This window comes from Engystomops pustulosus, chromosome 10 (assembly GCF_040894005.1).
Source record: "Engystomops pustulosus chromosome 10, aEngPut4.maternal, whole genome shotgun sequence".
NCBI classification, from domain to species: domain Eukaryota; kingdom Metazoa; phylum Chordata; class Amphibia; order Anura; family Leptodactylidae; genus Engystomops; species Engystomops pustulosus.
The window spans coordinates 29,948,279-30,020,367 of record NC_092420.1 but is presented as its reverse complement, the minus strand read 5'-3'; the positions used below and the strand labels follow the sequence as shown (position 1 = coordinate 30,020,367).

At 42.7% G+C, this 72,089-nt stretch overlaps 1 protein-coding gene across 1 annotated transcript; it reads left to right on the top strand.

Annotated features, from left to right (window-relative positions):
- The first annotated feature begins 38,700 nt into the window (after positions 1-38,700).
- CDC42EP1 (CDC42 effector protein 1) lies at positions 38,701-70,781 on the top strand. The gene is made up of 3 exons (XM_072126909.1): positions 38,701-38,813; positions 62,933-63,696; positions 66,918-70,781. The coding sequence occupies exons 2-3, from the start codon at positions 63,288-63,290 to the stop codon at positions 67,454-67,456; spliced, it is 948 nt and encodes a 315-aa protein (XP_071983010.1). The 5' UTR covers positions 38,701-38,813; positions 62,933-63,287; the 3' UTR covers positions 67,457-70,781.
- The last annotated feature ends 1,308 nt before the right edge of the window (positions 70,782-72,089 follow it).

The following is a 72,089-nucleotide window of genomic DNA, read 5'->3' as shown; positions in this document are numbered from 1 at the left end:
TGCAGAAGAAATCATTTTTCACCTATAAAATGCAAGAATGATACAAAATAAAAAGTAAATGAAATATCTGTATGCTGTCAGATGGCACATTGTACAAATGACTGACTATATTACAGAATGTTCTGCCACAATAATCAATCACAGGATGTCTGTGGGATAACCAATATCTTTTCCATCCTATAGCCGATTCCATTGGTTGGTTATGTCGTCTCCCTTATTCATCTCCAGTGGTGACCAAAAACTCATCCTGATTTTGGAGCCTTTCCGCCACCATTTATGGTCTAACCCTAGCATACTGTACTCGGCACCTTACTGTCCCCTACTTTAGGACACTCAACTTACAGACGACCCCTAGTTACAGAATGACCTCTCTGCCCAATGTGATGTCTGTTGAAGCTCTCGGGATGTTACTTTAGTCCCTGGATGCTGTAAGGTGTCTGTAATTAAGTTTTCTTGATAATCCTTGTTCCTATGACAGCACAAAATTTTGAAAAACCAATTGTCAATCACCAAAATGTTGTGATTTTACCTTTTATTTATTTAGTCCAAATATTAGTGACATCTAACAGGATCGGGGACAACATGATCATGGCAGTTTTGTATCAAATTTGTTACTTATTACACGCGATCTTCTCTATCGCATTTAGCACATCACTGCCACTTCCGTGTAGGATCACGTGATCTGGGCACCTTGGTTACGGAATAACCATTTGTGTGTCTGATCATGTGACTAATTTCCCGTGGTTAATGCAACATCCAGCTGATTGATCGAGACACACGCCCCATTCGAAGGTGTGGCTTGACCTCCAGCTGAGTTTAGCATTTGGTATAAATTGTTTAACATTATCACACTGTGTTATCCATGATTAAGGGCGCAGTTTAGCGCCTGAAACACATTGGATTTATACAATGTACATGTCCGAAATTTTTATATGAAGACAATAAAGAAAGCTTTTATCTGAACAACGCCTGACCTCGGTGGATTTGAGCTGGATAAACGTGTTTTGATGCTTGCAAACTCAAGTGGAATGAGGTTCCGGGCTCTCCCCTTAATTGGTGGCGTTCACACGTGGTAGGAGCTGATGCCCTATTTCTCTTTATAGTTTATACCCTACATGAGGGGACTGGTCCTTTAGAAGTGTAAATACTGTCCCTTTAAGATATAGTTGGAGTTGATCCTTTCAATTGAAGTACTGTATGTATTATCATTATACTGATTATTTCCTTTATACATAGATAAGTTTCATTTGTTTCCCTGTGCATAACACTAAGACTTGATCTCATTTGAAACCAGATCATACTATAGTTCACTTCTTTGATGGAAACGATTTGATACGATATAATTGTAGAGTCGGCATAATCCATGCAACAGCGCACAGCACCAGGAATCTCTTGAAAGTCAGCAAAACTTTATTATGTTAAAATGGCAAAGAGAAATATAAAACCATCGAACAAGAAAAGAAAAATTTCCTTTGTGTAGATCCTTAAAAAACATACAAAACACAGTCGGGAAGCATTTTACATAAGAATAAAAATAAAGGTGCCATAAATCATTATTTGTTACAAAGCTCAAAGTTTCTATGTCAAGGTCGTTTTATGTAATTGGAAATAAAAAAAATTAACATTACATACAAAAAAAAATTGGATTTTTTAAAAGTTGGTTCTATCTGAAGCCTAGGTCTTACTATGGCAGAGGAACAGCTCAGGGATCCAAAGGAAATCTATTATTTGCCTGTATGCATTATGAACCAAGAATAACTTATAAAATTATAAAATCATGATAAATTAAATTATCATAAAATTATGATGTCACTCCTATGGCTGGTTCAGCTTCTCCTCATACCCTATGCTCCAGAAAATGCTGTGTATGAGTCATCCAGCTCAGGTTGATTAGTCCTGTCTGGACAGTTCAGGAAGCTCCATGTAATGTGTTTATGAATGGCAGCCTGCATGCACCCAGCTTTTCCAAGGTCCTGAATTTTATAATTGTTTTTTGAGCAAAACCACTCGGATCAGGGATTAAGCAAGATATGTTTCTGCATCAGTGTGGCTCCAATATTCCCAAGGTATGTCTGGTTCACAATACATAAAAACAAATGGAAGATTTCCTTTACCAGTGGAATTACCTACGGTGAGATGAGTGTTGCACATATATAACTTCAGGCAAGGAATGGACCACAATGAACATCGGAATCCAAAGTGACAACTATAGCATTCCAATGCATATTAATATATACACGTTACAATACCAACTGGTCAGTAGGCATTCACCCCCTGTTGGGTTAGAAATACATGAATGTGGTCGGTCTGTGCATTACTGACCAAGCTCTTCCCGGATTTCACAGACCCACCACAGTGCAGAGGATGGGACTCCATGTATCATAGTCATAACAGCACTGTGCAGAACAGCACTGAAGTCATGTAAGAAGGAGACTTTTTGCATCATATAGCACTGTGAAGGATAGAGTCCGATCCTCCGCCCTGTGGTCGGTACAGGATTCACGGACCAAGAACCGTTATGTGTCCATGAGCTTAGTCTGTAAACAAAATTATTATTTTAGGGGGGATTTATCACACGATGGTGCATGGTACAGCAGTATAGGATGTGAAACATCATTACTATGGTAACAAAGCAGGAAAGTCTGTTAGATCATCACTGGAAACAGAACATGAGAGGGAGGAGCTGTTACTGAGAACTGAGGACTCATGGGAGTTGTAGTATTCTGTGTTGGCCATCTTGGAGATAACTGCTTACTTTAGAAAACCCATAAAATTCAGGAAATCATAAAAGCAAACTATTTAAGCTCCATTCTGTGATTAATGACATTAAGTATTGTTGTATTCATTTATATATCATTCATCGATATGTTTTTGTATCAGATGTTCATATTCCCCAAATACCCCTTTAATTATATGCTGTACATAGGGATTGGGATTATCAAAAGCTACTTGTTATGGCCAGGGAACCTTTACACCGTTACCAAATAACTTGAATCCACATGTGGAATTTTACGGGATTTTTTACCTAAAAATCCCCACAAGTAGGTATGGTTTCTCCAAAAGTAAATCTTCATGTAGCCATGTAGGAAAGGCAAATACGAAATTGTTTTTTTTTTTTTATTTGCAAAGCGCTATGGAAAATGATGGCTCTATATAAATAAAGATAATTATAATATACAGGCGGTCCCCTACTTAAGAACACTCGACTTTCATACAACCCCTAGTTACAAACGGACCTCTGGATATTGGTAATTTATTGTACTTTAGCCTTAGGCTACAATAATCAGCTGTAACAGTTATCACAGGTGTCTGCAATTAAGATTTATTGTTAATCCTAATTCTTATGACAACCCAATAAAATCCATGTCCTAGGCCAGTGATGGCGAACCTTTTAGAGACCGAGTGCCCAAACTGAAACGCAAAATATACCTACTTATCGCAAAGTGCCAATAAGTCAATTCACACTCGGGGCTAGTTCCTGATCAGTAGTAACTCCTCTCTAGTGCTTCTAAATTGAATGCAATAAAATAAAATGCAAACTGCCCAATAATGCCAAAATAGATAACTAGAAAATCTGCAGCAGTCCTAGGTTAGTAATTAATAATAAAAATAGATCACTACATACATAGGGAGCTACTGGGTTTAACAGTGCAGTGTTAAGTTTACACAGGACTGCTGGGATACCAGATCGCATATATTACACAGGACTGCTGGGATACCAGATTGCATATATTACACAGGACTGCTGGGATACCAGATTGCATATATTACACAGGACTGCTGGGATACCAGATTGCATATATTACACAGGACTGCTGGGATACCAAATCGCATATATTACACAGGACTGCTGGGATACCAGATCGCATATATTACACAGGACTGCTGGGATACCAGATCGCATATATTACACAGGACTGCTGGGATACCAAATCGCATATATTACACAGGACTGCTGGGATACCAGATCGCATATATTACACAGGACTGCTGGGATACCAGACCACATATATTACACAGCACTGCTGGGATACCAGATCGCATATATTACACAGGACTGCTGCAGTCTGTCTGCTTTCTTTCCTTCCATAGGACTGCTACCTTATACATCACTGTTTTACATTAAGAAAGAGGCAGCAGTCCTATGTAATGAATGGAAGCTGTCTAGCTACAGAAGTCCTATGTAACGTATGGAGCAATAAGATGCAGCAGTCTGTTACTCAAATGGCTTTTGCACCATGCAGTGCTGTATTTTACACAGGACTGTTGCAGCCTAATGTTCCATAGTTTACTTAGGACTGCTGTATTTCTCTCAATGTGACACAAACAGTGCAGGGTAAAATGCTTTTATACCTTTTACAGGGCTGGCTGAGAGAGGGTGAGGCAGCAGTCCTATGCATGTAACTTACATAGGACTGCTGCTTTTCCCTCCATGTAAAGGAGACAGTCCTGTGTAAGGACAATAGTGCTGTTCTATACACAGGAGTGTCTGATAGGGATTGGGATCCTGCAGCCCTATGTACAGTGAGTGAATAACCATCAGGGCTGTTTGTGGGGTCGGGTGACACAGGAAGCTAAATGTAATTGCAATGAGCAGAACTGAGAGCTCACCCACCATCTATCTCCCAGCCTGGACTCCTGTGCTGCATCGTTCTCTTATCTTCAGGTATTCCTGCTGACAGGCGGGAGGAGAGCAGGGGCTGAGGCAGGAGACGCTGTGTGAGTGTCCAGCGTCTGTGACTCCGCCCACATGCAACCTCTGACCTCTGTGGCCGGCTCCGTGCTGCTGCCTGCTGAAGCATGTGTAAGCTGTGATCAGACAGCAGCGCTGGCACACAGGAAACTCCACAGAGACCTGACACCTTCACAGCATGAAGATCGGCTGAGCAGGGTCAGTTCCAGTGAGCCTCCGACAGTGTTTCAGGCATCAGTGCGCATGCCCACAGAGAGGGCTCTGCGTGCCCTCTCTGGCACGCGTGCCATAGGTTCGCCACCACTACAATAGAGCATCTTTGGGATGTGGTGGAACGGGAGATTCGCATCATGGATGTGCAGCCGACAAATCTGCGGCAACTGTGTGATGCCATCATGTCAATATGGACCAAAATCTCTGAGGAATGCTTCCAGCTCCTTGTTGAATCTATGCCACGAAGAATTGAGGCAGTTCTGAAGGCAAAAGGGGGTCCAACCCGTTACTAGCATGGTGTACCTAATAAAGTGGCCGGTGAGTGTAATTCTTTATTTATATAGCACACACAGAATACGCAGAGCTTGCCAAATCAGTCACTGTCCCCATGGGGCTCACAATCTAATAAACCAACCAGAGTCAACATACAAACTCTTTGCAGATGTTGACTCTGGGACTTGAACCCAGATCCTCAGCGCTGCAAGGCTGTAATGCTAACCACTAAGGCACCAGTGGTATTTGTTCAACAGAGATCCAATCTTCAAGGAATAATATGAATATTGATTATAGTTATTACATCATTTTTAACCACTTTTTCGTTTTTGCATTTTCATTTTTCATTCAACCCCTAACAAAATTCCATAACTGTTTTTTTCCGCATCCAGAGCTGTATAAATGCTAGTTTTCTGCGTAAAAAATTGTACTTCCTATTGACATTATTTAATATTCCATACTGGATAAAAAATCTAAATGCGGTGAAATTGACAAAATAAAATTTGCACCATTTTATTTTTGGCCCTGTTTTTATGGCTTTAACTGTGCGCTCCAAATGTCACCTCCCCTTTATTCTTTGGGTGGATACAAGCACAAAGATACTAAATGAATAGAGGTTCTATTATGTTTAAGTAGAATTAAAAAATTAAAATGTTTTGTAGAAAAAAAATCTTAATTTTGGTGTTTTCATTGCAAACATTGGCAGTCATGTTACCGATTTGCGGCGGTTTCCCCTGAATTGCCCCGGGTTTTTGGCGCACACGATCGGATTGTGGCGCATCAGCGCCAGCATGCATGCAAAGGAAATCGGGGGACGTGGCCGACGGAAAACCCGACGGATTCGGAAAAACCGGGGTATTTTAAAAAAAAATGTGTCGTTTGACACGCGCTTACCTGAAACCAAGATAGGCTGGTGAACTCCGGCGAACTCCGGTGGACCTCGCCGCAGCAAAGACACCTGGTGGACATTGGGCACACGACCTTAGTGAATCGCCAGAAGACCCGAATCCTCGTCGGAGAACGCACCGCTGGATCGCGACAGGACCGGGTAAGTATATATGCCCGATTATGTTGACTCTGTGACCTTTTGATCGCTTTTTATAAAAAAAATTTATGTGCCGCTAAATTCGCAAAAAGTGGCGTTTGCGACAATTGGACGCTATTTTCCGTTACAGGGTTTACCATTGGGAATAACCGTTTTTAAATATTGATAGTTTAGGAATTTTGGGACGTGATGATACCTAACATGTTCATGATTTTTACTATTCATTTATTTTCATATCAGCTCTAGGGAAAGGGAGTGGATTTGAACTTATATAGACACCAGGCTGTCAAGATGGCGGCACCCACGTGCCGCTGTCCGTTACATGTCACTGCCAGCTTTGCTGGCAGCATGTAAACGGATGTTGGCGGATGTTAGTGGTGGGTGTTTGCTGAGTTATGCAGCAAACACCCAATGTGTATGAAGAGGGCTTAACCGCTGCCACACCATGAGGTTAGGGAACGCCATGGTGCGGCAAGGTAAAATGTTCTTTGTACCATGTTAGACGGTGGTTAGAGGCCTCTGCTTTTTTAAACCTTTTTTGGCCAAGGAAAAAGGTTGAAAACCATCACAAGCTTCCAAGAAAACTCAGGTTTCTTCATCAGGCATGGAATAACACAACATCTGAATAGAACTTTTTAGAAACAAATGAAAACAAGAATTTGATGGATGATTAGACAAATAATAGGAAGCAGAACAATTAATGAAAGGAGAAGAGTAAAGACTAGAGATGAGCGAGCACTAAAATGCTCGGGTACTCGTTATTCGAGACGAACTTTTCCCGATGCTCGAGTGCTCGTTTCGAGTAACGAGCCCCATTGAAGTCAATGGGAGACTCGAGCATTTTTCAAGGGGACCAAGGCTCTGCACAGGGAAGCTTGGCCAAACACCTGGGAACCTCAGAAAAGGATGGAAACACCACGGAAATGGACAGGAAACAGCAGGGGCAGCATGCATGGATGCCTCTGAGGCTGCTTAAATGCACCATTATGCCAAAATTATGGGCAACAGCATGGCCATGACAGAGTGACAGAATGAAGCTAGATAGCATGTAAAACATCCAATAATTGACCCTGACACTATAGGGGACGGCATGCAGAGGCAGCGGCAGCAGCGGCAGGCTAGAGAGTGGCATGGCGACATACCCTAAATGGACTCAGGCTTCAAACCAATGGGTAGCAGAGAGGAACCAAAGGAGGTGAGCAAGAAGCGCTCAAATAATATTGGTACATGATAAAAGTTTGCCAGTATATTTTGTGGATTACACAGCAGGGTGGCGACAAAGTTAACATGGAAGCCATGAAAACAATCCAAAATTCTGCCTGACACAGCTCGTGATAAGGGGACGATGTATGGAGGCAGTGAACTAGTAGTAGATTAAAGGTGCTGCAGTTAAAACTATGTTAGTTGGTTCTTGGCATGGAGCTGACGCTCCGCTGCCAGGCGAGCTTTCGCCAATCCAAGCCCCTGTCTCTAGGCTACTCCCCAAACAGCACTTCTAAGAACCTTTCGGATAAGATCAAGTGTAGTAGCGTTCTTATAAGTTTGGGATATGGCGGGTGAGGGGAATGTAAACATCTGCGCAAGAAGCGCTGAAATAATATCCGTAAATGAAAAAAGTTTTCCAGTATATTTTGTGGCTTACACAGCAGGGTGGCGACAAAGTTAACAAGTTTGATGTGGAATGCCCTGCAATAGCTCTTGGGCGGTGTGCCTTTTATCACCTAGGCTCAGCAGTTTGAGCACCGCCTGCTGTCGCTTAGCAACGGCACTGCTGCTGTGCCTAGAGCTACCGACTGATGGCGCCATGCCCACGGATGGTAATTCGGAGGAGGAGGAGGTGGAGGAGGGGTGGGAGGATTTGGAGGTATAGTAGGCCTTTGAGACCTGGAGCGAGGTAGGCCCCGCAATCCTCTGCGTCGGCAGTATATGACCAGCCCCAGGGTCAGACTCGGTCCCAGCCTGCACCAAGTTAAGTGTAGTAGCGTTCTTATAAGTTTGGGATATGGCGGGTGAGGGGAATGTAAACAGATGCGCAAGAAGCGCATGATGCGCATGGAGCTGGCGCTCCGCTGCTAGGCGAGCTTTCGCCAATCCAAGCCCCTGTCTCTAGGCTACTCCCCAAACAGCACTTCTAAGAACCTTTTGTATAAGATCAAGTGTAGTAGCGTTCTTATAAGTTTAGGATATGGCGGGTGAGGGGAATGTAAACAGATGCGCAAGAAGCGCTGAAATAATATCCGTAAATGGTAAAAGTTTGCCAGTGTATTTTGTGGATAACACAGCAGGGTGGCGACAAAGTTAACAACTTTGATGTGGAATCCATGAAAACAACCCAAATTTCGGCCTGACAAACCTCGTTTGATAAAGGGACGATGTATGGAGGCAGCTATATGGACGACTTTTGGAGGTAGCAATGGAGACAACGTGTGGAGGCTGCTATGGAGACAATTCAATTTGGATAGTGCCTGTATGTGGCAGTCCAAAAAATTTTTCAAACCAGAGGAGCAGGTAGGTGGCCCTCCAGAAAAATGGAATAGATTGAGTGCCTGTATGTGGCAGTCCAAAAAAGTTTTCAAACCAGAGGAGCAGGTAGGTGGCCCTCCAGAAAAATGGAATAGATTGAGTGCCTGTATGTGGCAGTCCAAAAAATTTTTCAAACCAGAGGAGCAGGTAGGTGGCCCTCCAGAAAAATGGAATAGATTGAGTGCCTGTATGTGGCAGTCCAAAAAAGTTTTTAAACCAGAGGAGCAGGTAGGTGGCCCTCCAGAAAAATGGAATAGATTGAGTGCCTGTATGTGGCAGTCCAAAAAAGTTTTTAAACCAGAGGAGCAGGTAGGTGGCCCTCCAGAAAAATGGAATAGATTGAGTGCCTGTATGTGGCAGTCCAAAAAAGTTTTTAAACCAGAGGAGCAGGTAGGTGGCCCTCCAGAAAAATGGAATAGATTGAGTGCCTGTATGTGGCAGTCCCAAAAAATTGTTTAAAACAGAGGACCGGAAAGGTGGCCCTCCAGAAAAATTGAATAGATTGAGTGCCTGTATGTGGCACTCCCAAAAATTGTTTAAAACAGAGGACCGTGTCGGTGGCCCTCCAGAAAAATTAAATGCATAAAGTACTATACCTAGAGCCAGTGGGCCCTGTCAAAAAACAGCCAGTTTCCTCTGCTTTACTGTAGAAAGAGGAGGAGAAGGAGGAAAATGAGGAGGAGGAGGAGTGGATAAATTATTCAGGTTGAGCTTCCTTCACCTGCTGGAGATTTGAAATTAGGAGAAATCCAGGCTTTATTCATCTTGATAAGCGTCAGCCTGTCAGCGCTGTCAGTCGACAGGCGTGTACGCTTATCGGTGATGATGCCACCAGCTGCACTGAAAACCCGCTCTGACAAGACGCTAGCGGCAGGGCAGGCAAGAACCTCCAAGGCGTAGAGCGCCAGTTCGTGCCACATGTCCAGCTTTGAAACCCAGTAGTTGTAGGGAGCTGTGTGATCATTTAGGACGATGGTATGGTCAGCTACGTACTCCCTCACCATCTTTCTGTAAAGATCAGCCCTACTCTGCCGACACTGGGGACAGGTGACAGTGTCTTGCTGGGGTGACATAAAGCTGGCAAAAGCCTTGTAAAGCGTACCCTTGCCAGTGCTGGACAAGCTGCCTGCTCGCCTACTCTCCCTCGCTACTTGTCCCGCAGAACTACGCACTCTGCCGCTAGCGCTGTCAGAAGGGAAATACTGTTTCAGCTTGTGCACCAGGGCCTGCTGGTATTCATGCATTCTCACACTCCTTTCCTCTCCAGGGATGAGAGTGGAAAGATTTTGCTTGTACCGTGGGTCCAGGAGAGTGAACACCCAGTAATCGGTGCTGGAATAAATTCTTTGAACGCGAGGGTCACGGGATAGGCAGCCTAGCATGAAATCTGCCATATGCGCCAGAGTACCAACGCGTAAGAATTCACTCCCCTCACTGGCCTGACTGTCCATTTCCTCCTCCTCCAACTCCTCTTCTTCTGCCCATACACGCTCAACAGTGTAGGACTCAACAATGGTCCCCTCTTGTGTCTCGCCAACATTCTCCTCCTCTTCCTCCTCATCCTCCTCCACCTCCACCTCCTGCGATATGCGCTGAGAAACAGACCTAAGGGTGCTTTGGCTATCAACAAGGGAATCTTCTTCCCCTGTCTCTTGTGAGGAGCGCAAAGCTTCCGACTTCATGCTGACCAGAGAGTTTTTCAACAGGCCAAGCAGCGGGATGGTGAGGCTGATGATGGCGGCATCGCCACTGACCATCTGTGTTGACTCCTCAAAGTTACTCAGCACCTGACAGATATCAGACATCCACGTCCACTCCTCATTGTAGACTTGAGGAAGCTGACTGACCTGACTACCAGTTCTGGTGGAAGTTGACATCTGGCAGTCTACAATCGCTCGGCGCTGCTGGTAAACTCTGTATAACATGGTCAGTGTTGAATTCCACCTCGTGGGCACGTCGCACAACAGTCGGTGAGCGGGCAGTTGGAGGCGGCGCTGCGCTGCCCTGAGAGTGGCAGCATCTGTGCTGGACTTCCTGAAATGCGCACAGATGCGGCGCACCTTCGTGAGCAAATCAGACAGATTGGGGTATGTCTTGAGGAAACGCTGAACTATCAGATTTAACACATGGGCCAGGCATGGCACATGTGTCAGTCTGCCGAGTTGCAGAGCCGCCACCAGGTTACGGCCGTTGTCACACACAACCATGCCTGGCTTCAGGTTCAGCGGTGCCAGCCACAGATCAGTCTGCGCCGTGATGCCCTGTAATAGTTCTTGGGCGGTGTGCCTTTTATCGCCTAGGCTCAGCAGTTTGAGCACCGCCTGCTGTCGCTTAGCGACGGCACTGCTGCTGTGCCTAGAGCTACCGACTGATGGCGCCATGCCCACGGATGGTCGTTCGGAGGAGGAGGTGGAGGAGGGGTGGGAGGAGGAGGAGGCATAGTAGGCCTCAAACACCTGGACCGAGGTAGGCCACGCAATCCTCGGCGTCGGCAGTATATGACCAGCCGCAGGGTCACACTCGGTCCCAGCCTCCACCAAGTTAACCCAATGTGCCGTCAGAGATATATAGTGGCCCTGCCCGGCAGCACTCGTCCACGTGTCCGTGGTCAGGTGGACCTTGTCAGAAACGGCGTTGGTCAGGGCACGGATTATGTTGTCTGACACGTGCTGGTGCAGGGCTGGGACGGCACATCGGGAAAAGTAATGGCGGCTGGGGACCGAATACCGAGGGGCGGCCGCCGCCATGAGGCTGCGAAAGGCCTCGGTCTCTACTAGCCTATAGGGCAGCATCTCCAGGCTTAGCAATCTGGAGATGTGCACATTAAGGGCTTGGGCGTGCGGGTGGGTTGCACTATATTTGCGTTTCCGCTCCAGCGTCTGGGGTATGGAGAGCTGAACGCTGGTGGATGCTGTGGAGGATCGTGGAGGTGACGATGGGGTTTTTGTGGCAGGGTCCTGGGCAGGGGGCTGACTATCAGCTGACACAGGGGAAGGAGCAGTGGTGTGCACGGCCGGAGGTGAACGCGCTTGTTGCCACTGAGTGGGGTGTTTAGCATTCATATGCCTGCGCATACTGGTGGTAGTTAAGCTAGTAGTGGTGGAACCCCTGCTGATCCTGGTTTGGCAAATGTGGCACACCACAGTCCGTCGGTCATCCGGTGTTTCCTTAAAGAACCTCCAGACTTCTGAAAATCTAGCCCTCGCCGCAGGAGCCCTCGCCACGGGAGCTTCACTAGTTGACACATTTGGCGCTGATGCACCAGCTCTGGCCCTGCCTCTCCGTCTGGCCCCACCACTGCCTCTTCCAACCTGTTCTGGTCGAGGACTCTCCTCCGTCTCAGAAGCACTGTGTTCACCCGGCCTCTCAACCCAGCTTGGGTCTGTCACCTCATCATCCTCCGATCCCTCAGTCTGCTCCCCCCTCGGACTTCCTGCCCTGACAACAACTACCCCACTGTCTGACAACCGTGTCTCCTCATCGTCGGACACCTCTTTACACACTTCTTCCACTACGTCAACAAGGTCATCATCACCCACAGACTGCGACTGGTGGAAAACCTGGGCATCGGAAAATTGCTCATCAGCAACCGGACAAGTGGTTTGTGACTGTGGGAAGGGTCCAGAAAACAGTTCCTCAGAGTATGCCGGTTCAAATGGCAAATTTTGCTGGGAGGGGGCAGACTGGGGGGGAGGAGGCTGAGGTGCAGGAGCTGGAGGAGTGCCGATTTCGGTGACATGGGTGGACTGCGTGGAAGACTGACTGGTGGACAAATTGCTCGAAGCATTGTCGGCAATCCACGACATCACCTGTTCGCACTGTTCTGGCCTCAACAGTGCTCTACCACGATTCCCAGTAACTTCAGACATGAACCTAGGGAGTGTAGCTCTGCGGCGTTCCCCTGCTCCCTCATAAGCAGGTGGTGTCTCACCCCGCCCAGGACCACAGCCTCTGACCCCTGCAGTAGTTGGACGCCCACGTCCCCGCCCTCGTCCTCTACCCCTAGCCCTCGGGTTAAACATTTTGAAAATGAGAGTTATAACTTATATTTTTTTTTTAACTTTTTTTTTTTGTTGTTGTTTTTTTTTTGTGTTTTTTAGTTTTTAAAACCAAACGATGCTATCCTATTGCTATGGCTATTTTCTAGCCAAGTATTACAGCACACTACTATGCCAGATGACATGACGCTGAGTTATGAAAAAAATAAACGTAAAATAAAAAAGGAAATGGCAGACTGTGCCTAGTTGAAATACAACCCCGGGCCCTAATAAATTTTCCCACTTCGGTCTTTGCGATGGATATGTGCGTCACTAAAACACAGTGGTCGCAAGTCTGACTCCAAATTGCTCCCAATTTGATAGTAGATGCACTGCAGCAAGTACAGCCACCAGCAGATCAACCAGAAATCAAATATATATAACGCTACTGTAGGCGTAATTAAGACGTTTGTATTCTCCTATGGCTATTTTCTAGCCAAGTATTACAGCACACTACTATGCCAGATGAGATGACGCTGAGTTATGAAAAAAATAAACGTAAAATAAAAAAGGAAATGGCAGACTGTGCCTAGTTGAAATACAACCCCGGGCCCTAATAAATTTACCCACTTCGGTCTTTGCGATGGATATGTGCGTCACTAAAACACAGTGGTCGCAAGTCTGACTCCAAATTGCTCCCAATTTGATAGTAGATGCACTGCAGCAAGTACAGCCACCAGCAGATCAACCAGAAATCAAATATATATAACGCTACTGTAGGCGTAATTAAGACGTTTGTATTCTCCTATGGCTATTTTCTAGCCAAGTATTACAGCACACTACTATGCCAGATGAGATGACGCTGAGTTATGAAAAAAATAAACGTAAAATAAAAAGAAACTGGCAGACTGTGCCTAATTCTACTCAAACCCCTAATAAATTTTCCCACTTTGGTGTTTGAGGTGGATATGTGTGTCACTAAGAGCTAAACACAACGGTAGCAAGTCCCCCTGCTAATTCCTCACAATATGGTACTAGCTGCAAATAAAAAAAAAAAAAAATTATAACGTTATTGTAGCCCTAAGAAGGGCTGTTGGGTTCTTTTAGAATCACTCCTGCCTAACAGTAAGCTAATAGAACACCCTAACGCTTTCCCTGAGCAGCAGCAGCTCTCTCCCTAGCGGCATCCAGACAGAGAATGATCCGAGCAGCGCGGGCAGCGGCTAGTCTATCCCAGGGTCACCTGATGTGGCCAGCCAACCACTGCTATCTACGTGTAAGGGTACCACGTCATGCTGGGTGGAGTGCAGAGTCTCCTGGCTTGTGATTGGCTCTGTTTCTGGCCGCCAAAAAGCAAAACGGCGGGAGCTGCCATTTTCTCGAGCGGGCGAAATACTCGTCCGAGCAACGAGCAGTTACGAGTACGCTAATGCTCGATCGAGCATCAAGCTCGGACGAGTATGTTCGCTCATCTCTAGTAAAGACTAATAGCACTAAGTATTGTAGCACTTTTGGAGTGAGATGGCTTTACTCTCCTGATTGAGATCAGTTGAGACAAAAACATCTTGTCGGACAAAACTGCCGCGATACAAAACTGGCACAGACACTTTATAGATTCTATTCAGTGAAAAGTCAGACAGAAAACAGGCGCAAATGCTTTAATAAATGGTCAGAGTTTGCACTACATTTATTACTGACATTATTCTGTTTGTGCCACAATTGTGCAGCATGCACAAAGTGCTCCAAAAATGGTGCACAATGTAGTTAGTAGCACTGGATTAATCCAAGGAAGGTTTCTTAAGTAATGGGGTAACAACCACATGCTTGAAGGAAGAGGAAACGACACCAGAAGAGAGAACAGGAAATCACAGATGGACCAGTTTTCACACAAGTACAAAGAAATACACCAAGTTACTCAGGGAAAGCGGGGTCACATAAAGAGAGATGACACACAGAGGGACAAACAACAGATAATAGCAAAGTCAGGCAAACCGTGTCAAGATGGTGGTGAGGCACAGAAACACATAGCAAGAGATTGGTTGAATAAACGTAGATGAGGTAGGATACACACAATAGCAAAGATATAGCAATATCACAAGCAACACAGAGTGGGACTGCAATAACCAGTACCCTCTGATGGTACTGGGCATAATATAAAAGAGTAATGGATTCTTCCCCCAGCAGTGACTGGTTCAGCCGTCCATCACTCAAGCCACAGCGGCAGACAAAACAAGCTCAAACTCACACCCAGCTAAGGAAAAATCCTTAAAGGGGCTGCCAATCATAGGTAGCCCTGGGTGAGGTTTTCAAAAACAGAAGCCTGAAATCTGATCCCATACAGAGAAATTTGCGAATTCTAGCAGAAACATTACAACATATGAAGTAATACAATTTTTGGCGCTCAATGCTCTATGTTAAACATTTACAAGCATTCAGATAATAGACAAATGTTTTATGAGGCCGATACACAGCAGATAGAATTGATTTCATAATGTGGCGTCAATATCAATGACACTGTACGACCTACTTCACAACATGATTTAGCGGGAACTGAAGATGTGCCTCCAGCAGACAGATACTTCAACAATTTCCCTTCAATATATATTATGAGACAAGTCTTGGCTCTGGCTCTTGTAGACGTAGCTTTATAGAAATTTTTACGTGAAGGATTTAACAATCTAACTTGGAACAAAACAAACTTTCCATGCCAAGACATGACTTTACAACTCCCTTATCTCCTCTGTGTAGACCTCCCTCCTTACAAAGAAAAAAGAATTAAAGAGCAAGTTCATTTTCAAATATCTAATCTGAAACAGCATGTGATGTCTTGAAGGCATCTCTCGCATCATTTATATAAATGGGTCAGGCGGATAAGGCAGACAAAATTGTTAAATCCAGTATGACCAACAACTTTGACGCCTTATTGTCCATGTCAAAAAGTCTTGCTTTTAAAATAAAACATTCTATGGGTTTATACGTTTTTTTTTTTTAACGCTTACTATTTTTGTTATTTTACGCCCATAGATTTGACTTTAATATGGTAAAGATCGCAACCTTTTAATTAAAATATTTACAGTACAGGGTTACATACAAGATAGGGTCTGTAGGTTTGTTCTTAAGTTGAATTTGTATGTAAGTCGGAACTGTATATTTTATCATTGTAATACCAGCCAGAACTTTTTTGGTCTCTGTGACAATTGGATTTTAAAAATGTTGGGTTGTCGTAAGAATCAATATTAACAGTAAAGCTTTATTACAGAAACAGCTACAGCTTATCATTTTAGCCTAGGACAGTGGTGGCGAACCTATGGCACGGGTGCCAGCGATGGCACTCTGAACCCTCTCAGTGGGCACTCAGGCTGTTGCCCCAGCCCAGAATTCACCAGACAGGGATCCTTCTGCAGGCCCAGGTAGCCCAGGATGTGAAGCATATGGGTCTACCTGAGACTGCAGGAAGAGAAGATGGGGACATGGTCAGATTATCAGTAGAGATATTGAAGCTCCTGCTCTTGGCCCCACAATTCTTCCTGTTCAGGGAAGCTCCAATGGCAATCTGAATTTTCCTACCTTCTGTCAATGATATTGTTGTCCTCATGACTGTTGAAAGCTGTGGTATAGCACGGAGCAAGATTTTAGTAATTTAATGCTAGAATTGCGGTGTTGGCACTTTGCAATAAATAAGTCTCTCCAGTTTGCATTTTGGGCACTCGGTCTCTAAAAGGTTCGCCATCACTGGTGTAGTCTATAGCCAAAATGGTTGCCTTCAGACAGATATTTGACATTCGTATTGATTTGCAGGCTGCTTTGTAGATCAAGGTCAGACAAGAGGGTAATACTGAGCAGATTGGTAAATGGGTGCAGCTATTTTCTATTGCAAATAAAAATTAGATGTATATCTTTACGTTTATATGGAAATATTGTTCTCCATATTCCACTTGGAACTACAATCATGAATTAGAATGACTGTAGAGTTCATCATATATTAAATTTGGGTATAAAAACTGTAGTAAATAGAACAGATTACCATATATGTACTCGAGTATAAGCAGACCCAAGTATAAGCCGAGACCCCTAATTTTACCATAAAAACCTGGGAAAACCTATTGAATCGGGTATAACCCGAGGGGTGGGAAATCCATTGGTCACAGCCTCCCCATTATATAGCCAGCCGGATCCTGCCCCATAGTATATAGCCAGCACCTGTCCTCCAGTATATAGCCTGCCAGCCCATATCCCCCAGTATATAGCCAGCCCCCTGCCCCTATATTTAACCAGCCCCCTGCCCCTGTATATAGCCAGCCCCCTTCCCCTGTATATAGCCAGCAGCGGGGGAATCCAGAAAGGTGAGTTTTGATATATTTTTTTTACTCGCGTATTAGCCGAGTTTGGGTTTTCAGCAATTTTTTTGTGCTGAAAAACTAGGCTTATACTCGAGCATATATGGTATTTAGAATTCTATCCAAAAACTTAGCCACGTCTACAGGCTTTTATGCTTAGAACATCAACCACAGTTGTAATTATCTGAGGTTCTGAACAATCAGCTTTGATGTGAAGACAAATACCACACAATATATCTGTAAAAATAAGGAAGACGAGGAGAGGCTTATTAGGAAGATGATACAAATCTCGGAAAAGTAAGGGAAATAAGTTATTTGGTTTGTCTGTAAAACAGCAAGCAATTGACAGGCTCCCAGCAGTTTGCCTATCCACTTATCTAAAACTTAACACCTTTTCACTTTCTTAGGTGACAACTTCATAATATTGGAACACTTCTCTAAAAATAAAAGTAACATTCAGTAAGAAAAGTACACAGTCTACATACTGCACTGACACCATTTATGCCAGACTGGCCCACATTTACTAAAAACAGTGCAGGCTGCACTATATGCAGTTTTCCTGTGTAGTGTACAGGGGGCACCAAATTCAGGATTTCTGGCACACGTTCTTCATGAAATTGGCGCCCCCTGCACTGCTCCGACACAGTGCAAAACTTTTTTTTGGTGCACCTTTAACATGGGCTGTGCGACACACCTTTGTCGGACTTTGCGTGATAAATGTGGTGCATGTGACATTTCTTAAATATCTTCAAGTAAAAAAATCTTGAAGAAGTTTGCACTGTAAAGAATGTGCTAAGTCAGACAGAAAACTGGCGCATGGACTTGTGTGGTCCATTTAGATATTAATGGAGGCAACGCGGAAAGATTCAGGTAGAAAAAAGTAGCCAGTAAAGTGGTACAGAAATTAGCAAGCACATCAAAGTGGGGGTACTCTAATCTCCAGGGGTGGCACGGCCTTGGGTCATTGAGGTAACTGGAGCGGGGGGGCTTAAAGAAGACCTTGGGGCATCTACACCAACTGCATATAGGTGTCTCTCTCTACCCTTCCGATGTAGTTGGAATATTTTTCTCTAGTCGCACTGTTAAAAATCAATAATGTTAATTTTGAAATCCATAATACTTAAATGGAACCTGTCACCAGGAGCCCTTTTTCTGGTTCCCCCATTTCCCCATAAAGAATAGGGTACACATTGCCAAGTGTTTTAAAAAAAAAACACTCCTCACTGGCCACTCCCATGGGACAAGGGACACTTCCCTGCAGAGATAAAGGTAAACATTCATCGAGCTTTTCTTTTTTATTGGAAAAAGCCAGTTTTATTATAAAAACACTTTGGAAATGTGCACACTATTCTCTATGGGGAAATGTGGGAACCAGAAAAAGGGGCTCCTGTTGACAGGTTCCCTTTAATAGGTTCTCTCATGTGATGGGCAGTTCGCGAATAAGGCATATTTAGCAATATTTAGTAAGATTAGCATATTGGGATATCAAAATTCGGAAAAGATGTGTGAGGTCAGTAGGGTGGAAAGTCCTAATATGAAGTCATTCTTTGCTCTCTCTTCATACTTGACAACAACACTGGATGATAACTCTCAACCTGGCAATGTTTTCAGCAAAATGTGATTGTAAGAGACAAAATTAATAATAATAATCTTTATAAAATTGAAATCAAAAGGTAAGTCAGAGGCTTACAACCAGATGACAACGCAGTACAGAATCAGGAGGCAAGAGGTAGTCATGAAACAAAGCAGAAGGTGGGCAACATGAATCCAGATCAAGGAGAATAAACACACTAGAGTAGAGGAACTGGTAGAGTCAGTGGTAGAGGAACTCAGCCCCAAAGATAGTGACAATCCCTATCCATATGTCAGCCATATTAGGACATAATAAAGCATACAAACACCATCATCAAGGCTTTTCCCTATGAACCAAAATAAAAAAGCTACTGCAAACAGCCACAGTGGCTCCATCCCACTTGGGTTTCCATGAATGTTTATCTGAATATCCACAATTCCCATTTTATGACAACTAATATAAAAAAAAATGTTATGATGCTGGAGCAACCCCTCGATGGGTAAATATACAATACAGAGTGCCTACTTAAAGTTCCTGTAGATCTGATCAAAAGCAAAATGCGGTAGATGTAACGCTGAAGCATGCTAACAAGTTGATAGGGGAATTGTGTATTTTGGTTCCTATCAACACTTTGCTTCCTTGGGAATATCGGATCACATAATTTTCCTGCAAGTGTTTTCATCACATTGCGGCAATCCTGTAAAAACTGATATATGGTAAGTGGAAGAGAAAAGGAATTCTGCAAACATTTCCAAATTATAGTCTCAGAGCAGGGCACATCTCTTGTACACGTTTATTGCAGTAGGGTTTGTGTAGATCAATCCCGTGTGCTATGTACAATTGTCACAGAGACCAAAAAAATTTTGGCTGGGGTTACAATTATAAAATATACAGTTCCAACTTACATACAAATTCAACTTAAGAACAAACCTGCAGAACCTATCTTGTACGTAACCCAGGGAGAGCCTGTATCCTTCATTAAGATCCTTCATGTTTCAATGTGGAGAACAGATACAAAGAGTGTCTCACTATGTTAGAGGAAACTTCCATCTTCTCTTAAACCATATCCTTTACTTGGAGCCATACACCAAAATTTCAAAACAATTGAAAACTTGCTGACTGTTTCCTTTTCAGGTTATGCTCTGTTTAAAATCTACATCAGAGACTTTGTCACATATTCCATAAACATCTATGGAATATTGTGCTTGACATTTTTGATGGAATCTTGAACAGGGGCTTCTACAGAATGCTTGAATGCAGATGCGAACAGAGTCTTACATAGATCTATATATGCATGGAGAGAGCAATTGACTATGTTTTAACCATTTCCATGTACCAAATTTCTAGGTGCATATATAAGGCGCACCGGATTATAAGGCGCACCTGATTACAAGGATGAATGACCAGCAGGTAGCAGACCAGTGCACAGTTCAAGGCAGCTGTTGTGTGTAAGCACGGTTCATATATAAGGCGTACCGGATTATAAGGCGCACCGGATTATAAGGATGAATGACCAGCAGGTGGCAGACCAGTGCACAGTTCAAGGCAGCTGTTGTCTGTAAGCACGGTTCATATATAAGGCGTACCGGATTATAAGGCGCACCTGATTACAAGGATGAATGACCAGCAGGTGGCAGACCTGTGCACAGTACAAGGCAGCTGTTTTCTGTGAGTAAGGTTCATATATAAGGCGCACTGGACTATAAAGCGCACCTTTGATTTCTGAGAAAATCATTTTTTGTGCGCTTTATACGGTAAATATGCATTTATAACATATGTAATCTCATTAGTTATTATAATAGAAAAGCCATGCATTGAAGTACCATGTTTTCCCATATAATTATCCCACAGCATCTTGATCCCTGTGGTCCCAGCTTTCCTCTTTTCTGAAGCTTTTTTTTTTTTGGACACTCAGGAGAAATCTGTCTTCGTGATATTCACCTTTCACCCCTTTTCGTCTCACTCTCCCTTCTGTGAAATCAGACTTATCACTTTTTGTAAAAAAAAAAAAACGCCCTGGAATTTCAGCCAAGGGAATCGTGTGACCCCATCAACCTCCTTCTGTCTAGAAGAAGAGAGTTATTTAGTGGTTCAGCTTGAATAACCCCGTAACTACTATGAGGATCCTGCAGATGATTATCCGGGAAGACACTGGTCATACCATTGCTTAGTATGGAGATGAAATGGAGACAAAAATAGGTTTTTCTTCTGCTGAACAGAAATGATGTGAAAATAAATTTGATGCTCATGAAAAAAATGGGTGATATGAGCACAATTCTGACACTTTAGTGTGTGTGACCGTAGGGTTATTGCTCTTATGTATACAGAGAGTAGATATTTTACATAGGTAGATGGATAGATGGACAAATAAAGTTGGTTGAATAGATAGATATTAGACAGATGGTAAGTCCCCCCCTTTTCTCAAAAACATTGGCCCAGATTTATTATTTGACAGTTTCTGTCAAAGAAACCATACAAATCTTCAACTCCCCACCACTTTTCTGGTTTCTACGACCCACACGCCACTATAATAATAATAATTCTTTATTTATATAGTGCACACAGATTACACAGCGCTGCACAAAGCATGTCAAATTAGTCCCTGTCTCCATGGGGCTCACAATCTAACAGTATGTTTTGAAGTATGGGAGGAAACCAGAGTACCTGGAGGAAACCCACGCAAACATGAAGAGAACATACAAGCTCTTTGCAGGTGTTGACCTGGATGGGATTTGAACCCAGGCCCCCAGCGCTGCAAGGCAGAGGTGCTACTCACTCAGCCATCCTACTGCCCCACTATGGGTGCGTCGGGGATTAGAACAGGCAGAGAGTGGGTAGGACGTGAACTCCCGGCCCACCACACTTACTATAGTATCTGCTGGAGTTCCGGCGGGGGAAAATAAATGCTGCCAGCTCCAACCTGGAGCTTGCACCCGCATCTACCAAAAGGCCGGAGCCTCTTAGTAAATACGGGGCCATTGTAGCACCGGCAGGGAGAATTTTAAGACTGGCATTCTTAATATATTCCCCCCTCCCCCCTTTGCCTTCATACAAATGAAATGAGAAGAGTCACATTTTTGTCTGAGATGTGTCACACTGATAACTTCACTTCACAATTGGGCTCTAAAGCCCCTAGAACTATTTTAAATAATAATAATCTTTATTTATATAGCGCCATCAAATTCCGTAGCGCTTTAAAGATTGATATTTCATATTCGCTTGATTGTGTTTCTGTGTGCCTGAAAATACAAGCAGTTAAAAACACATTTAGGCGTTGGATCTTAACTGCTTGAATCTTTGGATTTATAACACACAGAACAACAGTTTTATGTTTTGAGAGATGAGATTCTCTTTTTTTAAAAATGACACCAAAAGTGTGGTTCTAGGTGCTACAGAGCCCAATATAGGGCCATCTCAAGTGTTGCTCCTCATTCAGCCTCTAAAAGTGACTAATCTTAGGCAAGAAGTGACTCTATTATGCTCATTTTATATGACTTTTTTAAAGGCAAGTTTTATTATATATAAGTAAATGCTAAAAGGGATATTTCATACTCTACCTCAATGTGCTGGTAGTCATGTGGTGTAGAAACTGATGACTTTTTAAAGAGGTGGACCCATAGACGAGCAACCATTCGTACACAGAGAAGAGTGGAGGTAGAAACACTTTTATAATATATATATATATAAATATATATATATATATATATATATTTATATATAATTTTTTATATATTTTTCAATATCATTCACAATACAAGACAAAATCTATTCAAAGCACAGAAAAAAAACCAAAATAATTTGTAGGAATTTTTATGTGATTTTTCTATTTTAATTGTTCCCACCAGCAATTGTCCCTACAGTATTTCTTTCCTTTATTTTTCCAAATAAGCACGGAGAAGCATTTGTTACACTCCCCATTATTTTAATGGGAATTATGTGGTGGCATATGCCATCTATCGGCATAAATTAGCCTCAATTCTAAAATAAATACTGATGAATCCCACAAGAGTGAATGGGATCTGTATCCATTAAAAATAGATCCATCATAAATCAGTCAGAAGTAGAAGGCTCGACACAGATGTGAACAAAGCCGTATTTAGCTGCAGGAATCTGTCATGAGAACTGGGAAACTAACATACTACGGGATTAGGGAATGTGCTTCCACTTTAACTGAAATACACAACAAGCCAATGTCTACATATTTCTGCATTGTAGATAATTAATTCTATAGTTAACATGACTCCGTGCAATCCAGCATTCCACAACGCAGCAGGAAAGATCTGTCTATTTACTTAAGATTACAATCCTGGGAGCTCAGATCTGATCCCAGAGCGGGACAAATCCTCGGAAAGTGTACCTAAACATTTGGATAACTTTATAGGATAAGCTGCAATGGGAGTCTAAATGAGGGTAATGCTGTATCTGTCCATTATATGACTGATGTGAGACAGTAGAACACTCACTATTAACTGCTGCAGGGTATCTACTTCCTGGTTCCTTTTTACCGATGGAGTTAGCAGAAATTTTAGATCCAATATATTTGTAAGGGGCAGCAGAGAATAGAAACGGAACCTGGTAAGCCCCCAAGTGAAGTATGATGAGATGGGGCTGGCCTATAGAAGTTTGGTGTTGGTGTTTGTCCATAATCCCAACACCTTACCTCCTGATCCTTACCCATGTGGCAACTAGGCCTAGATGATCCTGCATGGTGGCAGTACCACTGAAATGTACTTTTCCATAGTCCTGTGCCCCATCATTGCAAAACTCATCCTTTAACGCCTTTAAGGTTTTTTTGTACATTTTTGCGCTCTCCACCTTCATTCTTTCTGTGTACAGGCGGTCCCCTACTTAAGGACACCCGACTTACAGACAACTCATAGTTACAGACTGACCCCTCTGCCCACTGTGAGCTCTGGTGAAGCTCTCTGGAGGCTATTACTATAGTCCCAGACTGCAATGATCAGCTGTAAGGTGTCTGTAATGAAGCTTTATTGATAATCCTTGGTCCCTTTACATTCAAAATATTTTGAAACTCCAATTGTCACTTGGGCAAAAAAAAAATTTGCCTAGAACTACAATTATAAAATATACAATTTCAACTTCATCTTAAGAACAACCCTACAAACCCTATACATAACCTGGGGACTGCCTGTACAGAGCTGCGTGAGGGCTTATTTTCTGCATAAAACATTTTACTTCTCAGTGACATTATTTATTATTCCATGCCATGTACTGGGAAGCTGGAAAAAAATTCCAATTGAGTGAAATTGGCAAAAAAACACATTTGTGCCCTTTTTTGTGGGCTCAGTTTTTATGACTTTCACTGTGCGCTCCAAATAACACATCTGCTTTATTCTTTGATTTGATCATGGGGATTGTGTGACCTTTTGATCACTTTTTATTACATTTTTTTATGTGATGTGAAATAGTGTAAAAGAAGGGTTTCAGACATTTGGACTCTATTTTCCCACTATGGGGTTCACCGCCGGTAATAACTGTTTTTATATTTTGGTAGTTTGGGCATTTTAAGACACGGCGACATGTTTGTGATTTTTACTGTTTATTACGTTTTATATGAGTTCTAGAGAAAGGGGAGTGAAAAGCCAGATTTTGCAAAAAGTCCCAAAAAGAGTTTCAACGTTACCCCAGTCACCTGGCTGGAGAATGTGCTGGGACTTTTTATGCATTTTGAGAATTTTTTGAAGAAAAAAATCCCACATAGGAATTTGAACATTTATTAAAAGGCCAAACCCACTGTAATAAATCTCACGGGCAGCGGAGCTCCAAAGACTGACATAGTGGGATATTTATCATGGCTTCTGCTCCAATTGCTTATGCAATGCAAGCAGAACATCATAGACTGGATCAGCAGCCGATCTCCAGCATCATCTATTAAGAGCCATTAAAGGAAATCTACCATCAAAATCCATCATGATAAACCAGGGACACTTACTCATAGATCCAGACACTGTGACTGTGGTAATCTTCTTATATTTGTTATCCATGGCCTCCTTCCTTGAAAAATGAACTTATTATGCTAATAAGCCAAAAGGGCTCTGGGGGTGTTACCAGAGTGTTGTTGCTGTCTCACCCTCCCCCTGTTCCCTCCGCGAATTCCCCTTCCTCTGCCTGATGTAAAGTGGGAGGGGGGGGGGGAAGTGCTGCAAACACAGTGTAACAGCATGGATGGTCTCTGGTAATGCCCCCGAAACCCTTATGGTTTATTAGCATAATTTTAAAAGTTGATTTCAGAGGAAAGTAGGCCATGAATAACAATTATAAGAACTTTACCACAGTCACATTGCCTGGATCTATGAGTGAGTGTCCCTGGTTTATCGTGATGGATTCTGATGGTAGATTTGCTTTAAAGGAAACCTACAACCACGGATCTACCTATTAAAGGAAACCTACCACTTGTAGTGGCAGGCTTCTGATGGAAATACCGGGCACCAGCTCAGGGTGAGCTGGTGCCGGAGCTTATTTTCGTTAGTGTTTTAAACCGCGGTATCGCAGTTTAAAACACTTTTTAAACTTTATAGCCGGCGCAGGGAGGTACGCGCTCGGCGCTTACCATGCGCGTGGCTACATAGGAAGTGAATGAGAGCCGCGTGCACGGTAAGGGCCGTGCGCGTACCTGCCTGCGCCGGCTATAAAGTTTAAAAAGTGTTTTAAACCGCGATGCCGCGGTTTAAAACACTAACGAAAATAAGCTCCGGCACCAGCTCACCCTGAGCTGGTGCCCGGTATTTCCATCAGAAACCTGCCACTACAAGTGGTAGGTTTCCTTTAAGGTAGATCGGATGTTAGGTGCTTCTATTGTACGTGGGGATAGTCCTTTTAAGGGCTAATCCTCATGTCCCCTGTATCTTTTACTTACTTTTATTGCCCATATATGCTAATTTTCTAAAGAGGCTACTGGGGCGTGGAGTAGCCGTAGCTGAGGCTACTGGGGCGTGGAGTAATGAATGAGTGAAACATGAATGAAAAAATGCTGCGACTCGAAGGGGTTGATGCGACCCTATAGGGACTGTACACTAAACAAATGCTTTTGGAGAGCTAAATTACTGTATGAGGGGAACATTGCTAGAAGCCACAAAACAGATTGCTTTATAGACACATTATAATACTCTAGATCCCACAATTTCTTTGGGTTCTGTTGTCAATAAGTTCTCCTATAAACCTACTGTAACATTACTGTCAGTATACTCCATTCTGCAGATTGCACTTGACCCGTTTTCAGTCATATGTGCCATAAATGAATTATCCTCCCCGAATGAAAATTTATAAAGTTAATTAGTTTTTCGTCAAAGGGAAAGTGAACAATGAAATATGGAAGAATTCTATAATTATCCGGAGGCTTCAGGTTTTCTGCAATGCTCGCCATAGTGACTCATTCTCTGACCAAACAATGAAAATCAGATTCACAGTTTTTACTTAAATTACAATTACAGAATGTTATGAATTCACACCCACTCACCTTCTACTAATGAAATGTATGTGCCAGTGTCTATGTACATTTGTTTGAATGAAAAACATGAACACAGAAAATACCCTATCGGAAACCACTGAGAGGAGGAAAGGTAATGAAATGTCCATACAGCAGGGTATAATATGTAAAAACTTAGTATGTTAAGGGGGTTTTCTCATGAGGGCCAAATATGCCCCCAGCAGTCACATCAGCATCAATACGAAGTTAAAGTGGTTTTCCAAGACTGTAAAAAAAACCCTTTGTGGCCGGGATAGGGCTGCTTAAAAAAGCCAAACATTTACTTACATCTCGGTGCCCTCCCGGTGCCCCGCGCTGTCATCTCTACGGCCCATACCCCTGCGCTCAGCTTTCTGCCAGTCTAGGAGGCTGGTCACACCCACCTGTTCCGCATATACAGCGCTGGGAATAGGGACGGGCCAATAAGTAGGGACACGGAAGCCACCGCAGCCGGACGGAAGCTGGGCGCATGGTGGCTTTCGTGTTCCTATTTGTTTACATGGGAAGTGGGCCGTAGACCGGCAGCGCGGGACGCCAGGAGGTAAGGAAATTTTTATTTTTTTAAGCAGCCCCCTCCCAGGCACCAAGGTTTTTTTTACAGTCTTGGACAACCCCTTTTAACTTAGTATTGATGCTGATGTGACTGCTGGGGGCATATGTGGCCCTCATGAGACTAAGGCCTCTCTTAACATTGAGCACAGATCATCCTGTCCATAGGAATTGAATGTCCCCAGCCGCAAAGACTATCTGAAATAGGGTCTGCGCTATGATTTTGGGGTGTGGGCAGCCGACACTTTTGCAACGCGGTAATGCATGATACACGCACTACACTGTGAATATGCCCAATAGAAGACAGTGGGGACATGATTTAACCACAGATTGTGTGACTATCTCATGGCCAAAGCAGATGCTCATTTGTACGAGGCCTAATATGACAACCCTTATTGGAAGTTAGATTCATATGTATATCAAAGTATATCACAATAACGTACATCATGTTGTGAGCTTTTCAGACAATCCATGTCAAAACCATGAACTTTATTATGGATTTTTTCCGTTTTTTTACCACTAGAACATGTTCTTTTCTTGGAAGGTTTTCCACCAAATTCTGGAGCCTGTCTTGAGGACTGATGCCCATTTAAGGAGCTTTGGGCATCAGACATTGGTGTTCGATGAGAAGATCTGGCTCACAATAATCAATTCTATTCATCCTGAAGGTCTACTATGAGGTTGAGGTCAAGAGTATAAGATGTGCAGCCACATCCTCCACACCAATGTGCCACATGCCTCAGCTTTCTGCAGCTCCCCTGAGCACACTACTTAAAAAATTCACTTAGTGCTTTAGTTTCTTAAAATTGTATGTTCATCACAACATCACTCATATATTATCCGGGTATTATCTATGGAGCTTGCATGGATGCGTGCTTGATTTTATGTACATGCCAAAATACCCAAACTCAATGATAAGGAGGAAGGGCCATATAACTAATGCATATATGAGATAGGCTCACAGAGCTGAAACATCTCCTGTTATGGAGTAAATGGTAATTTTTTCCACTTACAACAGCATGATGTTTTTTCTCAATTGTTAAAGGACATCTACCACCAGGAGGAAGGATTGTAAACTAAGCACACTGACATAATGGTGTGTGGCCCCTTCTGGGGGGATCTACTTTTCTTTAAGCTTCCTATACCCTTGATTGAAAGAAAAAAAGGCTTTAAAAATTATGAAATAAGCCTGAGGGGCTGCAGCTTCCAGTAACACCAATGGAGCCCGGAGCCCCTCAGGTTCATTTGCATAATCTTAAAAGCATTTTTTTGTAAAAACCAGGGCATAAGAAGCTAAAAGAAGAGCAGATGCTGTCTGAGGGGGCTCACACCAGTATGTCAGTGTGCTTGGTTTACAGTCTTTCATCCTTGTGGTACATGTCCTTTAGTATATTAAGATAATATATTAAGTTAATTACAATATATTAAATTACTAGTATATTAAATTAATTATGATTAACACATGAGGGACATTTATTAATTTAGGATCTTTGAAAATCAAGTTTGCTGGAGACTGTCCAGACTCTTACCTAATACTAAATCCTCAAAATACAGCAACCTAACTTGTAGGTTAGTAGGGTGGACCCCCATAATCATTTTATCTGGTGGGCCTAAGGAGACCCATATTGTTGGTATATTCAAGTTTCTATACCAACCATTTACTGTCATGAATTTGCAACATTTTTGCAGCCTTTGTAAAACGTCTCAGATGATAATTTAGCTGAACAGACTTGAGAGACCCCTTCACCTATCAATTAGTTTTACAACTGGAGTGGGTGGTAAAAGTGAGAAGTGTTGTTAATTTTTAACAGAAATGTCAATTTTCCAGTTTCTAGAGTAATGGCAAAGGAGCCAGATGGTGAGCTGAACGTTTCCCTTTGTGTATTCTGATAATATTGGGGCTCATTTACTTACCCGGTCCAGTCGCGATCCCGCGGCGTGTTGTCCGATGTTGATTCGGAGCTTGCCGGGTTTCACTAAGGTGATGCGCCAGATATCCAGTAGGTGGCGCTGCAGCGCCAAGGTCCGCTGAGATCCGCCGGAGTTCACCATCTCTTCCTGGTGCATGTAAGTGCGTGTCAAGCGCCACATTTTTTTTTAAAATACTGCGGCTTTGCCCCCCCCCCTTTTCCGTCACATGAAACCCGGTGCCGATGCGACACAATCCGATCGCGTGGGCCAAAAACCCAGGGCAAAATGGCGCAAGCTGGTAATTTTCTGGAAACCGGACGGGAATGAGCGATTCGGGCCCTTAATGTAATAAGATTGGCTTTGGTGTAGTATCAACCTAGTAAGCTTGATTTCGGTATTTTACCTATGTAGGAAGTATGAGCAGACCTGAACTTTAGGTTTGGTGTCCTCCGTGTGGCTGCACCTCCTTATCCAAACATGTTCCTTGGGAGCTTTAGGCCCTAGCAGCTAGGCAAGGTGGTGATTAGGTGTTGCCTGACCAAATTGGCCTTGTAGACACCTGGAGCACACACATGGCCAAGAAGTTGGTCCAGCAATACATATTATTCTACCTGAAGCTGATTGGACGGATTGACGTAAAGAAGACGGGAAGATACCCGGGTAGGGGTGGAATGGAGGCTGTCTGGAGGTGTGATTGTGGTATTATTTCATACATATACAGGGCCAAATGTGTAGTGAGTAGTAGATATAATATGTACTAGGGTTAGATATAGCTATGTGTGTGTGTGTGTGTGTTAGTTTATGGATTGTCCTTTATCTAATAAAGTTAGTATTTTCCCAAGTAAAGGACATTGAAGGAAGGTTTTATTTGTTTCTTTTGTCAACCTTTATTTTTACTTATAAAATCTATCATTTGTTTTTATGCATTGTGTAACAAACCTTTTCAAGATCTCTGCTTTATACGATTATACAGAGTCTACCAGCTCCTAACATAGCTTGAGAATGATGTAGCTACACTGATGCAGAAACATATCTTTTTTAATCCCTGAACTTGCTGAAAAGACAATAAAATATGATAATGAGGCTCTGTCGCTCCTGGAGCTGCCCAGGGGCTTCTCCTCATCCTAATTATGCTCTGCTCCAGCCTTGTCCTGCCTTACATAAGCCGAGAATATGTCATCAGTGTGTTGTCCCTGGAAGGCAGAAGTAATCAATCGCTGCACCTTCCCCCAGCTGCTGTGTTGTCAACCAGCTCAGGTTGATTAGTCCTGTCTGGACAGCTTTTCTGCCAGAGGTCTGTTTTGATGGAGCCGTTGATGGAGCCGTTGTCCGAGAAGCCACCTGGAGAGCATATATCTAAAAACATTTATAGTAAGTTACCTACAAGCACATAGGTCAACCACTTAAAGAAGGAAGAGACCGGTTTCAGACACATACCAGGTTCTTCATCAGTCCATAAACAAACTGAGATACAAAGATTAAAAGGATTAATGTGTGAAAAGACAGAGAGAGGTGTAATAGATATTTTGAGTACTTATGAGAGAGACATAGGTAGATGTACTATTAAAAGGTACAGCAAAACTGATAATAGGAGGTTCATTAGTGTAAATTGGGATACAGTAATACCTCTCCCAATTTTATATCAGATATTTACCACCAAAATATCACCACAGTATTTTTGGTATTAACATATATGGTATATACATAGTCTGTCAGTGCCCCTCAGCCCCTCCCCCAGATTCATCAGGGAACATAAGGAGCGTGGAGTTTATGTGACATGGAAAAACTTAATGGGAAAGGATAAGGAATTTGAAGGAAGATGCCAAGTTTTTAGTTAACCCTGATAAAGGTTTCTTTGGACGTACGTCATCTGTGTATTATGGGAAGAATGTGGTTGTGAAGAAACGATGTTAAAAAAAAACATAAAGCTAATAATTAATGTAAAATATAATAGTAAAGTGGGAAAGAATTATTCTACACAATGTCCAGTTATTAGATCATTTGCCTGAAGCTAAAACGATTTGTTTTCTATAAAAAAATACACGCTAGGTTTAGGATGTGTTGGCCAAAAAAAAAATTGCCTTAGATAGATTCTTAGATGGTGACAACAGCACCAGCTCCCCCCTCACCCAGAGAGAATGCTGAAGGACCATCGGTTTACATGCCTTGTTACATGCCTACATGTGTGTGTAGGTAAGTTTTACATAGCTCAGTGAACGAATAATTGAGTTCTCAGAGTAAGCCCAGGTTAAGGACTGCCCCTTGTCTTGACCCCAACAAAACCAACTATTGTACCAAACCAATATCCTAATAACATAATGATAAATCCTAGTTCTCCTGCCAATGTGTCAACTCCAATTCCTCAAAACCTTCCTCCGGTAACTACCACCACACATCCCCCTCCCAAAGATGGCCTCCTACTAAGCTCTCCGTGAGATGTGTTTCAGTCTTAGAACTTATACAGAAATACAACATTTGTAACCAATACATGTATACTTGGTTTATGCATTCTTCATTTGTATTAGCTATGCGGCACTGGATGCTGCCATCCATTTCACTTCTTCCCCAGCACAGCTTAGGATACGTTCCATATCATCAAATTGGATATAAACCCTACATTTGCATTTCCATTTATTTACTTGGTACTTTCACATTAGACATTTGGAGACAGTGGAGGGTTGGGCAAATGTCTAACGAGCAGAACACTAGACAATAAAGAAACTTTTACACACCCTCCTTTTCTGGTTGTTTCTGAACTATTTGAACACACATTTCCAGACTATTTTCTTGAGATATGAGCTCTTACAACCCCTTGACTATAACACCTACAAAATCTCCATTATTGTCCAATGTATAACTCAAAAAAGCGAAAAGGCTTTTTACGCTGCAAAAAACATGGCACAGAGTTATTAAACATAATAATATCACAAAAGAAGGGATATTTATCATTGCTGCTGTTAACCATCTATAAACTAGCATTTTCCTCTAGGATTGTTGCTCTCTGTGGCATTATCATGGGGGGGGACGATCCTAGGGAAAAATACGGTGGTCATGTACCAATGGCATTGGAATGCTGCCACCAGGTTTGGCAGGGGTGAGCCCAAACACCAAGCCCAAATTCGGACTACTAAACGAAGTCTGGGCTCAATGACCTGAACCTGCAATCTTTGGCACAGACCCAATCATTGTGGTTTGGTACTCTCATCCCTAATTGCTTCATCCCAGCCATCATACATATGTACTGAACTTGGTTTTAGTACAATATATGCAACACCCCTGCCAATGCAGTGTTGTGAAATCAAAACCTCCCTCCATTCAGTAGGGTTTCTCTCAACCTGATCTACTCAGGGAGAGCTCCAGTCTCTGGAAATAGAAATGTAGCTATTAAATATCTGCTTGAAAGGGAATTTATAATTCTTGTAACCAATATGATGCCTTGTTAGTATTACATTGTACAGAGAATGCTGGTTGGATGAGGAGCTTTCCACCTCCCAAGTGGAGTTAATAAAACCTCTGGTGGCTGGAAGGTTCCAGAGAGAGAGGAAGAGAAGGTCTTTTGAGTTAGTCTTCTGGGAGTGCTGAAAAAAGTGCAACACATAGCTTGTGTGGATATACCAGGCCCTGCAGACCTCCATCTTCAGGAGTCTGCATTATCCTGCTGCTGAAGCAGCCATCTATCCATCTCCGGCCTGAATCTACCTAGCTACCTAGGCTGTGAACAATTCCTGCAGAACAGATTTCAACCAGCCATCTCACACCAGTTGATTGTAAATGGCGTTCTGGCCATTCCTGAATAAACAAACTGTAAGTTTAATAATTGATTATTATTATTATTATTATTATTATTATTATTATAATTAATAATTCCTCTTTCCCACAAGTGATGCCTGTGTAAGGCTGAGAAAACCAAGGGCACCCCATTTACCACCAGAGGGATCCCTACATCTACATCAGGGTTGCCCCAGGGAGAAACATCCTATATCTTCAGCTTCTTCCTCCTTTCTTGTGCTTCCACATGTAGGAGACCTGCCAAGCTAGACACTGGGGTACCTCAGGTATTCAGCTCCCCCCAAGCCAGAAAAAGGCTAGGCCCCAGTGGGGATGTTGCATATGTATGTAGTAAGTTTGGTTTTGGTACTTTATCTATATAGTAAGTTTGGTTCTGTTATCGTATCTATTCAACAGTATTGATTTTGACATTGTATCATATTCAGTAAGCATTAGATCATTTTATAACTCTAGGATGGCAAAGGGATCTATAGTCTTTATACAGCCCATAGGTCCATAGTACCCTATAACCAGCCTGGCTGGGTGACCAAATTGTCACTAGGCTTAGACAAAATTGGGTATTTCTGTAGAATCTGGCTGCTGGGGTCCACCAGGAATTCCCCTGCATTATACAGTATAGATATTATAGTAGAACCTGGCAATCCTCATGTGACTGTTAATGACTTTTACCTCTCCAGACTCCAAACTCAGCCACAAGTAAGAACAGCATTATCCAGGGAACCCCAGACATATCTTTTCCAGGGATTTTTCATTTTTAAGAAAATTCAATTTAAATCTTTAGTTTTTTTATGTACACTACCATCTTGGTATGGTTGTGCCTGCCGCAGCATCCATTTTACTCTTTGTTTTGCAGGCAGTCACCATCCACTATCACCCTTTCATACAATTATTGTCAAAGAAGATGTAGAAAGAAGAAGACTGGTGCAACCGCTGGCATTGCCTCATCCCTGGTGTACTACCAAGCTAATTTTCTCAAAACTTAATTTCTCTAAAATAATAGATGGCTGGTAAACAAGAATACATATGTGAGTAAATATTAAAAAGGGCCCTACACAATGGAACTTATTTACTGCGGATCACATTTTCTTTGGAATTTTCAACATAATCTGATTTTGCCGCAACCACGCCGGTTTTATGCAACAGAAATCGGGGGGCAGGCCATCGGACAATCCAACGTATTCGGACTGAGCGCGGGATTTAACTTTAAAATTGTGTCGCAAGATAATGTCGCAAGATAATGCACTTACATGCACCACAATGCATTCTGGTTGGGCATTCTGGATCTTGGAACGCGCCAGAGACTGGTAAGTAAATGTCTCGAAACTCTTTGAGACACTGCATTGGTTACAACGGAAAGTTTTGCTAAAATGTATCCAGTGCAATTCTTTGTAATCTAAATAGTCTGGACTTCAGGCTGACACATTTATGTAAACTGATGCTATTAAAGTAAAATATCAGGATCAGATTTAGATTTGTTCATACTGAGGATAAAACTGAAGCTGAAGATGAGTGTTAGTTTGGAGTTCTGCATTTAGCATATCTTATATTAGAAATATTATGATTGGACCCAAGATTCTGGAAAAAGCAGGTAAACGTTGAGGTCCTCCATAAAACTCCATTGATTTTCTTTATGCTGTACTTTGTTGTAGACCTTGTGGGTGGCATCTAGAGCCTGACTACGTTTAAGGGGCCCTTGTGTACAAAAATCTGTCATAATTTGCACCAAACAAATGCTATGTTCACTGTCTATCAAGTCATTTAGACAGGTTTTAGACTTTTATAACTTGTATAATTCAACAGATTTGAAAAAGAGTGTGGTTTTCGGAAAAGTCTGGTTTAAAGGGGTCTCCTAGGAATCCTTGGAAACCCACAGGGGTTATGTCAAGAGTAGCAGGAAAAAAGGAGCTTACCCTCAGTTTTTACACTGTTCATTTTTCCTATGGGATTTTCTAAGATTCCTGTAAAACTTATTTCAACTGAATCCTAGTTTCATCTTCAAGCATTGCATACTCATAAAAGCTAACGTTGTATCAGTATTGGTAAATAATACAAAAGAAGGGAATGCTGCACTTTAAGAATTAGCTTAAAAAAATAACACTGTATCACATATAAGGTAGACCGTACAGGAAGATCAACGCGTTTTGACAATCTATGGCTACATTCACACACATGTATGGGGGACGTGTATACGGCCGATATACGTCCCCCATACACTTCTATGGGCTCACGGCCCTGTACGGGAGCGGTACAGTGCAGCAAACGTGTGGCACCGTACCGCTCCATAGCCCGGGAAAAGATAGGACATGTCCTATCTTTCCCCGTGATACGGCGCCGTGCGCTTATCTTTCTATGGAGAGGGGCGGGGGTGCGCAGCGCTCACTACGGTACGGCGGGCATACATTGTGTGAATGTAGCCTATGTCTTAGTCATGATCTGCCCCAGAGGTGTCTATACTATCATGGGGAAAAGTGGCATATTGTTGGCTAAACCCCTGGATGATATAGATTTTAAATGTGTCACCCTGGTTCTACAAAAACAGTATCACTGTAGATGAGGTTGAAAGAGAGGTCGGTCAATGAAGTTCACCCGAATGTACATGAAGTCCTGTGTCTGAATAAATAAGTGATCTGAGCCTATTAATAATTTCGGCACATCTCTCACCATTTATGAATTTAGACTTGTCTTCAATGAGTTGATGTTGTATGACATTTGTGGAGAATGCGTACACAATTCTTGCCCTCTATTCTTTGTATCTGCCCCTTGTCCTTCAAGGACCATTCATCTTTGTGGATGTGTTGCAATGGGTAAAAGTCCTAGCTAGTTATGGCAGGGGAAGACACCTATGGCCATCAGCTGCTGAGACGACCCCTTTATCTGCACTTCTTGGCTTTAGGTGCTCACCCGTACTTGACAGCATAGAAGTGCCTCATTATCGCTTTCTTCTGTTTCATTAAGTCAGGATTGTGACATTTTTCGAAGAGGAACATCAAACTAATATGTTTTCCTTGGAAACCTGGCCACATTAACAATATTCTAATGAAAAGAGAGACATGCAGCTTCCCCGATGTTATTCCAGAACTCATTAATACATGAAATAGTGTCACAGAAGCAGTGAACTGGAAACTGAAATGTTAAATATATTGAAATGAAATTTGATAAATCCAGGAAAGAGCAGATTAATACCCACTACAAAAGAACCTGTTTTTCTCAGCACAGAAATCAAGTGCAGAGGAAGAAAAGTAAACATGCAACCTAATTAAATAGCTAGAAACTAATATAAAATACAATGGGGTGGATTTAATAATACCATAATACCATCTAATAGTTACATGTTGCATATGTACTTAAGACAGTCATTGGGGCTCATTTACTAAGGGTACATCGGACGCACTCTTGTCGGGTTTCCTGACGATTTCCGTTTTGCGCCGAATTGCCCCGGGATTGTGGCGCACAGGATTGGATTTTGGCGCATTTTGCACGCAACAGAAATGGGGGGGGAGAGCCATCGGACGACCCAACGGGTTCGGACAAACGGTGGAATTTAAAAACGCAATTGTGTCGCAAGATCAACACTCGGGAAGAAGCATGTAAACTCGACAGATACAGGAACTCGGGCACATGATCTTCATGAATCGCGCTGGACTCGAATCCTCGTCGGACAACACACCGCGGGATTGGGACAGGACCGGATAAGTAAATCTGCCCCATTATCTCCCTTCTGGACTACAGCAATATTCTATTTTGTGGCCTCTATGCTTACTCTAAGACCCCTACTTTGTATTCTTAACTTTGCTGCCCACCTAATCTATCTCCCTTCACTTGTTAACCATTGCATAGCGGATCCACATTTAAATCTAACCTGTCACCAGGATTATCATTTTTAGCTGGTGCCAGGTTCCAATAGCTTATGACATGCTGATTTGAAAAGTGTCTTTGTCAGTATTCTAAATCATTTCAGTACTTTATTTAATTTTTTTTCACATTATCTGGCTCCCTGCCAGCATCATGTGGTGGGTGCTGTATAATCAATAATAATTGATTTATCAATTATGCAAGAAATTGGACGCACAATCTTAGTGAATGGCGGCAGCTCCGAATCCTCGTTAGACATTCCGGATCGGCGGTGTCAACGGGACGGGTAAGTAAATGTGCCCCACGGTGTGCAATAAAGCATAAGATGCACAAAAGTGACATCATAGCTCTGTATGCTACAGCATGAAAAAGTTATTAGCTTCAGAAAACAGCAAACTAGGTTTATTTTTTGTACAAAACTTTTAGAAAAGTTTATATCTATCAAAACTTAATAAAATCTATATAAACCTGATATCATGATCACCCAGACCCAAAGAATAAAGGAGAGGTGTCAGTCGGTCAATTGGAACGAGAAGCCATAAAAACAGAGCCAACAAGAAAAAGACACAAATGTGTTTTATTGACTGCATTTGGAATTGTTTTCCTGCTTCCCAGTAAACGGCATGGAATATTACATACCGCCTTTAGGAACCATAATGTTATAAAGAGAGAAGCAAAATATGGAAACGCAAAAACAAGAAAGGCCATCGGCGGGAAGGATTTAGGAAAGAAAACGAATTACCCAAAATACTGTATGTTCAGAGTCTTTCAACTCTTGGAATTATGGTCCCGCAGGCTGACTTTGGGGCAGAATGTCCTCTACGGTGTGACTGATACTTACATTATAATAATAATATTTATCTATATAGATTTATACAAATTCCATAGTACTTTACATATGGTACATATAGAAGTAAAACAAGACATCAAGACATGAGGGCCTTGCCCGCAAAAGCTTACAGTCTCAGTGAGGATGGAGCATGGTATCTGGGGCTGGATAACAGACGGGAGCACACAGGATGGCTTAGGAAAGAGAGAGTTGGAGTTTCATGTAGTTAGGCTTCCCTAAAGAGATGGGTTTTGAGAGTATGTTTGAAGATTTGGAAGTTTGGTATTAGTCTGTAGGGTAGGGCATTCCAGAGAATTGGTGCAGGTCGGGAGAAGTTCTGGAGATGTGAGGGAGAGGTTGGAATTAAGGAAGAGAGAGTAATCTAAGAGCACTAGCAAATCAAAGAGTATGGGTTGGTCAGAAGACTGAGATAAGAGAGGAAAGTTAGGTAGGTGCTGCAGGTGCAGCTTTGTGGATGAGGGGGATTATTTTAAAATATATTTGGTAGGAGACGGGCAATTTATGCAATGACTGACACAGACTGGAGCCATCTGTGGTGTTCGGTCTGACAAATATTCTAATAATTACACCATGTTGCAGAAGAGCTACTTAAATGAGTTAATATTTGTAGTGGTCAGTCTGAATCACTACTGCTCATATAATTCCACTATACGGAGAATAATAATAATTATTATTCCTTTATTTATATAGAGCACACAGATTAGGCAGAGCTGCACAAAGTATGACAAATCAGTCCCTGTCCCCATGGGGCTCACAATCTAATCAACCTAACAGTATGTTTTGAAGTGTGGGAGGAAACCGGAGGACATGGAGGTAACCCACGCAAACACGGAGAGAACATACAAACTCTAGAGAAGGGAGCTATGCCTCAAGCATAGTGTTGGTTCCACTGCAAGTGGCAACTATGAGCAGATGATTTATGAGTTTCTGGCTCTGTGACCCTCACACGTCTAGATGTTCAGATTGAATTGCGTTCAGAAACACAATTTAACCACAAAACAAGTCGCAAAAATAGAAGCCCCGGATAAGTGTTGTATTCACAAGCAGGGCCACAATTTTGCGCCCAAAAACAGAACAAGTTCTGAGTGTCGGAAAAGCACCAATATTGCTGTGCCAACACTTCATAAATAAGGCGCAAGGGGCACAGGAAGGGAAAAAAAATAATTTTGAAACTGGATAATAAATGCCCCCGTGGTGTTTGTTACCGATCGCATGTGTTTCAATTAAAACTCACATGGAATTGGACCAAGACCCTCCCCATTCTGATTGAGTTTCTAAACAAAAGTCAACCGGAAGGTGTGGACGCAGCTTCATCCTTCTGTTATTAAGGACATTTTTTAAGGTAAGCTTATCAAAATCTTTAAACCTCTGCCCTTTGGTCTTGGTACAGTCCTTTCCATGCATTATAAAAGTCTATCAGACAAGTTCATACTAAATTTAGTTCTGTGTAAACTTACGCAGAGGGCGTCTTATCTTATATCTTCTTTGTTTTCCCTTCCTTCTTACATGTTTCAGTGAGTCTCACCTAAATCCTTCATCCATTCTCCCCTCCTATTACAGAACTTCCTAACTTCCCTCCTGTCTCCCTTCTCCCTCTCTCCTCCCCATAGGCTTTGTATGTCCCAGCCTACTTTCCTACCAAACTCTGACTCACTTTGTGGACCCTTATTCCTCCAGCTGTTCTGGTTTTCTGCTGGAGCTGTGCACTTGAAGTCTGGAGCACAGACAGACGGGCCGGTCAGGTAATTGTACCCCTTTCCATATGTTTTATTCTATCTATTTCTAAGCAGCTCTTATTAATAACTTCCCTCCAGAGGCTCCTGAAACATATTGAAGTCACAATAGGCACCGGGTGTTGTGACACCACAGATACAGACCCTGTAAGCCTTAAATCCTTCTCCTTTCATATCACGTCTCATATTCACTACTTAAACTTCTAAATACTTAATCTGCTATAGTGCTGACAAGTGTAATATGGAATATGTCTGGGGGTTATCTGCTTAAGTTTTCTTAGAAATAGCCATAATAATGTTTCTTTAAATTTGGCTAATGTAATTGCAGAGATTTTGTCACTTTCTGTTAATTCTATTGTGTAAGTAAGAACAGGGCAATGTAAGCTATGAGCATGATATATAGGGTGCAGGGATCCAGCTGGCCTAGTGCAGACAACAGGTAGAACTTATTTTATCATGTACAATTTTACTATTTTTTTAAGGTTAATTTTAGACGTACTGTGTGCTGATTGGACAATAGAACTATATCAGTCAGTAATACAAGACTTAGAAATAGGAACTTTCTGTATGTGTATCATAATATGTATAGGATAGGATGTTTATAACTGGATGTACAAGCAACAGTTGCAAAATAATGCATATATAGGCGGTCCCCAACTTAAGGACACCCAACTTACAGACGACCCCTTGTTACAGACGGACCCTTCTGCCCACTGTGACTTCTAGTGAAGCTCTCTGGATACTTTACTATAGTCCCAGACTGCAATAATCAGCTGTAATGTGTCTGCAATGAAGCTTTATGGATAATCCTTGGTCCCATTACAGCTAAAAATGTTGAAACTCTGATTGTCACTGTGGCAAAAAAAAATTTGTCTGGTTCTACAGTTATGAAATATACAGTTTACAGACTTACATACAAATATACGGTTTACAGACAAATTCAACTAAAAAACACACCTATGGACCCTATCTTGTATGTAACCTGGGGACTGCCTGTACTGTGTATGTATATATATATATATATATATATATATATATATATATATATATATATATATATACAGTGGACAGTGACGGATATACACATATACATCTTTTTCAGCCTTGTTAATTCTGTATAGTCAAGTCCATCTATTGAGGGAAAGATATACTGGCCGGACCTATGCCAACCATACTTGGCAACCCGCTACTTCAAATGACATAAGTGACCTTGCTACCATAGGCAGAGTTTACTTTTCTGCTTTTATCTTGGTTGTATTTTTCAGTCCTAGAAGCAGAAACCTAAAAATCTCAGCATTTCGGATTTTAAGAAATAGTAAAAATGGACCCAGTTGATTTATAACGGGGATCAGTGAGTGTGGTCATTGTGGCCGCCATTGAGCGACACAGTAAGAATCTTCAAAAGTTGATCATAACGTTGATTAAATATTGGTAAATGTATACAAATATAAAAAACATGTATTTTTGGTTTAAATTTTGGTTAAAATGTTCAAAGAAGCATGAATCACAATCTGATATGTTGTCATTACTACATTGGACAAGATGAATGTGGTGCATATGACGGTCACTTGTGCTTTCCTTCTGTGTGTCCCCTGCCACCAATAGTCTCCTCTGTGTACTATGCTCTGACCGTGCTCTTATCTTCACTGTATAAATAACTTTTTCATTTGTTTAACTGTTTATTATTAATCTGTACTGCGCTTTTCGGCAGAATGCATTTCCTTCTACTGAATTAGACATAACCCTACTACAATCTACTACTACTATCTACTTATCCACTGTAGTGGATTTTGTCATCTATTCTACTTCTTAATCACATTATAGCTTTTTGGAACTTACACTAGATTTTCAATAGAGTATGAAGATTCGAGCTGACCTGATGTCATGGCGCCCCCTAGTGTTATTGGGCATCAGTGGACACTGGGGCAGATTCACTATTGCAGTTGTAACTCAATTGTGGCACATTTTATAGTAATTGATTACATTTTGGTAGTTTCTCTACAATTGGTCTTGTCTTCGATTCAAAAATTGGCACCAAGGTTTTGTTGTGTAAAATTCTGGACCATGATGAGCCCAATAATAGGTGGTGTGAATGTACTGTAGGGTAGGAAATGTAATAATGCGCCGGATTTATCATTCAACATAAAGTCTAAATTACTATTAGTAAATACGGATTACAGGATTTGAAAATATTGAAAAACCTATTGAAAATATAGGTTGGGAAGACTCTACGCCTATGGTGTTTACATAGCATGACAGTAGGCCCCTCGGTGACAGAGCCTCAGTGGGTCCCTTTGCAGTGAACTCACGTAACGGCATTCAGAAACTAAAACAGTCTCCTCTTCCCTAAAATATTTATTAGTTTATCATCCCAAACAGCCCTTTTATGGTTATTGAATATAAAGCCCCTATGGATTAATAAGAAACAGCCCCGCTCACCCCGATGAATTCTTTATGTGCCGCCTTATGTGTGCCCCCCAGTAGCTATGGGCCTGCCACTTGCCTGGGTATGCCCAGTGCTGGCGCCGGCCCTGAAAACACTTATTCTAATTACATGAAGATAACCACCTAAATACTGAAGGTTGCCAAGGTGCTGATACTTGTTATACAGGTGTAATATGATCACCAAGGTGCTATATATATATATGTATATATATATATATATATATATATATATATATATATATATATATATATATATATCAATACTACATATTATAGTGGCAAACTTTGTAATATACTATATATTATTAAAGAAATATTTTACTGTAGTCTTCTTTCCCCTCTGGCTTTCTTCCGTATTTATGCAGTTGATGTAAATCATCTTTCTGTCCTGTATCCACTGACAGCTGAGAGATTAAGAAGCCTGATAAAGTGTCTAATGAATTAACTCTTTACATATAGTCCCTGGATATAATTATCTCCTTAGAAAACTTAATCATCAAGGGATATATCCTCTAGGAATGGAAATAGTTCATCTTTAGCCTCCTTATCTGTCTGAAGTGGAAAGACCTCAGAATGCTCACTAGAAGAGAAAGAGCAGCAGAAATGCAAACATAAGCGATTTTCAATGCTATTTTTAATTAATTATATCACAAAGTTTACTATTATCACCTAATCTATTCATTTTCTACATGTCAAGCCTTGCTACACCTATACTGGACTTCCAATAATGAAACACTGTATAGACAGACAGTTCTATATGTCACCCATTCATTTTAATAGTAATTGCACTGCACAGTGCACTGCACTGCGGACAAACCGCAGAATTTGAAAAGCAAATTGTGTCACAAGATCAGCACTCACATGTACCGGGAAGAAGATGGTGAACTCCGGCGGACCTCAGCGGGGAAGCGACACATGCAGGAAATTGGACGCACAATCTTAGTGAATTGCGGCAGACCCAAATCCTCGTCGGATATTCCGGATCGGCGGCGCCAACGGGACGGGTAAGTAAATGTGCCCCATTGTCTGCTTTAGTTTTTATACAGCAGAAAAATTTTTTGGGGGCTTAGTGAATGGATCCATATAATAGACATATTTTGAGGGCATACTGGGAACATCATACATTGGACTGATGCAGTTTCCTAAGACTCTAATTCTAATTTTCTGCTCCATTCCTCTTATTACTCCTATGTCCTAGTCTTCATCCCCTTAATTCTACATCTTCTCAATGCTCTGGTAATAGAAGGGTGGATCTGCTGGACAGAGCCAAAAATGCTGAAGAAACTGCTGATTATACCAAATTTAGTACAGCCTCAAAATGAAAAGTGCTACTGAAAGCAGGGAATGAGAAAGTGAGGGTGAAGGAGGGAGTGACTTCTGGAGAGAAAGTATTTGGTGGGCATGAGAACGGAGTCTTGGCAGAGCTTGTACATTGGTGTAACCCTTTCCCTGCTGCAGACATCCAGAATGTAAATGTACAAGATACTCTGCTTTAGCATTAGCAATATATGTGGATATAAAGCAGTTATCACATTCTTATGACTGGCCGTGGCCCCACTATCACTCTAGTAACTGTGTTGGCACACGTACAAACCGGAACCTCAATAATATATAGGAATGACAGTAATGGCCCCAGCACTATGTAGATTTAATACAAAAAGAATGGATATAAAAATATACGGTATAAATACTTGCCAGGAATCGGAATATGCAGGCCATTATGAGGAGATTGTACATAGTGTCTTATCTGCAGGCAGCATGTTATAGAGCAGGAGGAGCTGAGCAGATTGTGAGTAGTGTCCTATCTGAGGGGAGCATGTTATAGAGCAGCAGGAGCTAATCAGATTATGAGTAGTGTCCTATCTGCTGGCAGCAGGTTGTAGAGCAGCAGGAGCTGAGGAAATTTGTACATAGTGTCCTATGTGCAGGCAGCATGTTATAGAGCAGGAGGAGCTGAGCAGATTATACATAGTGGGGCTCATTTACTAAGGGTCCAAAAAAGCGCACTTTTGTCGGGTTTCCCGGATATTTCCGTTTTGCGCCGAATTGCTCCGGGATTTTGGTGCACGCGATCGGATTTTGGCGCGCCGGCTTGCACACGACAGAAATAGGAGGATGGCCCGTCGGACAACCTGACAGATTCAAACAAACCGCGGAATTTAAAAATGAAATGTGTAGCAAGATCAAGCACTCACATGCATCGGGAAGAATAAGGTGAACTCCAGCGGACCTCACCACAGCAGCAACACAAGCTGTAAGTGTTAGTGAAACACACCAGACCCGGTCGGACAACGCACCTCGGGATCATGACGGGACCAGGTAAGTAAATCTGCCCCAGTGTCCTATCTGAGAGTTATATCATGTTATAGAGCAACAGTAGCTGAAGAAATTTGTACATAGTGTCTTATCTGTAGGCAGCATGTTATAGTGCAGCAAGAGCTGAGAAAATTGTACATAGTGTCCTATCTGCAGGCAGCATATTATATAGCAGGAGGAGCTGAGCAGATTGTGAGTAATGCTCTACCTGAGGAGAGCATGTTATAGGCTCCTCTTCCATCTCCACAGAAATAAGGGCAGAAACGTGTCCATGAACTCTGCCTGTCACCACTGTGACATCATAGTGAGCGCACGGGCACATGGACATGTCTCTTCCTGCTCTGTTATGAGTGAAGAGGAGAAGGAAGAGAAGCCGCATGGAGCATTGGAAGGTGAGTATGTTAGTTTATTTTTTTATACACTTGTGTATAAGCCGAGGTGGGTTTTTTCAGCACATTTTTGTGTATACAGTATATAATAAGTGCAAGGGTTTATAAGTGAACCATCCATCTATCCATCACCTAATCACTTTTAAGGTATTTAGGGGTTCTCTTACTGACCCCAGGAATTCTTTTTCTTCTAGTTTTTTCTTTCTGATTTGTTGTTTTTGAGAATTGCTACATTTAGTGCTGGGGATTCTCCAATAATAATATGAGCAGCTGCAGGACATTTCTTGATTTCCAGCATTGTTTAAGCCAAATATATACAAATAACTCAAGTTTATTAATTATCCTAATTTTTATAGGAGAACGTAGGTGGCCTCTTTGATTTGATTTATTTTTCCAAGTATTTTCCAGCTTTAGAAGATAGTGATTGTTTTTTTCTATTTTCTCTCATTCAGATGTGAGTACGATGTCGGCAGATGTAACAATGTACTTGGGGTCAGGAGTGAATTTGCTTTCTTTCCATTGCCACAGACTATAAATTGTTTAGCCCATTTGCAATTTCTTTTGTATTTACTATTAATGCCAGAACAATTAAGTTGGTTTCACATTGTATTTGTGATTTATGTTTGGTATGTCTGTCAGGAAAGTGTACAAGCCATGGGGTTCCCTAAGGAAGACAAAAGCCCTTCCCCCTTTTATATACATCAGTATACTACAAAAAAGAGGCAGACTATGGTACACATTTATAGAATAGGATGCTACTATATGGCATCTGCAGACACATCTATTTCATGTATACTGTACATAACTGGCGTATGAATTAGGTTGAGACCACAGCCTCATTACAATGTACAAATACCTGAACGGACAGTACAAGGATCTCTCCAAAGATCTTTTTATACCTCGGCCTGTGACCAGGACAAGGGGGCATCCTCTACGCCTAGAGCAGAGGCGAATCTACCATGACCATAGACAAAGGTTCTTTACTGTAAGAGCTTTGACACTATGGAATGAAGGTTGTAATTGCACCAAAATACGAGTCGGAAAAAATAGAAGTGACAGAAAACTGTTGGATTCACAAGCGGTACCAAAATTTTGAGCCCCAAAAAGAGAGAGCGTCGTAAAACAGCAAAATTGTGGCGCGGACACTACATAAATTAAGGTACAAGGGGTGCAAAAAGGAAACAACATGCCACTTTTCCAAAATGACCCCCTATGATACTATGATGTGGACAGAGCCTTAATTTATGCCTTAAAGAGGTCTTCCAATGCAATAAAAGTAGAAGTAAAAGTGCTCCATTTGGGAACACTAAGGCTAAATTCACACTACCGCTCCTTCCCTCAGTTAAAAAAAGTGTAGAATGGAGGTTTAATTACATTAATTGACATCAATGTAAATTTTATGTCATCCATTATGGTCAGTTTGGCACGGATCCGTTATCCATGAGTTATTTTCAAACTGAGGGAAAGTACTGCATCCGCCGTCGTTGTCAAAACGGAACAATACGATGACATAAAATGTACATTGATGGCAATGGGATTTTTTTGTGATATGTTAAACCTCCGTTAATCCTCCATTCTTTACTTTTTTAACAAAGGGAAAGAACCATAGTGTGAATGAAGCCTAATAACAAAAGGTTATTCCACTTCCTGGTGTCTCCATACACACAGGAAACAGGGGCGTAACTTGAGGGGTTGCAGAGGTTGCGGTCGCACCAGGGCCCAAGAGGTTTAGGGGGCCCTTATGGTGTCACTTTCCCATATGAGAAGACTAGTACAATAAACAATACATTATAGTCAGGGCCTGGCACAGACTTTTCACTGGGGCCCATCAGCTTCTTGTTACGCCATTGACAGGAAATGATCGAAAATGATAGATCAGCAATCACACTCAAATGATTTTGGCAGTTATGACTCTAATGTGTTGGGTAACTTAAAGGGGTTGTCCAGCTGCTAAGGTGAAATTTAAGTTTTCTTCAATCGACAGGAACTTGCTGGTAACTTGCAGATCAGTGGGCGGTCCCAGTGGTAGGACCTCTACAGATCATGAGAAAGGGCATCCGTATTAACCCAAATTAACAAATTAACTATCTCACTTTCATAGACAATAAATGGAGTAAAAGCAATTGTTTCTGACTTGCCACTCTATTAATTTGGGGTACAATTGGGGTAAAAAAAATACCCAGTTCACGTGATTTGTGGGGGTTCCCCCACTGGGACCCCCACTGATCAGCAAGTGATTATCCTATGGAGGACCCTGCCCATAAGTGCTCACACTCATATAGTTAATAAAGCAACCAGTGCGCAAAGTACAAATGTGCAGATACTACAAACCTAGAAGCTGCAAGATCTAGAAATATAAAACTTTGTTAAGTGAGTTATGAACTTTTAAAATATCATCCCTTAAAGTTTTTTCTCTATGATATTCCTGTGTAATTTTCTGAAATAGCATATAATGTTAATTGCATATATTTTTTGCATCTCTTTCTTTGATAAAGAATGTCACAGACCTTATTCAATCATCTTTACATACGAAAACCCTATTACTAATAAGAAATCTTCCAATTTTTGTCCTTTACATTGAGTGAAAAATAATATTTTTGGACTCATTCATCAAGATAAAAATGGGCCCATGTGGTAGATTTATAGTTGAATGAAGTACAGGCGGTCCCCTACTTAAGGACACACGATTTACAGACGACCCCTATTTACAGACGGACCCCTCTGTCCCCTGTGACCTCTGGTGAAGCTCTCTGGATGCTTTACTATAGTCCCAGGCTGCAATGATCAGCAGTAAGGCGTCTATAGTGAAGCTTTAATGATAATCCTTGGTCCCATTACCGCAAGAAAAATTGAAAATCCAATCCAAGTCTTCTGTTCAAAGTTTACCACTGTCTAGTTTTCTGCAGTTTTCCATGAGTTATCACCAGAATCCAGATAGTTACAACTTTTTTTAAAAAGCCACAGAAAAGTAAAAAATGTTGGCGCAAATCTATGGCTGCCCCTGAATTGGCTTTTTAATAAGAAATTAGCTTAGACCTGATGGTGACTTTTGGAGACTTTTTGCTAGTTTTGTTTTAAAAAGTTGTAAATTCAGTAAAGGCCCAACAGTACATGCCTCAATAAGATAAAACTGCTACAATACATCTGACCAGCAGAAAAGCCAAAAAAAAATCAAACTGACAAAGTCAGGCTTATAATGCATGGGGCCACATTTATCACTTTTGTGCGCCTAAGTGTAGTAGTTGCGCCTAAATTCTGGCGCACTGTTTTGCCAGAATTATCACAAGCTACAACCATCTGTGATAAGTATATTTTCTGCCTCTTATTAATCACTTTACTTTAAAACAGTTTAGGCGCAATTTTGGCGCAGTTTCGGCGCAATGTTAGATTCAGGCACTTACATGTGATCCTGCTACAAGCTCCTCTCTGCTTCTCCCACAGCCCAGAATGAAGATAACACTCACAGCAGCACCCAGGTGTGTGACACCCTGCACCCAGTGACCTCCTCAGCAGGGGCTTCTCCTGGAGGGGATCCCCCAGTGCTGGTCTCCTGCTCCACCCCTGTAATTCTGCACAGTATCCCCCTCAGAAACACTGGTGATACTGTGCAGAATTACATGGGGGGCACTTGTATGTAGTATCTGCAACATTCTGCAAACTTCTGCAAACTTCTGCAAAGTTCTGAGCTCTCTTGCTCTGTGCTCAGGAGTTTGCAGAATGTTTTGTAAATAGAAGGTGATGAACTGTAAATAGAGTCTGCAGCTCCTGTCTGCAGAGTATCTCATGTCTGTATTATATGTTCTAGTGTCTGGCTGAGCTCTGCTGCTAGAAATGAGCTGTTCTGCAAAGGGGCTCAGTGCTTTCTTCTCAGATAATGCCACCTTCGGGCTGGAGTGTTTCTGCGCCCATTTTTGCGCCTAAATGAAAACGTTGCAAGTGATGAATATCATTAGGCGCAGCAAAACATCTGGATTGGTAAGATAGATGAGGGAAAGCTGGTTATTTTTGCTAGTTTGCCGTTTAATTGCAAAAATGGCGCAAAACGGTGCGCCTGAATGAAAAGGTGCAAAAACAACAGAAAAAACGAGTGATACATGTGGCCCGTGGACTTTTAAGTGTGTTTTGATAAATTTGTACTATTCCACTTTAGACAGTAGTAAGGTTTCTTGCTGCTGGGAGAATCCCCCTCTTATTTACCATAAAAATTCATCATGATAAACCAAGGACACTTACTCATACATCAAAGCACTGTGGTAATCTTCTTATATCTTCTTATCCAAGGCCTCCTCCCTTCTAAACTTTAAATTTTAAAATTCAGGGAAAGTTCCAGAAGGGCTGCTGGAGGTATTACCAAAGACCCTCTGTGCTGCGGATTCAAGTGCTGAGTGATAAGAGGGCAAGATGTGAGTCCCACCTCCAGGTCACACAATTATCTTGAGAACAGGGGTCTGCTGTCTCCTCTACCAGTGGCCGACCCTAATGGAGTCTATGGGGAATGTTTATCAGGGCTTCTGTGCCACGTCAGTGACTTAGAAGCCCTGAAATAATTGCAAATGCTAGCTTATATGCTATTAATAGTTTATGCGATGTCCAATCCGCCACCTTCAGGCCAGTAAAGGCGTAAAGGGGTGTGAAGTGGGGCGCGGCCAGGAGTGGCCCGGTGTGGGGCATTACTCGCTGCAGCTGGCAACTTTTCACATGCCTGGTATAGAAGTACACGCTGCGCAAGACACTTAATGGGGCACATTTACTAAGGGTCCGTCAGACGTATTTCCGTCATGTTTCCCAAATTTTTCCAATTTGCCCTGAATAGCTCAGAGTTTTTGGCGCACGCGATCAGATTGTTGTGCATCGGCACCGGCTTGTATGCGACACAAATTGGGGGCCGAGGACGTTGGACAACTCGACTGATTCGGACAAACCGCAGGATTTAAAAAGCAAGATCAGCACTCACATGCACCAGGAAGAAGATGGTGAACTCCGGCGGACCTCAGCAGGGGAAGCGACACATGCAGGAAATTGGACGCACGATCTTAGTGAATCACGGCAGACCGAATCCTCATCGGACAACGCACGGCGGGGATCGGGATGGGTAAGTAAATGTGCCCCAATGCATCACGCTGTGCAAAAGGAGAGGCAGGGCTATCATATGATAAATATCCCCCTATATGCTCTGTTATTTTCAGCAATCCCATAGATTTGATTGGAGAGTATTCCCTTTTCCACAGCAAACTGAGTGTGCAGGTATGTGGGGGTGTGGAGAAGTGGTAAAATCTTCTCCTGACTGCTATTGGTGGTATATGGACACCTTTAGTACTGAACCTATGGTATGATATTCTCTGTGCCGACAAGGTGGTCTCCACTATGATCATTGACTTAGGATACTCTGTAATTGAGTAAGATAACGAGCATGTGTTTCACTAAAAAAAAAATACAAGAATCCTACTTTCCAAACTTAATTCTTAACTTTTTCTGTGTTGGACCTGTAGTGGCGCTTCTAGAGATTATAGCAATATGGTGGACGGACTGTTCTATGTAGAGGGTTCTATTCCTGTCAAGGAATTCATGTTTCAGCCAGAAGACCGGATATCGACTTCAAAGAGTTTCATTTCTTCTCTGTGCTGAACTCAATAGGCCGCCCTGTTTGATACTTGACACAATACAAATCACTGTCTAATGGTCATGAATATAATTGTTCTGTGCGGGCTTCATAATCCATTTCACTTTAATGCAATAATTTCCATGTGTCATCAGCCGTCTTGACGTAAATAATACTGTAGTAAATTACAGAACTGCAGCGAAGGATGTGGACATATTTCTTAAAGGTTTCAAGGAAGGAAGTCGCATTAGGTTCTAAGAATTTCACTGGGGCCAGAGGGAGCACAGGAAAACCAATGTAAACTTCCCCCTATTAACAGAGCAGGAGAGGGAAGAAAGAGGACAATGGGATCTTGGAGGGGAAGGGCGAGGGCACGGGTTTAACATTGGAGAATGAGCACATAGGCTGTTTCCACCTGTGCCAATAGCCATATAAACAAGCAAATCTCCAAATGATAATACAAGTGCCGCTGATTCTGGAGATGATCCAATTCCAGGACAAATGAGAAGTAATGAGAAGGATTTATCAATGCCCAGAGTTTCCGGGAGGTAGAGTCCTGACAGCCTTATCAGGATAAGGACAATAGTACTTTTCAGCAGAGGATAGTTTGTGCATGGATAAGCAGAGAATGTGGAGAGCAGAACAAGATCTCATCAGACGATACATTCACCTGCAGTCAATGAAGGTTGTATACGCTAAAGTAGGTTTAGAGAAGCTAGAAAGATCACAAATAAGTTATGTGACTGGAGGAGGATTATTCCCTTTGAAGTAAATATCAATGCTTTAGAATAAGGTCATTTTTAAATGGAACTAGTCAGGGAGCTTTTGAGACACATAAGGGGTTATTTACTAAGGGTCCGTGGATCGCACTTTCACCGAATTTTCATAATTTTCGGGATTTGGGCAGCTGTGACAGGTATTTCACTGAAAATTGTGTAGCACGCGATCAATTTGTGGCACAGCTAGGCTGGCTTTCATGCAACAAAAATCAGAGGGCGTGCCATCGGACGATTCGACTGATTCAGACTGAGCGCGGGATTTAAGATTCGAATTGAGTAGCAAGACAATGCACTTATGTGCACCGGGAAGAAGATGGTGAATTCCAGCGGACCTGAGCGGGGAAGCGACACATGCAGGATATCGGGTGCATGATCTTTGTGAATCGAGGCAGGTTGCATTTCGGATGGAGAATGCACTTTCGGGGATCACAACAGGACAGGTAAGTAAATGCGCCCCATAGGTGTCCATGGCAGCTGTGAAACAAAGCAGGCACATCAGACTCATCTCTGGCTCTTCTGCCACCTGAGCTATGCATCAATAAAGCCGACGTAGTAAACCCCCGGCGGCAATACGTATGTGTAGTACTGATGGCACATGCGCAATGAAGCCAACGTTTACAATGTCAGCTTCATTGAAACATTGCACATGCGTCAAGAGCCCAGGACCAAGGTAAGTATAAATAATTGTTTGAGAAAAATTATATAGGGCGATCAAGAGCATTAAACCTCCAGTGCATACGGAACTTTAGGTGGTGTCCAAAATCTCCCTAACAGGTTCCCTTTAAGTTTGGAGCTGTAATTTCTCAAAGCCACTGCATAAATAATGAAATGATACAGTTATGGTTGTGGGTCGGGTTTAGATGGCTATGGGCCCTCCTTGGGGGATGGAGGATGTGTCCCTTGTGCCTGCTTTCAGTCTGTGGTTTCAAGATCCTTGGAGGACATTCAAAGGTCCTGAAATGGCTCTTGTGTACATGTGCATTGAGAGCAGGAACAGATGTATGAGGATTTCATAGGTGAAGGTCCTTCTCAATATAAAATTTGGTGGGTGGTTTGGTGGACATGGGCTCCCTTGAAGGCCTGGGCCTGGGGCTACTGCCCAAACTGCCTGTATTATAATTCACACTGTCTGGTTGTCTGCAACAACAGTCAGGTGAATTGATTTCCAAAGTGGTCCCTTAGGAAAATGGGTCCCACACAGTGATGCAGATCCTCTAATTGAGAAGCAGAATGCCGATACATCCCCCTCCCCCTATGTGCTATACACTGTATTGGCGACCTAAGTTTACATCTATGGTAAGCCAAGGAGTCATAGACCTATGTTCCGCCATGTGCAATGCAACTTGGCATAAAGCAGGGGATTTAGCGTTGGAAGATTTTATCAGCTGCTATGAATATTAACCTGTGTCATTATAGAATAAAGTATTTCACATGTATATATGTATATCCCCTAGCGAATCCCCTATATACTGCTGAGTGTAATAGCTTTCATAATGCACATGTTCCATTCACACCTACGAGTGTATGAGGCACAGTGTCCAGTGTATATGATTAATTGATAACCTAACCTCTGCAGTGACACAGGTCAGGGTCTGAACAGTAGCTGACGTGCAGTTCCATGTGATAAGTGTGTGTGCACTGAAGCATTGATAACAGAACAAAGGTAAACTAATGCCGGCTCCACACCAGTAACCTAGATGGGTGTAGAGAAGTCTTTTCACTGGGTTCCGGGTGGAAAAGGAGGAAAACTCATACCATTAATATTTCATGTCCCTTCTTATCTCACCGGTCCAGATTACAGACTCATTATAAGCTTGACCAGTCAGGATGTTTCTTTTAAGTATGTAGGAACTTTTTGTTTTTTTTATGTTATTTTTTCTTAAACATCACTTTTTGCTGATGTAAGGAAGATGATGGAACAAAGACTTTTTTCCCGGTCTACTAATTCCACCGACCATGTGATTTTAGTTCCTCTTAATTTGGGTCCTGACTTGACCACCAGAATGGCTGACCTTAGGTTACCTAAGTCATGCAGCAATGTAATATATTCATTTCCAATATTACTATTTATGGCGTTGCCTGAATATTAGGCTGCAGGGTCCGGTCTCCTACATACGCTTGTACTTTCTACTGATTATCTCGCAGGCCACATTCTACAGTAGAAAGTAAACTTAATGTGATTTTCCTATATTGCAATCCTTTCAGTTTATTTGAGACTTGCAAATGGTATTCCGAGGCAGAATGTGGAATCAGATAATGTCCATAGAAAATAGAAAATTGTATCAGCCAGCTCTATCGTTTCCAGTAAAACTAAAGACATTATAAAGGAAGCCAAAGCCAGAAATTGTTCAAAGGTGCTTAATTTAAAGTGCCATATAAAAAATGTATATACAGTTTATGGGAATATACTAAATGGAGGGCTCCCCGATTTGATTGTTGGTTGTTCTTCTTGCCTAAATAACTTCTCTAGTTTTCATTCATAAACCCCTGCATGGTGATCTGGACTTCATTGCAGGGAAGCCACCAGGTCCAGGGTAGGTGCCAGGTTTCAGTAGGCCCCTGGGCGACAGACCCTCAGTGGACCCCTTTGCAGTGAACTCACGTGGTGGCATTAAAAATCCTGAAACTAAAACAGTCTCCTGCTCCCTACATCTCCATTATCCCAGCTTGCATATCCTATCAGGCTGGTGCACTTTTTCTCCCTGTTGTTCACTGAGTTGATTTTCACAATGTTGCCTCTGTCTGATCCCTGGATACGGCTGTCTAACACCACTAGCTTCCCCATCCATTACCAAGGGACTTATCTTACAGACACTCAGAGGTTGCCCCAGGGAGAACCAGTACTTCAGCCTCTCCCTCCATATTTCTTGCACACACCACCTGCTGGAGACCTGCCAGGCTGTAGGACAGCACTGCTGTCCCCATACCAAGCACCGTGATATCAGCGCGCCTAGCCCGCAATCGCCAGGCACTCTGGTATGCTGGGCCCCGGCTGCCTCTAGGCCCCAAGAAAAGGCTAGGCCCCGGTGATGGATGTTGCACCAGCTTATGTGTGACCGGCTGCTCCAGTCATGTTTAGGTAGCTGACAAGGGGTGCTCCCTTTCTTGTGATTTGTGGGCTCCCATGATCAGCAAGTTAGTGCCTAATTTGGTTAGTGAATAAAACCCCTTTAATGCCTTGAATATTATCAGAGACTAGCACTAGGTTTTATTAAAATAGTAAGACACCACAGAAGGAACATTTGCCAAATTGCTTTGTATATGGGATGGTAATGTATGAAAGCCAAAGGGTTATGATAGATTTGTGTTCACAATATGACGTATGGAATGTATTTTCCTTTTTCCCAGGGCCCTTTATGTACATTCAGTGGAATGCTGCGCTTGTTTGTCACAAGATATTTTGGGAGCCCTCTATAATGCCAGCTTTGTCTAAGTTTCCCAAGGAGTGAAAGGGTCATATTAGCAAATGGCACTTAACTGTAGTCTGGATTTTCTTGTGCACTTTAGACTTACTTTGCATCAAAATATTAGTCATAAGGTAATTTTAAAAAGGAAATAAAAAAGCACTTGACAAAAGTGACACAATGGGGGAAATGAACTAATGCTGTTTGACGTATAAGTCTCAAAATACTCAATATTTATCAGAAGTGGTGATGTTCGATCTAATGTATATTTTAACAAGTTTACATTAGTTAGCATAGGTTCTGCCAAACAAGAACCAAGTAATTAGACTTTAAAGGGTCTATACCAAGTTATCCACAGTGTAGGGTATAACAATCTGACTAGTGTGGTCCCTATTATCACTTATTGATAGAAAGGCAGGTTAAAGGGGTTGGCCACTTTACCTCATGTTTTATATAATGTGTGTGCCAAGTGTGTGTGTGTGGGGGGGGGCAGAACATTAAGTAATTTACCAATAAACATCTACTAAAAGTTTTGCACCACTTTCTTGACATGTAAAGTCTCCAGTCTTTTGCCTTATTAGACAGACATTCCTGTCCATGGCTACAGGTGGAAGTGGATCTCTACCTGTCTATGAGCAATTGCCCTGCCGGGACCTTATGATGGTATTCATGAATACTATTCAGGTCCTGGCAGGGCGATTTTTCATGGACTATTACAGATCACATGACCCTCCATCTGCAGCCGATTTATGGTCAGGAATGTCTGGCCGATGAGGTAAGAGACAGGAGGCTTCACTTTACATATCAATAACTTTTCATGAATGTATATTAGTAAATAACCTAACATTCTGCCCCCCCCCCCCAAACACACACTTACACATACCTTATAATAAAAATAATTCCCTTATTTATATAGCACTCACAGATTACGCAGCACTACAGACAGAGAGCTTGCTAGATCAGTCCATTATAAAAAAAAATGTGAGGTAAAATAGCCAACCCCTTTAAGCATGTGTCCTACTGATCCATTCAATACTATGACAGTGTTGGAGAGAGCTGAGTACAGCACTCGGGTATCTCTTTCACTTCCATTTACTGTCTTTGAGAGTGGCGGAGATACCCGAGGGCTGGGTTTCCAACACTACCATAATATTGACCAATTGCATCAATAAGTGAGAACTGGACTCATTCTCATTGTCTTGTGAACAGCTAAGGGTCCCATCAGCCAGATACCCATCAATAAGATTGTTACTAGAGATGAGCGAACATGCTCGTCCGAGCTTGATGCTCGGTCGAGCATTAGGGTACTCGAAACTGCTCGTTACTCGGACGAATACTTCGCCCGCTCGAGAAAATGGCAGCTCCCGCCGTTTTGCTTTTTGGCGGCCAGAAACAGAGCCAATCACAAGCCAGGAGACTCTGCACTCCACCCAGCATGACGTGGTACCCTTACACGTCGATAGCAGTGGTTGGCTGGCCAGATCAGGTGACCCTGGGATAGACTAGCCGCTGGCCGCGCTGCTCGGATCATTCTGTCTCTGGATGCCGCTAGGGAGAGAGCTGCTGCTGGTCAGGGAAAGCGTTAGGGTGTTCTATTAGCTTACTGTTAGGCAGGAGTGATTCTCAAAGAACCCAACAGCCCTTCTTAGGGCTACAATAACGTTCTACTTTTTTTATTTTAATTTGCATCTTTTACCATTTTGTGAGGAATTAGCAGGGGGACTTGCTACCGTTGTGTTTAGCTCTTAGTGGCACACATATCCATAGCAAAGACCGAAGTGGGAAAATTCAGTAGGGGTTGGATTTCTATTAGGCAATAACTCAGTGTCATCTCATCTGGCATAGTAGTGTGCTTCCTTTGATACTTGGCTAGAAAATAGCCATAGGAGAATACAAACAGCTTCTTGAAGCCTACAGTAGCGTTCTATATATTTGATTTCTGGTTGATCTGCTGGTGGCTTTAGTTTCTGCAGTGCATGTACTTGCCAATTCTGAGCAATTTGTAGTGAGACTTGCGACCGCTGTGTTCTGCGCTTAGTGGCGCACATATCCATAGCAAAGGCTGAAGTGGGAAAATTCAGTAGGGGTTGGATTTCTATTAGGCACTAACTCAGTGTCATCTCATCTGGCATAGTAGTGTGCTTCCTTTGATACTTGGCTAGAAAATAGCCATAGGAGAATACAAACAGCTTCTTGAAGCCTACAGTAGCGTTATATATATTTGATTTCTGGTTGATCTGCTGGTGGCTTTAGTTTCTGCAGTGCATGTACTTGCCAATTCTGAGCAATTTGTAGTGAGACTTGCGACCGCTGTGTTCTGCGCTTAGTGGCGCACATATCCATAGCAAAGGCTGAAGTGGGAAAATTCAGTAGGGGTTGGATTTCTATTAGGCAATAACTCAGTGTCATCTCATCTGGCATAGTAGTGTGCTTCCTTTGATACTTGGCTAGAAAATAGCCATAGCAATAGGATAGGATTGTTTGGTTCTAAAAACTCAAAAAAAAAAAAAAAACACAAAAAAAAACAAAAAACACAAAAAAACACAAAAAAAAACAAAAAAAAGTAAAAAAAAAAAAAAAGTTATAACTCTCATTTTAAAAATGTTTAACCCCAGGGCTAGGGGTAGAGGACGAGGGCGGGGACGTGGGCGTCCAACTACTGCAGGGGTCAGAGGCCGTGGTCCTGGGCGGGGTGAGACACCACCTGCTGATGAGGGAGCAGGGGAACGCCGCAGAGCTACACTCCCTAGGTTCATGTCTGAAGTTACTGGGACTCGTGGTAGAGCACTGTTGAGGCCAGAACAGTGCGAACAGGTGATGTCGTGGATTGCTGACAATGCTTCGAGCAATTTGTCCACCACCAGTCAGTCTTCCACGCAGTCCACCCATGTCACCGAAATCCCCACTCCTCCAGCTCCTGCACCTCAGCCTCCTCCCCCCCAGTCTGCCCCCTCCCAGGAAAATTTGCCATTTGAACCGGCATACTCTGAGGAACTGTTTTCTGGACCCTTCCCACAGTCACAAACCACTTGTCCGGTTGCTGCTGAGCAATTTTCCGATGCCCAGGTTTTCCACCAGTCACAGTCTGTGGGTGATGATGACCTTCTTGACGTAGTGGAAGTGTGTAAAGAGGTGTCCGACGATGAGGAGACACGGTTGTCAGACAGTGGGGAAGTTGTTGTCAGGGCAGGAAGTCCGAGGGGGGAGCAGACTGAGGGATCGGAGGATGATGAGGTGACAGACCCAAGCTGGGTTGAGAGGCCGGGTGAACACAGTGCTTCTGAGACGGAGGAGAGTCCTCGACCTGAACAGGTTGGAAGAGGCAGTGGTGGGGCCAGACGGAGAGGCAGGGCCAGAGCTGGTGCATCAGCGCCACTGTCAACTAGTGAAGCTCCCGTGGTGAGGGCTCTTGCGGCGAGGGCTAGATCTTCAGAAGTGTGGAGGTTCTTTAAGGAAACACCGGATGACCGACGGACTGTGGTGTGCAACATTTGCCAAACCAGGCTCAGCAGGGGTTCCACCACTACTAGCTTAACTACCACCAGTATGCGCAGGCATATGAATGCTAAGCACCCCACTCAGTGGCAACAAGCCCGTTCACCTCCGGCCGTGCACACCACTGCTCCTTCCCCTGTGTCAGCTGCTAGTCAGCCCCCTGCCCAGGACCCTGGCCCAAAAACCCCATCGTCGCCTCCACGATCCTCCACAGCATCCACCAGCGTTCAGCTCTCCATACCCCAGACGCTGGAGCGGAAACGCAAATATAGTGCAACCCACCCGCACGCCCAAGCCCTTAATGTGCACATCTCCAGATTGCTTAGCCTGGAGATGCTGCCCTATAGGCTAGTAGAGACCGAGGCCTTTCGCAACCTCATGGCGGTGGCCGCCCCTCGGTATTCGGTCCCCAGCCGCCACTACTTTTCCCGATGTGCCGTCCCAGCCCTGCACCAGCACGTGTCAGACAACATCATCCGTGCCCTGACCAACGCCGTTTCTGACAAGGTCCACCTGACCACGGACACGTGGACGAGTGCTGCCGGGCAGGGCCACTATATATCGCTGACGGCACATTGGGTTAACTTGGTGGAGGCTGGGACCGAGACTGACCCTGGGGCTGCTCATATACTGCCGACGCCGAGGATTGCGGGGCCTACCTCGGTCCAGGTGTTTCAGGCCTACTATGCCTCCTCCTCCTCCCACCCCTCCTCCACCTCCTCCTCCGAACTACCATCCGTGGGCACGGCGCCATCAGTCGGTAGCTCTAGGCACAGCAGCAGTGCCGTCGCTAAGCGACAGCAGGCGGTGCTCAAACTGCTGAGCCTAGGCGACAAAAGGCACACCGCCCAAGAGCTATTACAGGGCATCACGGCGCAGACTGATCTGTGGCTGGCACCGCTGAACCTCAAGCCGGGAATGGTTGTGTGTGACAACGGCCGTAACCTGGTGGCGGCTCTGCAACTCGGCAGACTGACACATGTGCCATGCCTGGCCCATGTGTTAAATCTGATAGTGCAGCGTTTCCTCAAGACATACCCCAATCTGTCTGATTTGCTCACGAAGGTGCGCCGCATCTGTGCGCATTTCAGGAAGTCCAGCCCAGATGCTGCCACTCTCAGGGCAGCGCAGCGCCGCCTCCAACTGCCCGCTCACCGACTGTTGTGCGACGTGCCCACGAGGTGGAATTCAACACTGACCATGTTATCCAGAGTTTACCAGCAGCGCAGAGCGATTGTAGACTGCCAGATGTCAACTTCCACCAGAACTGGTAGTCAGGTCAGTCAGCTTCCTCAAGTCTACAATGAGGAGTGGACGTGGATGTCTGATATCTGTCAGGTGCTGAGTAACTTTGAGGAGTCAACACAGATGGTCAGTGGCGATGCCGCCATCATCAGCCTCACCATCCCGCTGCTTGGCCTGTTGAAAAACTCTCTGGTCAGCATGAAGTCGGAAGCTTTGCGCTCGTCACAAGAGACGGGGGAAGAATATTCCCTTGTTGATAGCCAAAGCACCCTGAGGTCTGTTTCTCAGCGCATATCGGAGGAGGTGGAGGTGGAGGAGGATGAGGAGGAAGAGGAGGAGAATGTTGGCGAGACACAAGAGGGGACCATTGTTGAGTCCTTCACTGTTCAGCGTGTATGGGCAGAAGAAGAGGAGTTGGAGGAGTTGGAGGAGGAGGAAATGGACAGTCAGGCCAGTGAGGGGAGTGAATTCTTACGCGTTGGTACTCTGGTGCATATGGCAGATTTCATGCTAGGCTGCCTATCCCGTGACCCTCGCGTTCAAAGAATTTATTCCAGCACCGATTACTGGGTGTTCACTCTCCTGGACCCACGGTACAAGCAAAATCTTGCCACTCTCATCCCTGCAGAGGAAAGGAGTGTGAGAATGCATGAATACCAGCAGGCCCTGGTGCACAAGCTGAAACAGTATTTCCCTTCTGACAGCGCTAGCGGCAGAGTGCGTAGTTCTGCGGGACAAGTAGCGAGGGAGAGTAGGCGAGCAGGCAGCTTGTCCAGCACTGGCAAGGGTACGCTTTACAAGGCTTTTGCCAGCTTTATGTCACCCCAGCAAGACACTGTCACCTGTCCCCAGTCTCGGCAGAGTAGGGCTGATCTTTACAGAAAGATGGTGAGGGAGTACGTAGCTGACCATACCATCGTCCTAAATGATCACACAGCTCCCTACAACTACTGGGTTTCAAAGCTGGACATGTGGCACGAACTGGCGCTGTACGCCTTGGAGGTTCTTGCCTGCCCTGCCGCTAGCGTCTTGTCCGAGCGGGTTTTCAGTGCAGCTGGTGGCATCATCACCGATAAGCGTACACGCCTGTCGACTGACAGCGCTGACAGGCTGACGCTTATTAAAATGAATAAAGGCTGGATTTCTCAGAATTTCCAATCTCCACCAGGTGAAGGAAGCTCAACCTGAATAATTGATCCACTCCTCCTCCTCCTCCTCATTTTCCTCCTTCTCCTCCTCTTTGTACAGTAAAGCAGAGGAAAATGGCTATTTTTTGACAGGGCCCACTGGCTCTTGCTATACTTCATGCATTTAATTTTTCTGGAGGGCCACCTACCCGGTCCTCTGTTTGAAACAATTTTTGTGAGTGCCACATACAGGCACTCAATCTATTCCATTTTTCTGGAGGGCCACCTACCCGGTCCTCTGGTTTGAACAATTTTTGGGACTGCCACATACAGGCACTCAATCTATTCCATTTTACTGGAGGGCCACCTACCTGCTCCTCTGGTTTGAAGAATTTTTGGGACTGCCACATACAGGCACTCAATCTATTCCATTTTACTGCAGGGCCACCTACCTGCTCCTCTGGTTTGAAACATTTTTGGGACTGCCACATACAGGCACTCAATCTATTCCATTTTACTGGAGGGCCACCTACCTGCTCCTCTGGTTTGAAAAATGTTTGGGACTGCCACATACAGGCACTATCCAAATTAAATTGTCTCCATAGCAGCCTCCACACGTTGTCTCCATTGCTACCTCCAAAAGTCGTCCATATAGCTGCCTCCATACATCGTCCCTTTATCAAACGAGGTGTGTCAGGCAGAAATTTGGGTTGTTTTCATGGATTCCACATCAAAGTTGTTAACTTTGTCGCCACCCTGCTGTGTTATCCACAAAATATACTGGCAAACTTTTACCATTTAGGGATATTATTTCAGCGCTTCTTGCGCATCTGTTTACATTCCCCTCACCCGGCATATCCTAAACTTATAAGAACGCTACTACACTTGATCTTATACAAAAGGTTCTTAGAAGTGCTGTTTGGGGAGTAGCCTAGAGACAGGGGCTTGGATTGGCGAAAGCTCGCCTGGCAGCGGAACGCCAGCTCCATGCGCATCATGCGCTTCTTGCGCATCTGTTTACATTCCCCTAACCCGCCATATCCCAAACTTATAAGAACGCTACTACACTTAACTTGGTGCAGGCTGGGACCGAGTCTGACCCTGGGGCTGGTCATATACTGCCGACGCAGAGAATTGCGGGGCCTACCTCGGTCCAGGTCTCAAAGGCCTACTATACCTCCTCCCACCCCTCCTCCACCTCCTCCTCCTCCGAATTACCATCCGTGGGCATGGCGCCATCAGTCGGTAGCTCTAGGCACAGCAGCAGTGCCGTCGCTAAGCGACAGCAGGCGGTGCTGAAACTGCTGAGCCTAGGCGATAAAAGGCACACCGCCCAAGAGCTATTACAGGGCATTCCACATCAAAGTTGTTAACTTTGTCGCCACCCTGCTGTGTAAGCCACAAAATATACTGGAAAACTTTTACCATTTAGGGATATTATTTCAGCGCTTCTTGCGCATCTGTTTACATTCCCCTCACCCGCCATATCCTAAACTTATAAGAACGCTACTACACTTGATCTTATACAAAAGTGCTGTTTGGGGAGTAGCCTAGAGACAGGGGCTTGGATTTGCGAAAGCTCGCCTGGCAGCGGAGCGCCAGCTCCATGCGCATCATGCGCTTCTTGCGCATCTGTTTACATTCCCCTCACCCGGCATATCCTAAACTTATAAGAACGCTACTACACTTGATCTTATACAAAAGTGCTGTTTGGGGAGTAGCCTAGAGACAGGGGCTTGGATTGGCGAAAGCTCGTCTGGCAGCGGAGCGCCAGCTCCATGCCAAGATCCAACTAACATAGTTTTAACTGCAGCACCTTTAATCTACTACTAGTTCACTGCCTCCATACATGGTCCCCTTATCAAACGAGCTGTGTCAGGCAGAATTTTGGGTTGTTTTCATGGCTTCCATGTTAACTTTGTCGCCACCCTGCTGTGTAATCCACAAAATATACTGGCAAACTTTTATCATGTACCGATATTATTTGAGCACTTCTTGCTCACCTCCTTTGGTTCCTCTCTGCCACCCATTGGTTTGAAGCCTGAGTCCATTTAGGGTATGTCGCCATGACACTCTCTAGCCTGCTGCCGCTGCCTCTGCATGCCGTCCCCTATAGTGTCAGGGTCAATTATTGCATGTTTTAGATACTATCTAGCTTCATTCTGTCACTCTGTCATGGCCATGCTGTTGCCCATAATTTTGGCATAATGGTGCGTTTAAGCAGCCTCAGAGGCATCCATGCATGCTGCCCCTGCTGTTTCCTGTCCATTTCCGTGGTGTTTCCATCCTTTTCTGAGGTTCCCAGGTGTTTGGCCAAGCTTCCCTGTGCAGAGCCTTGGTCCCCTTGAAAAATGCTCGAGTCTCCCATTGACTTCAATGGGGTTCGTTATTCGAGACGAGCACTCGAGCATCGGGAAAAGTTCGTCTCGAATAACGAGTACCCGAGCATTTTAGTGTTCGCTCATCTCTAATTGTTACCCCTTATACTATTAATAGGGAATAACAATCTAACGTGGCACAGTCCCTTAATACAGTCACTTATGTCTGATATTGAATTAAATGGGGTTTTTCTTGGTACAAAAATATTTGACTGTCGGCTAGTTAATTTTGTGAACGGCAGCTTCAAACAATAATCCAAAAATTTAGATTTGGGATATTTTGTAGCACTTAGTCTACCTGGACAGGAATGTGTGCATTGCCATGCCACAAACAATGGACCCGTGTGTCATTGGGGTGTGAGGTCCAGTCATGCGCTCATGACAATAGAAAAGACTGTATGAGCTTCATACATGGCCAAGAATAGGACCTGCTCTGAGCTTTGTGGCTTGGGCAGTCAATCCATGAAAACACAGACGAGTATGAGCCCCTAGAAATGAATTTGTGTGCTATCTGTTGGATCGAAAACCAGATTTGTGTGCAGGGAGCTTACTGTTATCCAAATAAGCAGATTTTCTTAAAAAAAAATCTGATGCCTTAACAACAACTCCAGTAATTTCAGGAAGTAGTCATTAATTAAGACCGTGCTTCCAGTCTGTGACAAGGAGGTCGTAATTTGGCACCTTGCCCGGGTTAGTTCTTTCATAATTTACTAAATAAAATTATTATTTATTCTCATTTATAAAATGTAAGAGCAGGGAATCTTTATACGATCAGCTGGAGAATAGCAGATTGAATAAAGAGATGTGAAAATGTGTGAAAATGTTAAGGTGAAAATCAAAGTTAATCGGAAAACACTTAAAAAAACTGGGAAAAAAAGTAGAAATAAAAGTCAATAGAGAAAAACTGAGGATCTTAATTGACTGAAGCCGTTTATCTTCTCTTTTCTGCAGGTTGAACTTTAGTGTCGGCTCTTTGGTTTCCGTCATCTCATCCAGGATCATTTTCCCACAATTGATATATTTCTGAAAACATCTACAATTATCTTTTGCCTCCGTTATCTGGGAAGTGCGAGACAGTTTTATTTTTTTTTTCACATCTACTTTGTGGTTTCATTATTTCAATTTCAAGGGTAATAGAAGATAACAACTTGCCATCTAATAGAAAACCGTTGTCGGTATTGGTTTAGGGATCCTGAAGAGGTTTTCGTCAAGAACCATATAAAGAGCATGTGAAACAGTGTTACAATGGTGTGAAGATCCTTTATATGTTTTTCGAGTTCAACATTTTCACAAAGTGATAGACAAAATGAGTTTGGGCAGTCTTCCAGTCATAAAAAACTTGGTTTCTCGATCCAGAAGAGAGCGGGTGTCACTGACGCCAGAAATGATCAGTCCTCCTCTGGGTGACTTTCGGCACACAATGCATGTAGGACGGAAAGGAGAAGTTTTTGGAGATACCTCCTTTCTTACCACCTGTCATGAGAAGCACAGACACACTCGTTGGAACTACATCACCAAGAAGTTACGCCAAGCCCGATGGATGTCTCCTGAAAACCAATCTTCTGGACATCCAATATCTCCCCCTCCACCAATTTCTCCCATTATTAAGAATGCTGTATCCTTGCCACTTCTTAATAAGCGTAATTGGGATGAAGAGACAGATGGGAACACAGGAGAGGCCTGGAACTCGATGTTAGAGTCACACAGCCATTATGGTAAGTTAATGGTTTCTCATGCACACAACTGTTAATGGTGGCCGTGAGCTAGCCGCAAAAATATAATCTAGCTCACTGCCCCCATCCAATTCTGTTATGCACATTGGGGCACATTTACGTACCCGGTCCATTCGCGTTCCAGCGGCGGCTTCTCCGACGAGCGTTCGGGTCTTCCGGCGATTCATGAAGGTCCTGCGCCCGATGTCCACCAGGTGTCGCTGCTGCGCCGAAGTCCGCCGAGGTGCCCCGGAGTTCATCGTCTTCATCGTGGTGCATGTGAGTATAGCCCGTGCGACCAATTTTTTTTTTGAAATGCGGCGGTTTTTCCGAATCCGTCGGGTTATCCGTCGGGTTATTCCAGCGCCAAAATCCTGGGGCAATTCAGGGGAAATCGGCGCAAATCGGAAATATTCGGGTAACACGTCGGGAAAACGCGAATCGGGCCCTTAGTAAATGACCCCCATTGTCTCACCGTAGGGGCAGCAATGCAAATTATAGAGCAGGTCCTATTCCTGCCCAGGTTTGAGGTGTGGCTGCTTATCTCTCCCAGCCTAAGGCAGCATGCACACGAACGGCTGTGTCCACACGTCTACGGCCAAGTGGGCACACGTCGGGCACGCTGGAGAGGAGGAGAAGCGTGCGCTGCCCGTCCCTCCCCTCTCCATAGAAAATAGTGGCATATGCCATGCTAGAGCAAGCTCTATCTTTTTTGTGGCCACGGTATGGTGAGAACTTGTTGCAAACTTCTCCGTCTGGGACCCTAATTCTTCTCAAATAGTGAAATGTCTTCTTTATTATATTTGCAATGGCTTAGAGTTGTTTTTGTAAGGTTTAGTTTACTTTTAGTTGATTTGTATGGAGAACAAGGAGAAATTGGCATTAACGTACAGTATAATGAAACATTTGGGCTAAATTTGGGTCACAAGAAATTAATTGTTCGTGTAAAGTTTGCAATGTACAAAGAAGGCAGTGGAAAAAAGCCTTCTCTATTCTGTACTCATATAAATAAGGGAATGGGCCGAATGATTAACTCTTTCAATACCCCGAGAATATTTCCCTTGATGAGTCATGTCTCTGCCGAGATGAAACTATCCAGGGACTGTCTGTAAGGAGTTAAGGAGAACCCGTCTTTTACATATAGATAAAAATCACAACCAAAGTTAATTTTCACATGAGATTAGTCAATTTTAGTGGTTGCATGGGTAATGTCACTTCAAAAACCCGGATCTTTGGTTCTATAGTACCTAGAAACACACACTTAAGATAGGGGTCTCATCTTTCAGGTTACAATGTGCTTATGGCTTTGTTAACTACAGAGCCAGAGATGCAGGCAGCTAAAGACATAGTTGGAATCTGCAGGTAAAAGATCCATTTGTGACCTATTATTCAACTGCCTGTATGTCCAGTTCTGTAGCTCACAGAACCATAAGCCTGATGGGATCTAAAAGATGTGATTCTTATCTTTAATACTAAAATGATGTGTGAAAAAGAGGTGAAAACAGTTAGATTTGTTTCACTTTAGGGTGAGAGTCCACATAAAAGAAGTAATTCAAGAAAGGACATTGCATCCCCTAAAAGAGGGGAATATAGCTTAGTGGGGTCAAACCTGGTGACAGGTTCCCTATGTCATTAGACACCTTTATCTCCTTTATCTCTCAGCTGTCAGTGGTGCAGGTTAACACAAACTGTTAAAAGCAAAAATAAAGGTGGGGATAAAAGAACAAATAAACATTCAATAAAGTACAGGCAGTCCCCGGGTTACATACAAGATAGGGTCTGTAGGTTTGTCCTTAAGTTGAATTTGTATTTGTATGAAGTCGGAACTGTATATTTTATCATTGTAATCCCAGCGAGAACTTTTTTGGTCTCTGTGACAATTGGATTTTAAAAATGTTGGGTTGTCATAAGAATCAGGATTAACAGTAAAGCTTCATTACAGACACCAGTGATAACTGTTACAGCTGATTATTGTAGTCTAGGACTAAAGTACAATAAATTACCAATATCCAGAGGTCCGTTTGTAACTAGGGGTTGTATGTAAGTCGAGTGTTCTTAAGTAGGGGACCGCCTGTATATGAAAAAGTTTATAATCTGCAATAATATTGATTTATGCAATTTTGTTTAAAGTTTAGTTACACTTTAAGCACCATATTGTATGTTGTTTTTGAAGGGACATTTTCACCAGCTTTTACACCACTAAACTAACTACACCCCTAGGTAAAGTATGATATGTCCTATCTACTCCTAGAGGCCTCTCTGTCCTTTCTACTCCCATTTACCTATAAAACTTTCTCCAAAGTCAAATGCAAGGAGAAGAGAATCAAGAAATCAGAAAATCACTCTTTGCCTGAGATAAGTCATGCATAGAGGCTGAAGGAGGAGCCTCAGTTCAGATGCCAATACCTTGGGCTCTACAGTACCTAGGATCATGCTTTTGATACCATATTAAAGATAAGAATCCAGTAGGCTTGTAGTTCTATGTGTTATAATACTTTAGATACAAGCAGCTAAAGACATCGAATAACTTGGTACATTTTTCCTCCTATGTCTGCCTACATCTCTGGTTCTGCAGTCCACCAAGCCACAGTAGAGAAGAAAGAATAGATTATTATCTTTAATCTGGTAAGGTTGAGAAAAAGTTAAACCAAGGGAGGCAAGGGGAAGCTGTTATACGCAGGTAATGAATGTACTGTAAGTGGGCATAATTCTATACACTTTACATAACTATTAACCATCCATGTATTGACTTGTAAGAAGACAGATAGAGAGAGTGTCTCCTTGTCTTTTGAGATAAAGTGATGCTTCTCTTTAAAACTGACTCATCTCGGGCAAAATTTGACGCTTCTCATCTTATTTGTCAATGACTTTGGAGATTATTTTTTATATAGGTAAACGGTGAGATTTCACATAAAAAAGGAAATGGTAGAAAGGACATTTCATACCCTACATGACAATGCCTTTTTAAGTATGTTGGTTTCTGTATATTTCTTTGTACATGGTTACGGTGCGGTGAGGCAACGTGTGCTCACCCCACCATGACCAGGTGCCATAGACATCTATAGGGACTAATATATGACCGCAAATGGTGCAGCCACATATCGGTCCCCATTATGTATGTGTGAATGTACCCTTAAACTAAATTATATGTCTGACGAGACATCATTATTTCTGAATTTGCTGCACTACAATACTAAGTGAAATTATTGCATTTCCCTGCTCAGGTCTAGAATCTGGATTTTGTACCATGCCTCGCCTCTCCTCTTCTGAGGAGCCATCTGAGGACGCCTATTCTCAGAAACCTGATGAAGACTGGGCCAGTTCTGGACTACCGGATACAGAAGAATGCAGCGTCTGCACCGTTCCATTAGAGCCCTCTATAAGTCTGTCTCACGCTGACTCCATGCAATCTTTGGTTATGGACTTTGGCCCATCACTCATGAGCGAGATCCTGGAAGGCATAAGCTTCTCAGATACTCCAAAAAAAACTGAGGTTGTAAGCGTCCTCCATGAACAAAGTATTCTATCAACCAACAATATTCCGTCCAACTTTGAGGTAATTTTAGACAAAAACAGTTCAGAAGAACATGAATTCCACTGTGATATCCAAGATCCAAAAGGTTTTGTAAGTTGGGAACCAACTACAATAGCTGAAGAAACGGAGATGGATACAGACAGCGGGATAACAGGATCTGAACAGGGAAGCAGAGGCATCACTGCCGATCTATGGGACTCTGGTGACGGATCTGAAATAGAAATGTAGATAAGAAATAAGAAGACAAGGCTTTGGGGATCTGTATATAAATATTCTATGTTATATTTTTACTGATAAAAGTCACTACTATTCTATTTTATGAAATGAGATTTTAAAAAAATGTATCCAATATAGTCAACAGCACAAAGAGTTTTGGTCACTCCACGCTTCCTAGTATATTCCATATAATGAGAAGCCAACAGGAGGACAATAGTTACCTGCCATATATCAGTATAATTTAAAGTTCTATTAATATATACAAAGTAGTCTACCAAAGAAAAACTTTATTTTTATTTGGTTTTTTTTGGGTTGTAATGTGAATTCAACTTTTTGTGTCCACTCACAATCATTAGCAGGAAACCTTTCGTTTTCTTACATGGTTTTAAATATGTCACGATCTTCACATTTTATTTACTGGGTTCAACCAATGTGGAAATGTTTCTTTTTTTGGAGAAAACGGATAATTTGTACAGGTAAACAAAGGGTCAGGGCATCTTCGGCTTACATGGTATTTAATGATTGAATGTTCATTTTGTATAATAAGGTCCCAAAAATGATAAGCTGTAGAGAGGCTTCATATCAGTGAATAGCATGGGGCCTATACAACATAGACCAATATTGTATTTAGTCGATGAGATACAAATTATGCACATTCCGTGGAAAAGACAATTTACTGTAAATTGCCGATATCCATCCTAGTGACTGCTGAGGCATCAGTAATATGTTCTCTAAGGAACAAAAAGCGACAAAAACAAAAATGTGCTCGGAAATTAATGGTGTGGATATAAAAATTGTATGTTTATTTCACGGTGTATGGTAATGTCAAAACTACATAGATAATCTAGAGAAATGATCGTCACTGTGAGCAGATATCTATGTGGAGAAGAACAGTGGAGACATTGAATGTGTCGTTAAAGAGGTTTCACCAGAAGCAACAGATATTCCCTATTGACAGGGTAGGGATAAAGTGACTGATCACTGACATTCTCATCATTAAGACCCCCCACTCACCTAGAGAATGGTGGACCCCCTTTGTGAATAAAGAGTGTCCCCTTTCGTGCTATTCAATTCCAAGGGACTACCACAGGTTATACCTGACCACCAGTAGAATTGAATGGAGCGCCACCAGACAATTATTAGCATGGATCTATTTATACAGGGAAATCACTAGTCTTCTAATGATTGGAAGGTTTCCAAATCGTCCAAAACTAGGAGATAGGAGTTTTTGCGTAACAAACCCTTGAAGTACAATACGTTGAAAACATGAACCTCTCTGCAAAATGTTTAAATTAAATACCTGTTTTTTAGATTTTTATGATGTTAAGTTCAGGTCAATGTTTACCCTTAATTGCCGTTTGGTCTGTGCCTTACCATTAAAGAACCATGATTCAGAAAGTCATCATTGTATAGTCTTACAATGATTGTCAGATCATACAAAAATTGTAAAAGTCAAAGGCAACCTTATAACACAGCTAACTCAAGACCATAGGCCATGGTTTAGACAAAACAGTTTATCTTTATTGTGAACAGAATTTAGACAGCCCAAATCATTGGTTTAATGTAAATCTACCATCAAAATCCATAAATGATAAACCAGGGACACTTACCCATAGATCCAGGCACCGTGACTGTGAAAATCTCCTTATATTTGTAATTGATGGCCTCCTTTCTTAAAAAAAAATCTAAATTTAAAATTATGGTAATGAGCATGAGGGGCTCTGGGGGTTGTTACCAGAGCACCTACATGCTGCAGCTTCCCAGGCTATTAACTGTCTCTCCTTCAGCACTCCCCCCCCCTGCCTGCCACAATGTAAGACAGTGTGAGTAATACCTGTAACGCTACAGCATGGAGGGGTTCTGGTATTGCCCTACATATCCCTTCTGGTTCATTATAAATTTAGAAGGAAGGAGGCCAATAAGAAGATTACCATAGTCACAGTGCCATGGGAAATTTGCAGCCTGATGATAATGGGATGTGAGTGCTCCTCTCCCATATCCATAGGAGCTGGGTGGCTGTGACGCTAATCTGGGCAGGAGTGGGACCTGCAGTATGACTCGCATGTGTGGTGAGACACATAGGGGGGCATTCGTTACTGACTTTCAGATGAAAAGCTGGCATATTTTTTCTCTTTGCTGTGCTTTTAGTACCAAATGTCGGAGCCACAAAATTAGTGTTTCCGTCAATTCCGCACAATTTGGGTGCACTTGGAAATCCCACACTTTTTCTAAGCATCTGGTCTTCTGAAAGGTTTTTTGGCACAATTTTTAGCGTACAATTAAAGCTGCAAAAAAGCTTGTGAATGTGGAGACCGTTCTAACCCTTTTCGACCAATTTATTAACCCCTTGCGCCACAATCTTACATCCCAGCGAAAATTATAGCACGATTTGTGTGCCAGAAACATGGACCCTTGATAAATGCCCCATAATGTGCTTAACGCACCTTCATTATGTATAATGCAATGGCAGCCTTGAGCTTGCTGCAAGTTTGTGCTGCCAGTACAAAGCCAATAAATACGGTTGTGTGCATGAGGCCTAGTTGTCCCTGATTGATAATAATTTTGGTGGTAGATTGCCATTAACGGATAACATTACTACTGTCAACTATCTCCTCATCATACATTTCCAGAGAAAATTACTACGCTAAATGACATTAGGACAGAACAGTTTTTAGCTTATGTTATTGCATATAACTGGTGGCAATTTCCAATATCTAAAACCTATTTGACACATATTCATGTTAATGGAAAAGTCCAGATGCTCTACAAGCTTCAACAATATATGGAGAAACCCAAGACTGGGTTTAATATCGACTCTCCCAGTGGCGTAACTAGAAACTAATGGGCCCGAGTGCAAAGTCTGTGCCAGGCCCCGACTACAATGTATGGTTTATAGTAATAGTCTTCTCATATGGGAAAGTGACACCATAAGGGCCCCTAAACCTCTTGGGGCCTGATGTGACCTCAACCACTGCACCCCCTTAAGTTACATCCCTGGACTCTCCTAAATTATCTATAATTACATGGCTGACTATGTAAACTAGACCCTGTGGCCCTTCTTAGAAGACAATACCTTGCTGGTATTATGGACACATGTATGATACTTTATTAAACCAGATTTCATTTTTGTACAATAAACCCATGCAATAAAGATAAAGTGATGTACGGGCAGATGAATCCCTATGTATCCAACTTTATAATTCTTATGCATGTTTCAGTAAGAAAACACTAAAAAAAATCATAAATACGTTGTATTCATTTATATGAACATTGCTTCCTGTTATGTAACATATTCAGCTTAACTTTTAACCAAAAATAAAGGTTATACTGAAACATAGTAGGTTTGTTGTTACTTGTTGTTACTTGTTACTTTCTTTATTTTATTGCTTGAAAATTTGAATTTTTGTGTGTATTTTTGGTCTGATGAGAAGAATTATCACTATAACAAACAACAGGTTGCTGACCCACTGTGTAAATATAACCAGTTTGGCTTTCGGCTACTCCCAAAACCGATGTCTAAGTGACCCTGCAAGTTTTCACCATCTAACCTCTATACACGGAAATGACTTCACTGTAAAACAATCACCATGTTACCTCTTCTATGAGTAGTCCCAGCATAGATGACAGCTGACCCAGGCTGGTCAAGAGATGCCAATGTGAAGGTGGCACTATGAGGTCAATCAGAGAGTAGTTCGGAACAAAATGAGGTAGAAGAATCGGGGGATGGGAAGGTGGGAAAAAAAATGAGTATGCAGGAGCGAGGATACAGCACACCATCACTGGAAACTAGCACATGGGAAGAGGCAGGAGAGATAGACAAAGATGCTGTGACCTGCCAGCTGTGGCCATCAGAAGGGACAAGATAAGGGACGGTACATAAGGGACAATATTATAGCCCCTACAAGTCTGGAATTCTCTTCCTACATATGGGACTAGTATTAAGCTTCTTGGGGGGTAAAGGATGCGTCCCTCCTGCCTGCTTTCAATGTGCATTTTCAGGACCTTTGGAGGACCTTCAGAAGTCCTGAAATAGCTCTTGTGTACATGCTTACCATGGGCCCTGGGCTGTATGAATATTTTAGCCCCAACAAGTCTTGAAGTCTCTTCCTACATATGGCACTAGAATCGGCTTCTTTGGGAATGGAGATGTGTCCTGCTTTCAGTTTGTGGTTTCAGGATCCTTGGAGGACCTTCAAGGTCTTGAAATGGCTCTTGTGTACATGTGTATTGAGAGCAGAAACAGATGTACAAGGATTTCATGGGTGAAGGTCCTACTCAGTATAAAATTTGATGGGTGGTTTGGATGGCCATGGACCTACTAGAAGGCTTGGGTCCGGTCTCAGCCCAATACGCTTATATTATAATCCACTACTGGGCAGGATGCTAACAATCTTATGTAATTCAATCACAACAACCCCTTTTAAGTCACTTCGCTATGACTATGGAGCAGTGAGGTTTACATAAAGGTTCTAATCTGTTCTTCCTTACGTTGGCTGGCCATGTCTAGTGATGTGGGTCTCAAGATGGTTCATTTTTTAAGACAATATTGTTCAAGAGTATTATGCCACACAATTTTAGATCCTATGTTTATCTTTATCTAGTCACTGAGCTGTTGGGCACTTTGGGTTGTGAACTACAGCCTGTT

Bases quoted from the DNA above. Each gene is read 5' to 3' on its own strand.
- CDC42EP1 (XM_072126909.1), top strand. From the start codon at position 63,288: ATGAGTTTGGGCAGTCTTCCAGTCATAAAAAACTTGGTTTCTCGATCC. The intron at 63,697-66,917 runs GTAAGTTAATGG...TTCCCTGCTCAG, and splicing joins AGAGTCACACAGCCATTATG to GTCTAGAATCTGGATTTTGT.